This window comes from Arachis ipaensis, chromosome B1, assembly GCF_059453495.1.
Source record: "Arachis ipaensis isolate K30076 ecotype BB chromosome B1, ASM5945349v1, whole genome shotgun sequence".
Classification (NCBI taxonomy): Eukaryota; Viridiplantae; Streptophyta; class Magnoliopsida; order Fabales; family Fabaceae; genus Arachis; species Arachis ipaensis.
In genome coordinates, this window is record NC_142436.1 from 65,905,517 (window position 1) to 65,977,605 (window position 72,089).

General features: G+C 37.6%; 4 protein-coding genes across 9 annotated transcripts in view; 2 read left to right on the forward strand and 2 right to left on the reverse strand.

Annotated features, from left to right (window-relative positions):
- Nucleotides 1–8,050: 8,050 nt before the first annotated feature.
- On the reverse strand, nt 8,051–12,741 carry LOC107615751 (uncharacterized). 5 transcript variants are annotated; one of them, XM_088503297.1, is made up of 6 exons: nt 12,532–12,741; nt 10,929–11,104; nt 10,230–10,427; nt 9,456–9,608; nt 9,141–9,368; nt 8,051–8,705 (listed from the first exon to the last, which is right to left on the reverse strand). In XM_088503297.1, the coding sequence occupies exons 4-6, from the start codon at nt 9,543–9,545 to the stop codon at nt 8,577–8,579; spliced, it is 447 nt and encodes a 148-aa protein (XP_088359423.1). In that variant the 5' UTR covers nt 9,546–9,608; nt 10,230–10,427; nt 10,929–11,104; nt 12,532–12,741; the 3' UTR covers nt 8,051–8,576. The 5 variants fall into 5 exon arrangements, with proteins under 5 accessions (XP_088359423.1, XP_088359422.1, XP_088359424.1 ...); XM_088503296.1 differs by having other exon boundaries at nt 9,456–9,550; nt 12,532–12,734; XM_088503298.1 differs by lacking the exon at nt 10,929–11,104.
- Nucleotides 12,742–19,716: 6,975 nt separating this feature from the next.
- On the forward strand, nt 19,717–25,484 carry LOC107630973 (AAA-type ATPase family protein). 2 transcript variants are annotated; one of them, XM_016334272.3, is made up of 8 exons: nt 19,717–19,893; nt 20,540–22,167; nt 22,247–22,466; nt 22,620–22,805; nt 22,906–23,121; nt 23,455–24,109; nt 24,734–24,786; nt 25,116–25,484. In XM_016334272.3, exons 2-6 carry the CDS (start codon nt 20,590–20,592, stop codon nt 24,081–24,083), a joined length of 2,829 nt encoding a protein of 942 aa, XP_016189758.1. In that variant the 5' UTR covers nt 19,717–19,893; nt 20,540–20,589; the 3' UTR covers nt 24,084–24,109; nt 24,734–24,786; nt 25,116–25,484. The 2 variants fall into 2 exon arrangements, with proteins under 2 accessions (XP_016189758.1, XP_020977651.1); XM_021121992.2 differs by lacking the exon at nt 19,717–19,893 and adding an exon at nt 20,030–20,151.
- Nucleotides 25,485–40,645: 15,161 nt separating this feature from the next.
- Nucleotides 40,646–41,845, reverse strand: LOC148576879 (uncharacterized). Its single transcript, XM_088502807.1, has one exon. It carries the CDS (start codon nt 41,843–41,845, stop codon nt 40,646–40,648), a length of 1,200 nt encoding a protein of 399 aa, XP_088358933.1.
- Nucleotides 41,846–46,178: 4,333 nt separating this feature from the next.
- The window catches only part of LOC107607409 (peroxisomal nicotinamide adenine dinucleotide carrier-like), a 26,747-nt gene continuing 836 nt past the window's right edge, over nt 46,179–72,089 (forward strand). The window contains exons 1-6 of the mRNA XM_021119581.2: nt 46,179–46,196; nt 46,670–46,800; nt 69,889–69,943; nt 70,182–70,334; nt 70,661–70,729; nt 70,821–70,919. Coding sequence (XP_020975240.2) covers nt 46,179–46,196; nt 46,670–46,800; nt 69,889–69,943; nt 70,182–70,334; nt 70,661–70,729; nt 70,821–70,919 — 525 coding nt within the window. The remainder of the gene's footprint in view (nt 46,197–46,669; nt 46,801–69,888; nt 69,944–70,181; nt 70,335–70,660; nt 70,730–70,820; nt 70,920–72,089) is intronic.

Below are 72,089 nucleotides of genomic sequence, written 5' to 3' on the forward strand. Positions count from 1 at the left end.
CCATATTAAATCTTTCAAGCATTGCTGCATTAATTTGTCATAGCATTTTTTTGTCTGCTAATATATTGTACCACAAAAGAATTAATTATGAATGAGGTGGAATGAAACTTAATAGTTGATAGTTTCTATTTAATTTATTTGACATTTCAAAATGTGATAACTTGTTTAAATTAAAATGGATCTTTTGCATGCTTGTTCCATTTTCACATGCATTCTATATCTTTTTTAATAGGTAAAACTGAAAATTTCTTACAATAGACACACACTAGAAGAATTCATTCCTCAAAAATCCTCGGCTTATGTAAGCCAATATGATCTTCATATTCTAGAAATGACAGTTAGGGAAACACTTGATTTAGTTAAACTGGCTTGAGTGATGTTTTGTTCTCCTTGTATGAAAGAGCTTTTGAAGGAAGTAAATAGAAGAGAGAAAGAAGCAAGAATAATGCCGGACCGTGATTTAGATGTATATATGAAGGTACAACACCTCACATCTTTAAGCTTGCATTTACAGTGATATATTCATATAATGTAAACTTAATTTTTATTTTTCTTGTTATATGCAGCCATCTTCCCTAACTATTCTCCAAGATTGTGTATATGGTATTGATATTCAAAACTTTGATATGATCATATATGGTTGCATATATTTACTTTATGCAATAAATTGTTGGGACACCTGATGAACTGAAGTCTGCTCTCTCAGAATCCTTCTCAACTCAAAATTGTCCGTTATCAATGTTATTATTGATCTCTGTGCTAGTTCAGGGAGTGGGAGGCTGCAACACAAGAACTGATTTTCAGATTTTAAATTTCAATAACACAAATTACATAGTCTTGTAATTTTTTATTGTGTACCATGATATAATAAAGACAAATTATATTCTATGAATTCACACAAATGTAAAATGTTATATTATCATAATGAATACGAAGGATGAAAACTGAATTTTATATATGCTTATTACTACTATTTCTATTTCATTTTATCCATTCTTTTTTTTAGGTTCTTAAGATAAGGTATTTTGAAAGTCAAAAAAAAAAAAGAGAAGGTATTTTTGGTACAATTTGTATATAAATAAGCAAAAGAATGATAGTGACAAAATAAAAGGGATTATAGAAATATTTTTCATGTCTTAGAATCATTAAATAGGGATTATAGGAATATCTTTCATTGAATATTTATAATTTTACCGAATTTTCAATTAAGTCCCTATATTTTTTTTCTTTTCAATTAAGTCCCTAAGGGTATAAAAGTAATTTCACAATTCACTAACGTTTTTTTGACGTTTAACATTAATAGGGACTAAAATGAAAAAAAAATTAACGTATAGGGACCCAATTAAAAGGAAAAAAAATATAGGGACTTAATTGAAAATTTTGCGAAACTATAGGGACCAACAGAGTAATTAAACCTTATTTTTAGGGATAAGTATGATTTTGGTCCCAACGTAAAGGTCGAAAATCGATTTCGTCCCCAGTCTTTTTTTTTGCTACAAAATGATCCCCAAAGTTTCAGTTTGTTTTAAAATCGTCCTTTGGACGAAAATACCCCTCCCTCCCCTCTTCTTCCTCAACACCCATCTTCTTTCTCAACATTAACCAGCAGCAGATGCACAAACGCAGAAACAAAAGCACAACAATGGATAACAACAAGCTCAACCAGGAGCGGAAGAACAGTAGAAGCAAAAAATAATGAAACAACAACCAGATGCAGAAGAACAACAACAACCATGGATCTTGTATACAATTAAGCAGCAATTCAGCAACAATTCAGCAACAACAACAACAATTCAACAACAGCAACAACAATTCAGCAGCAACTTTCAGCAATTCAATAACCTAAAATCAACTAACAGAAAATTAAAATCCAGCTAAACTAACCTAGAATCAAATCAAGGAACTAACACTAACCAAAAACAAAAATTGAAATCAAAATGATAACCTGGATTATGAAAATAGAAAACAGAAAAGAGGGGATAGGGGAGGCAGTGGTAGAGCGCCGGCGGTCTGGACATGACGGGAAGGGGCTGGAGGGAGAGTAACGGGCATTGGTGGCTCTGATTCCTTCTGCGACAGGGACTGAGAGAGGGGAAGCAGGGAGGCTCGCTGGCGGTGGTGGTGGTGAAGCAGAGAAGGCTCCACGTTGCTGCGTGGTAGTGAAGTAGGGGAGGCTCCACGTTGCTGCGCCATGGTGAAGCAGAAGAGGCTTGCCGGCGGTGAGTTCTGGTTCGAGGAGATTGTCCGAGATAGGGAAGGAGAGAAGGAGGGGAGAGGGTCGCGGTTGCTCTGGGGTTAGCGCGAAGGGGAGAGGAGCAGTGGCAAGACGGCGGCGGCGGCAGGACGGCGGCTTCCCTTCCCCCTTCTTCCCTTCCCTCCCCCCTTCTCGTGCCCCACCCCCCTTTCTTTCCTCCCCCGATTCTGTCTGTCCCTTTCTTTCTTTTTTTATTTATTTATTTTATATTTATTTTATTTTATTATTTTTTTAATAAAGGATAATTTGGTAATAAAAAAATAAAATTGGTGAAAAGGACGATTTTAAAACAAATTGAAACTTTGGGGACCATTTTATAGCGAAAAAAAGGCTAAGGACGAAATAAATTTTCAGCCTCTACGTTGGGGACCAAAATCATACTCTTCCCTTACTTTTATTAAAACACTCTTATATTTTAATAAAAATAAAAATATTTTATTATTTAATTTTACAAAAAACTTAAATATTTTTTTATATTAGACAAAATTATCTTTTTAAATTAATTAAATTTTAAAACTACTAACTTTAATTTTATACTTTTAAATTTTAAATAATTTACAAAAAGAAAACAAAAATTATTCACCTTGAAAAGAGTTTGGGTTATTCACCCACACTCCCATCTCATTTCAGAAGTCTTGATACTCTCCATGAATCCTAATTTCAGATTCTAATTTCTGTGGTTAGTCTTATTTTGACGAGTTGAACTCGAATCGCAAGAGAAAAGAAATAATAATATAATATTATTATTATATTATTATTCGAGTTACTAGAGTATTATCATATTATTATTTGATCTACTTCAGTTAAAACAGAAGATAAATTTAGTAATATAATAACCGGACTCATAGTCTATTGGTGCAGGTTAATACCAGCACTTTCTGATTACTTTAGCTATGCTAATTCCTCATCATATATCTTCTATTCTCATGCTTATCATGTTACTAGTGTCATCTATACTAGTAACTCAGATATTAATCCTTAGATGTGCTGTTAATTGTGTTCTAATATAACTAGTTTTAGTAATTATCCACTTGAGATATTTTTTTAACCAACCTCCTTACCAACCAATCATTTTTTGCAATAGTTTTCCCTTCCCCCAAGACACTCCATAGCTGCTCATTTCCTTCCTTTTTGGCCAAAAATAAGGAGAAAGAAAAGAGAGAAAGCTTCATGACACTTTGATCTTCCAAGCCCGGTTCTTTCCACACTAAAATGATCATCTCTTCTTCCTCTTTAAAACCATGTGACTTTTCATGGATCAAAATCAGATGAGATGGCTGCTCTCCCTCCTTCTTTGATTCGATTACAAGGAAATTATGTCCAACTTGTGTTTTAAAAGAAAAATAAATTAAAATAAGAAATCTGCACAAGTTGATTTTTCTCAATCTAATCCAAAAATCCTCAATTAAAAATGAAACTAACTAGACCCAATCATAGACAAGGTTTAAAATGCAAAGGTTGACTTACCGGAAGGAAGAGTTACCAATGGCAAAGAGGCTGACAACAGCGATGAAGAACGATCTTACTGGAGGCGACAACGGAGACTGGACTGCAACGAAGACGATTCTGTCTCTGCCGCAGACGATTCAGCCTTTGACGTACTACGAGAAAAATATTGAGCATTGTCAGATTTACCGTCGTCTTGGAGTTGACGGTATAAACGGCGTTGAAAACTGTTTATCGTCGGATTATTTTCGTCTGACGCTAATTACTGGCAGATTTTCTGTCAATTTTTTCAATGAATTTGTTGAGATTGAGTTCCTGATAACCGTTGAACTAATCCGACAGTAACTATGGCGCCATATCACGTGTTTTGGGGCCAAGTTACCGTTGAATTTGTCCGCCAGTAAATCCTACAGTAGCTTTTTTGGCACAGTTAACCCACAATTAGTAGTCAAATTAAAACTCTTGAAAACTGAAATTGTTAGCAGAAATTCAAAATTACCAGAAATTAACAAGTTTTTTTATTAAAAATAAATGGTATAAATATAATAAGATATCACAGAAGTAGAATACAATGAAGTAGACATTAAAAATATTTAAATTCCTGAACCCTACAGATCCTGGTAATCGTCGTCGTTGTATTTCCCCTGCTGAGGTGACGGAGTAGGTGCTGATGTCGGTGCCCCAGCAGCCGTGTTGCCGCTGGTACCAACAGCGCCACTACCTCCAACGCGCATCTACTGGTTGTATACCTCCATCTACTCTTGCAAACGATCTATCTGCTCCATCTTCTCCATCAGGTCCGACGTGTGCAAGAAGGTTGTTGTACCTCTACTTAGACAGTTCCGCTTGTTGGTAAAACTCTTGTGTCAACTTCTGCACTTCTTCCCTCAAGTCGACAACTTTCTAGGGATCGGCAAGACTGGTGGTAGAGGCAGAGGCAGAGGAAGCCACTAATGCGGAGGAGCAAAGGTCACTAGCGAAGAACAACCCAACATGAAGCGACGATTCTTGTGGGGTTTAGAGGAGGTTTCGCACCAAACCCTATCAAGATCCTCTTGTGTCACACACGAAGCGATTAGGATAACAGTTAATTGACTTTAAACCAAATAAATTTGAAACTTAGAATTAATTAAAACTCACATAATGGGCCACAGACCACTCATCAGCAAATCTCTCCTTGTTAGCATTCAAGATACGGGTATACTTTAAGGTTTTCGCTAGTGTCGCCTCACGATCCAATGACTTAAACTACAAATATTCAAATTAATCGATAAAATAAATCAACAAACAACTAATTCAAGTAACTACTAACAAACATTATCAAACTACTTACCAATCTGCTCTTCGTCTTCATGAAGGTCGCCAACCACCCGTATACTTTGACAACCTCGGCGAAGCCCTGTTAGTGACGTTCGTCAGACGGCAACGCTTGAACCCTCATCATTTCTAAAATGGGCCTCCAGTTCCTTCTTAATAGATGGATGGATCTATGTCGTTAGGTGGCCGCACCCTTGATGAACGTCGCTCATCATCTGCTAAAGTCGTTTAACTGCCTGGTGGTTATAGATCTTCTTGATCGTGAGATTATGTTCTGCATCCAATATGAATTTCAACTGCACAAAGTGATTCAACAACATTAGTTAGTCAAAATAAAATACAATTCAAATATAATTAATTAATTCAACATTATTGGGTTCTTACTGTCCACTTATGAAACCATCGCTATTTGTTCTTTGCAGGGATCTTCGTGTAGCTCGACCACAGGTGGTCGTACATTGACTTAATGAACTCGGAGATCTCCTGTGTGCAAATATTATTTTTTAGTGCAAATCTATCAGAGAAGAAACCTAAGATTAACAAATACATAAAAACGCATAGACTTAAGGTTAACAAACTTAAGATTAAAAAATAATATGTACTCATGCCTGCATGCCGTTAGACCAAATCATCAGCCATATGATGGGCGGTGGTGGAAGGGCATCCTGCAAGGGGCACTGGAGAAATCACCCACTGCGGGCTCCATCGCCGGATTTGTATGGGATATAACAGAAGGAGGCACGTAGTTCAGGTTTGAGACCATAATGAACTGTTAGTCCATTCGACCCGCCTGTGATGTCACAGGAGTCGACAGAGTAGTCGGAGTAGAAGGCGATAAATAAACAGTTCTTGGGAATTCGATGGAAAGCTTCTCTCTACCACGACCATGAGACCCACTCGATCTACCTCTACTACCTGTCGTCATGTTTGCAAAGAAAATATATTATTAACACTAATCAGCATATATACTATAAGAATCTTTCAACAAAACTCTCTGAAAAGATTGGACATAACCTCCCCTAAAATTGGACATATATCCACTTTTACTATTCCCACAAATCTAACCTATCTCAATCCACAACATCAATCAACACTCAATTAATTTCATAAGAATTAACTTCAACTAAACAAGGAGCCTTCATGATTCAAATCCAATCACTAAGATGTAACATGCATAAATCCAAAAAAAAAAAAAATCTTTTTTTGTTATCATTCAAATCTCTCTCATGTTAACTAAAAAATAACTAAAAATAATAATTATTAACTTATATTTTGATGTTGTCGTTCAAATCTGAAGGATTACCATATGTTCATAATACGCAACGAAAAAAATTCTAAAGATCTATTTTATACTTAAACTTTATTCCAATAATATATGTATAAATTAGATTTAAATACCTATATACGCTAGTAAAAATCACTTTCTCCTGCGATGGTACGAAGGCGCTATGCGTATCCACACTGAGACCAACCTTTGCTGTCAACTCCTTGACCAATAGACATCTGATCTAAATTGAGAAACCTCTTATAACTCGTTTTACGCCATAAAATCCTTCTCCAAGAATTAGGCTCACATACGTTTATGTGTGTAGAGATAAAAGAATAAAACTCTTGTGTTTTATTCTCATCTATTTGACTATTTCCTCTACTCTTGGCATACATATATATAGTATGAGACTTGTTACTGATTTTAAATTTGAATCTCAATTCAAATTTAAACCATATCTTATTATTTTAAATTTGAATCTTTCAAATTTATGAATCATATCATAACTTAATTTGAAACAAAATCAGTCAGGATCTCATCCAAATTTAGAATTCAAATTTAGAAATAGAATAACTAATTATTCTCAAATCTCATTTAATATTTTTAATTATCATTCTATTATTATATTCTTGGTACTAGTAAAGAATACAATAATATTCTATTTGAATTAATATAATTATTTATTTGATCAAATCAAAACAATAATTAAATAATTCTACCGCAAAGATTAGAACACTCGTTAGTGTGTGACCCCATAGGTTCAATACTAAGCGGGTAGTAAATTAGTCATACTAAATTTACTAATCAAGGTTGGCATCTAGTAACACTCCTTAACGACCCGATAGTATGAAGTAATATATTTTTACTAAGAACCTTAGAAGAACAAAGTATAATTCCTTCCATCTTTTCAGCTCTTGGTTAACCCTTAGGGTGTGTGTGGTTCAAAGATTAATTTTTATTACCAAGTAATCTTATTCCTAGGCATTATATTCCTAGGAATGAGATTACTTGGAATATATGATTCCCATATTTGGTTGTAAAATTTAATACATTGGAATATTATGTAATAATCCTAGGAATGACTAAATTTTTGTTTGGTTGAGTTTAAATATCTTGATCATATTATGTAATATGTCAGAATTACCCTTAATCATTCAAATTAAAATATTAATGACTAAAAGTTAAATATTTTTTAAATTTAGTAAAATACTCCTAATAACAAATATCTTAGTTAAAATTATTATTGATTCTAAATTTTTTTAAATTTACTAAAATACCCCTAATAACAAATATGTTTAGTTAAAATTATTATTGATTTTAATTTTTTTAAATTTACTAAAATACCCCTAATAACAAATATGTTTAGTTAAATTATTATTGACTCTAAATTTTTTACTAAAATACCCCTAATAACAAATATGTTTAGTTAAAATTATTAGACTCTAATTTTTTTTAAATTTACTAAAATACCCCTAATATCAAATATCTTTAGTAAATTATTATTGATTCTAAATTTTTTTAAATTTACTAAAATGTTCCTAATAACAAATATCTTTAGTTAAATTATTATCGACTCTAAATTTTATCTCTACTAATAAATTTACTATAATACCCTTAATAACAAATGTTTAATTAAAATCAATTTTATCATAATTAAATTAGTGACTATGACAATGTAAAAGGAGCAGTGTTCATCTTAGATGATCCTCAACTAACTGAATGGCGGCATCTCTATTCTCCTAGCATTGTAATTACTTCCAAAGATGCAAAATCTGTGATCAATTATACACAAAGCAACAAAAATCTAAAATCCACCATCAATTTTCAACAAACATTTCTTGGAATCAAGCCATCACCAGTTGCTACACATTCTAGTTCAAGAGGAACTTTAACTAGTTTTCCATGGATCTTAAAACCTGATATAATGGCATCAGGAACTAGGGTTTTAGCTACTTATATTCCTCACAAAATAACAGCAACAATTGACACAAATGTCTTCCTATCAAGTCACTATAATATTCAATAAAAATTCAAAAATAGCAATATTTAAAGTAATTTCTTCAAAAATGGCAAAAGTTCCCTCGGTTGAAGTTGGAACACCATGTCGATCAGACTATTGTCCCTTAGAATGCTAAGGCCAGCCTTCATTCTATCATCATCGCTCAAACCAGGAACATCTCTCAACAGTGCCATTAGCTTCATTCTGCGCTCAGCTCCTTTCTCATGCTTAAAACAAGAAACCATATCAACTAAAACTGTGTGTTCTTGATAAGCACCTTTTATATCTCTCATTCATTCTACTACTATGTCAATCACTTCCTCACTTTTTCTCCCTCTTTTTCTTTTATTCTTTTCTATATATGAAGCACTAGGAGCAGCAGAAGCACCGGGAGCAACAGGAACACCAAGAGTTGGAGGCTCCTAAAAATTGAAAGCAACACCAGCAGGAACATTAGAAGATTATTCAATATTGATAGAAATGAAGAACAAGTAGCCTAACTGATTATATATGCTCTACACTTGAATATACAAGCATTATCTCTGCCTTGGCCAGCAAGACTAACAACATTAACTAACTAAACAGAACCTAATAGAATATTAACTACCATGATTCTAATTTTATTTGCATAATTACATTCATATCCTTTTTTTCTTTGTTATTATACTCCATAGAAATGAAGATCAGTATTTCTATCTAAATGCTCAACATGATGGGAATAGTTAAGGCTAGTCACAAGCATAGATTAAAGTAAATGAACTAATGAAGAATCACTCCAAAATCCAAGAAAATACACAGCAGTAGGATCAACAATAAGTGAATTTATGTACATGAATTAGAGTCAATTACTTACGTACTTGAGAATCAGCTTCATATTCCATTTCAGTCTCTTCCAAATTTACTTGGGTGTTTTCATTCACTTGCCGATCACTCAAGGTTGCTTCGTGCTCAGCCTCCATTGTAGCAACTGCTTGAGTTACATTTTCTGCATTGCCTCCTTGAGCCCTATCTCTACCAAATGCTATTCCCAACTCCTCAAAATATGAAAATGGTTTATTATAGAGGCCATTAGCATTAGGATGGGACTGAAATTAAAAGAAAATAAATAAGCAATTAATATTAAAAATCTTAAGATAAATAAATTTGTATTAAGAAAGTTATTTAGAATTTACACTCTTCCATTCATTGAAAATTTGTCGCTCCACCACAATCATTTTATCTTTGTCGTTCCAACCAAATCCACTCCCAGCTGTGCCCATCATCTCAACTATTGCAAAATATTGTCTTTTTAGCAATTTCACCCTTAATTCAATGTGTGGATTAGCCTAAACATAACAAAACAATTTAGAATTATTACTACTCTGTATATGACACCACAATTCATCCAAGAATAACTAAATATAGTGAATGTATGGAGCAGTAATAATCATTCAGTTTTTGAATAACCAACTTATTATGAATAAGGTAAAGTTTATATGTAAGTTGAATATAAAGTTTCTTTATTTAATTTAACACTGCAATTTTAAGACTACATATATGAACCAATTCGTAATAACACAACAACCCAACAACATAAAGATCACCAAAGTGCATCTATGAATTAAAATTATGCATTTATAAAAAGTTGACGATCATATAATTTGAATCTAAATCAATGATGATAATATAATATAATCGCATTCATAGATCATGCATGTTATCTAGTTCTGAAGGCATCCTTCTTAACATATCCTTGATTTTTCAATTTTGTCTAAATTATAATTTTTATATATTCAAACTAAATTCTTTCTGGTCCTTTCATCTCTATCCCATCATCAGCTTAAAAATAAATGACAGCAGTAAAGCATCTCAATATAGAAGCATAAAATATTTTGTAAACTATACAATTATAACACAAATATAGAATTATAAATAAAGAAAACAAGTATTATGTAAAAAAACTGTACCTTAAGATCACATCCAGGGATCTTTCATACATCATTTTTTTCAAATGTTTTCCATAACCGGATTTAAACGTGTCATTGTCACACTTTCAAGAAGTAGTTGCAAGCTCTACCAAACACTCAAACTAATTTTGCATCTTCGTGCGGCGTCCATTGACGCTTAGTTTGCTTTGAATTAGGTCGAGTATTCTCTTCCATTTTCTATAGAAGCAGAAAATAACACAAGACAATTTTTCATCATCTTAAAGCAAGGAATCACACAAGTATGAAAAGAACAGCAATTAACAAGTATTTCATAGAGGGGAAGAATTAATTAGGCCAAACATGAAATCTCAATCAATAATTTCTATACAAGTATAAAGGCAATGGAAATTTTAGTAAACCTATATAACTTAGTCAATCATGGTAAACTTCAAAGTCAGATTATAACTGTCTCTGAGGTTACTACCTACTATTATTAGAAAGTTGTTAATTAGTTATTCAATATTGTACTCTGAATATAGGAGTAATAAGTAATTTTGTATTTCCCTGAAGTTGTTGATTACACGAGTTTATGTTATTCATACTATGATTCTTAGGAAATACTAAAAAATCTTGAGTGAACAAATAAGTAGAATAGAATCAAAGCCACAAAATTTTGAACCCCTTAAAAAAGAGTAAAATATAAATTTACAAAAACTAAAATTTCAACGCGGTATTCACCAAGAAGGATAAAGGTATATAGAAGGATAAAGGTCTTTAAAGAAGTTCTCAACACTATCACTGATGCTGCAACCGGGGTAAGTAGGAGTGCTGCGGGCCAAAATGGTAAACTGATGAGGCTGAGGTTTGGATGAATAAGAAAAAGAAATTCTTCTTGAAGATATGTGTCTATATTCCTGGAAATTGAAAATAATGTTGACAAATGAATAATAAATTCAACTGTTGCTTCTCAGATAAACTATATCAACTTGCATACAACAATCAATGAATAAGACACAACTATTATCATGTTATTATTTTTCTTTTTTCTTTTTTCTTTTTTTAATATTCTATATACCAGCAAAAGAAATAAACAAATATTTATGCATCGCATATTCATCTTAAAATGTGTCTCTTGCTTCTCTGCATTTTGGAGGTTCAAAAATTGACTTAAAAAATCATCTTTGAGACATGTTATGTATGTCCCTATATTTCGAAAGTATATAAACTATCTGATAACTATGAGGATAGTGACAGTTTTAAGTTTTTGGTCTCTAACGTCTGTATCTTATTTGTGTTGGAACAGCAACCAAATGCTACCTAACCATGGGGATTTCTTCCATGAGCTACGAGATCATGGACTTACATAAAACAGTAGGAAGTAAATGAATCTAGGGACAAGATATATAGTAGAGAAATGGACCCACAACCTGAAATAAAAATGATAATAGGACAATAAATCTCACATAGATCCCAATACCATATTGCAAAGTAAGAAAAAATAAGTGCAGAGTAGATAAACTCTTCTATAAATAAAGTTCAGTTCTCTAAGGCCATATCTCAATTAAGGCAACAAAAGTATTGAGGTAGTATTCACCAGTTAGAGCCATTGTTTAAATTTGATATGGTGAAAACGGTAGTTTATTGATAATCATAGTCTGTAAAATTATAGTTAGTGTTTTAATTAATTTTTATGGAATAGCTGATTAGTGTTAAGCATAGTTAACAATAAAGAAAGACCAAAAGGAAACAGAAGACCAAAGTCCAAAGAGAAAGCACAGTATTCATTATTGACTACTTGGACAAATAACAAATATTAACAAATAGTTATGCCAATTATAAAAGCTTCTAACAAAACTAAAGAATACCACAACCAATAACCTTTTACACCATGGAAACCAGTTTTCAATATGAAACTAATGGTAATGCCATGGCTAATCAAATGTTCTTGAAACATCAAAGTAACAAAAAAGTTAGGCATCAGAACAAGACAAAGAAAGAAACATTAATAAATTCAAAAGATTAAAATTCAGCAATTATTATATAAGATTAAAAAAAACAGCAACAAACAGAAAGTGATCTTCAAGTTTTGTTCAAGAGCTGAAACTATACAACAGAAGCAGTTAATAAACCAGGCAGAAAACAAATTATCAAATCATCAAAATCGGTGACAACAAGCTTAAACTCTTTATTTGAGGCAAATCATCAAACACGATGTTTGCATGCAACATAATCACAGAGAGCATCTAAGGAATCAAGCAAAATAGAAAATAAATAATCAAATTAGCAGTCTATTGCAGAAAATTAGTGTAATATGATGTAGAAAGCATAAAAAAATCCAAACCTTAATGAGAGATTCGAAGAGAATTCAAAGAAAATTCGCAGAGAGAAGCAATGCGAACATGAACTCGAAGAAGAGAAGGAGACCAGTCTTCCGTTTAGGGTAACGGTGGTGCCGGCGCAGCTCCGGTGGCGGTGGCGTTGGTGAAGTCTCACTGATTTGGGGACAAAAACAAAGCTCTGCTAGGGTTTCGCCGTTTCCTTCTTCAGAGAGAAATGAAGAAGAAGCTGAAATCTGTATTAAATAGCAGGGGTAATTTAGTCTTTTTGTTTCATTATATACATTCCAATGGGATTGGAATAAAAGATAACCAGGGAAGAGATGGGAATTAAATTAGTGGGAATTCAATTTCTTGGAATAAAATATACCCAGGAATGATTTTTTAGATCTTGAACCAAACATGGAAATAAATTATTCCCATCTTAGAATTCCTGGGAATATACTTGCATTCCCTCCAACCATACACCCCCTTAGAGTATGGTTTAAATGTCAAACTCTAACTTGTTACCATTATTATAATGAACTGTAAATCACTTAAGAAACTCATTTCTTCATTCATTCAATCTCCTTGGCCAAGGTTTTATTCATCTTAGTCATTATAATCATAGAGCTCAAACTCTTTACTGAGAGTTGATAGATTCCTTATTGACTAATCATTAATTCTACAAGTATTTAAATCATATCCAATATCCATTCAACTAGCACTCTAGAGTATTAGGTGTCCGGAATCAAATTATAATAAATACATTGTTAATTACTATGATAGTCGCAGGTCAAAGGAAACTCTATTATCATGTTCATCTTGAGAATATCCTATTGACAAATATGTGGTAATTATAACCATTAGGAATTCTCAAATTGAGTCAGTTCAATGGTCATATCTCTATATTCACACCATCTATATATATAATTTAATAAATGAGATCTATTAATCTTCATCCAATGAAGACTATATATATATATATATATATATATATATATATATATATATATATATATATATATATATATATCTTTCTGAATTATTAATGTCTCTAAATTCAATCAAGGATATTATTATATTAACATTTTAATATAATAACAATATCAAATTATTTGACACATGATTGATTGAATTTTGGTCATATTATTTATTTCCAACAAAATTTCTCTCATATAGATATATTTTCATGATATTATTCACTCATTCTTAGAACTATAACCATTGGAAGATTCAAGATATGAAATTATAAAGAGCATAACTAAATAGCAAACACACAAAAATTAACAAACTTCTCATTCAAGAAATTCAAAATTAGCAAACGCACACAAAATCAGCAGTCAGTAGCATAACTAAATCAATAATTAGCAAGCTATCTATTAGATAAATTTAAGTCTTCCATTTAACAAATTGACAAATTCAAGTCTCATTATAAATTAATAAACCATGCAATTAGTCAATTACATTACATACATAGTATCATAAGATATAAGAGCTTACAAACACACAAAAAATTAACTAATTATTTTTAGCTAAATCATTCTAAACACATTACAAACTAAATTAACCAAATCACATTTTTTTTTATGAAAAACAGATTAAAAGCAAAAAAAAATTAACTAACCTGGACTTGGCATTCGATGACGGAATTGTACCTGGTGGTGGATAACGAAGTGTGTTGGACCAGGGGAAGAAGCTGGTGACGCAAAGACTGGCGAGCTGTCAGCGGTGAGAAGAAAAGTGGCTACAATGGAGGCGCAGAGAGAGAGAGAGAGAGAGAGAGAGAGAGAGAGAGAGAGAGAGAGAGAGAGAGAGAGAGAGAGAGAGAGAGAGAGAGAGAGAGAGAGAGAGAGAGAGAGAGAGAGAGAGAGAGAGAGAGAGAGAGAGAGAGAGAGAGAGAGAGAGAGGGTTGGCATTTTGAAATTTAGAGCTCACTACCAGCGGATAAATCCAACGGTAACTCGTTGTGGCTCACCAAAACGCAGCATTTCACTAAAATGGGTTTATCGGCAGATTGTTCCAACAATATATCCCACACTAATTTTCATGCCTATTTCCCCCTTTTTCCCTCCTAAGTATTACCGGCGAATTTACCGTCGAAAACGGAAATCCGCCAATAAGGATTTGACTAAACGAATTCCACATCAAAACTGTCGGTAAATCCGTAGGTAAAACTGACACTAATGTGCGATACTAAATCCGACGGTACTCAACATTTTTCTTGTAGTGACAGAGACGATTCTCCTCTGATGCGATGAAGACGGCATGATTCTGCATCTGTTGCGACAATTCAACTCGGACTAGGTGTTAGGCGCGCGACGACGACTCTGTGGTGACCTTAAGATGTTGTCCCTCCTAGTTGTCCTTTCGCCAAACCTAGAGAAGATGAAGAAGAGCTTTTTTTTTAATTATTTTTTTGGTTTTTCATATGTGTTTTTGTTTTTTTATGAAATGACCATGAGAGATTAGGGTTCATGAGGATTAACCGGAAGAATAATCACATGTATTTTGATATTTTTTGTAAATTATTTAAAATCTAAAAATATAAAATTAAAGTTAATAATTTTAAAATTTAATTAATTTTAAAAGATAGTTTTTATTATTATTAAAATATAAGGATATTTTAGTAAAAATAATGATATAATATATATTAAAAAATAAAAATTAAATACTAACATGAATATTTTAATTTATCCACATTTTTGTGGTATTAATACATATCAATTTATCATTATACCAAAACAAACACTTTTATTTTATTGCGTGTTTTATTTATTTATTTATTTTTCTTGATTTCTCTATTTAACTTCAACAACTAGAAAATAACGTCAAAAGATTCATTTCTTGTAAGAATTGTGGAATATATAATTGGGATCGATCAGGAAAATAATTCACTAAGAATTAGGAGCACAATTCATCATTTTAATTATCGTTCTAATATCTAAATGAATAAAAGTTAAATATATATATATTATTTTTTTAAAAAATAAAAATAAAAATTCAAAATTTTCGGTATTTAAAAATTAAAAAAATAAATTAAGACTTTAATTATTTTTTATTATTCTATTCATTTTTGTCTTTTCATCCTTGTGCATATATTCTTTATCAATTATAGTTCCAAAATACATATATATACAAGAATGAATTATACAAGGTTACGTCGAAATAAAAAAAATCAAAAGAATTATTGAAAAATAAAAAAGTCTTATTGATATTAAAAATATTAATTCTTAGTATTTTATTAAAAGTATTTGCTACGGTACAATGATAAATTCATACGTACCGATACGTTAAAAATATAGACAAATAGTAACAAGTCACGTGGAATTTATTTTTCACATCAGTATTTAATTTTTTCTTTTCTAAATATATATTATATCACCACTTTTACTAATACACCCCTTTTAATTAAATAAAAATAAAAATATTTTTTAATTTAATTTTATAAAAAAGTCTTAGACATTCCTACTTTATTTGATTAGACAAAAAGACCCTTTTAAATTAATAAAATTTTAGAATTCAATTAATCCTAATTTTATAGTTTCAAACAATTTAAACAACAAAACAAAAATATATTAAAAAAAAATCAAAAATTAATCGTTCTTCATCTTCTCCATTTCCCCTAATCATTCGGGTCCCCCTCTAAAACAAAGTAAAACATATCAATAAAACTAAAAATCAATTGTTCTTTATCTTCTCCAATTTCCCTAATAATCAGAACCCCTATCAACCTCACAATGCGACTCGTCAGTTTTCTTAGCAAGGTCGAAACCATACTCATAATCAGTGGAGTCAAAACTATCCTCAACAGAGACCAACACCACCACCCACATCCCAAAATCAGAATTTTTAGCCACCCCATTACCAAAATCAATGGAACAATCCGAACCAGGGTAACCCTAACCAATGGAACCTAGGAATCAAGACTATCCACAACCTCCCCAATTTCGAAACCCTAACCAGTTCAACCCACAAGGTTCTCTACCAGGGCAAGCTCACGTTCCCGTAGCTCTTCCTTCTCCTCCTCCTCCTCCTCCTCCTTTGCCAACCCCTTCAATTGTTGATTTGAGACGTGTGTGCCAGGAGGGGAGGGTTAAGGAAGCAATTGAGTTGATGGAAAAAGGGGTGAAAACCGATGCTTCTTACTTTCATTTGCTCTTTGATTTTTGTACACGATTATTTTCTGCAATCAACTTGCAGGAGTGATCTCAATTTAAACAACAAGATCATTAAAATGTATGGGAATTGTAAGAGCATGACTGATGCACGAAGGGTGTTTGATCATATGCCCAACAGGAATATGGATTCTTGGCACTTGATGTTGCACGGTTATGCCAATAGCACAATAAGGGATGATGCCTTGCAGCTGTTTGATCAAATGAATGAGTCTGGTTTGAAAATTTTGTCGGAGACTTTTGCCGTTTTAGTTTGGAATTTTTACTGTTTTGCTTCAGAAGGGGGACGAATGATATTAGGGGAATTGGAGAAGATGAAGAACGATTGATTTTTAGTTTTATTGATATGTTTTGCTTTGCTTTAGAAGGGGACACGAATGATTAAGAGAATTGGAGAAAATGAAGAAGATTGATTTTTGTTTTTTTTTTAATATGTTTTTGTTTTATTGTTTAAATTATTTGAAACTATAAAATTAGGATTAATTGAATTCTAAAATTTGATTAATTTAAAAGGGTATTTTTGTCTAATCAAATAAAGTAAGGATGTTTAAGACTTTTTATAAAATTAAATTAAAAATATATTTTTATTTTTATTTAATTAAAAGAGGTGTATTAGTAAAAGTAGTGATATAATATATATTTAAAAAAGAAAAAATTAAATATTAATGTAAAAAATAAATTTCATGTGGCTTGTTACTATTTGTCTATATTTTTAACATATAGGTACGTATGAATTTATTATCGTATCGTAGCAAATACCTTTATTAAAAATATCCTTATATTTGTAAAAATTGTTCTAAATTAATAAAAGATCTTGTTACCATATGTTTTAAGAAGATATATATCTTAGGAGTACTTTAAACAAAATAATAAATATAGACAACAAAAAAATAAAATAATAAATATAAAATATTAACTTTTAATTAATCGATATTAGTCATTTTTATTATAAAATTATTTTTTAACTTTTATTTTAGAGAACTTAAGAGGGTTTCGTGTATAAAAGTTAGGATTAAAATAAAAAAAATAACTGATATTATATTGATTGGAAAAAATTACTTCTTTTGAACTCTAAAAGAAATGTATGATTAAAAGTTATTAACCATATAAATTATTTTATTATATTCTTGAAATATACCTTAAAGCTAAATCCATTAACAAAATCAAAATAAAGTCACAAATATTTTTTCAATTCCAAAAAAGTAAAAATTCAGACGAAGATATCAAAATTTAGCTTCTCGTTAAATTTAAATATTGACATGCTTTTACAGACAATTCAAAGGAAAAAGGTTTGATTTATCTTTAAGGAACACTTCTCAATAGATTTATTTCTTCCTTTCTATTAATTTAACTGTCTCAAATAATTTTTTTACTTTAATAAACTAAAAATAGATTTTCTGAACTTTTTTTAACAAATCTTATAAAACGTAATATTACACTATACAAAATTTAAATAGAACAAAAAGAATTATAAAAATAAGAACTTATATAATGAGTTTGCTGAACTTTTAAAGAATTTTTTTTAAGTAATTTTTTTAAAAAAATAAAAATAATTTGATATTTAGATATCTCATATAAAAATATAATTTTATCTATTAATTATCTTTACAGATACAACAATGTAAACATATTTTTGTTTATTTATTATGTTAAAACATATTTTTTAAAAATAAAAAAGATTTTTTTAAAAAAAATTGTAGTTTTTAAAAAATATATTTTTTATTTTTTTATATTTTTATTTTTATTATTAAAAATTTAAAAAATATATTTAAAAATAAAAAATATATTTTTTACTAATTTTTTTAACGACTTAATAGTACATATACATAAAAATTTAATAGATTAAATTATTAAAATGGTACCTAAAAATTCACATTATCAATAAAAATAACTCCAAAAAATATTAGAGAACTAAATCTCTAAAAAATTAAAAAATACAACAAAAAAACTAGATATTAAATATATATTTAAAAAAAAATTTTAAAAATTATATTTTGATACAATTTTTTTTTGTAAGCATTTCATTCTCAAAATTTAATAATTTTATATTAATTTATTTTTTTATTTTTTTATTGCGAATGACCAAATTTTTTAAAAAATAAAAAATTTTAGGCTATGTTTATTTTCTTGAATTAAGATTGAGATTTGGGCTGAGATTAAATATTATGTTTAGTGATTAGCAATTAGAACTAAAATTTCAGTAACAAGAAATAACATTTCACTCAAGTATTTTTAGAAAATAGTGACTAAAATTTCAAAAAATAGAGGCTAAAACTTTTAACATTTTTTTTTAAAAATATTTTTATTTAATTTTTTAAATTTCATATTTATCTCTTAATCTCAATATTTATCTAAAACTAAACATAATACTGAGACATAATTTAATATTGTATATTTTATTCTAAACACATTAGAAAGACTAAATTTAAGTCTCTATTAATCTTTGTCTTTCAGTCTTTATCTCTTTTCTAAATGTAACATGAGAAATCAAATTTTTCTCTGAATTTTTTTTTACATATTTTAAATATTTACTCAATTATTATCACAAAAATTTAGATCAGATAGATAAATCATTTATTAAATATAATTTTTTTAATTACTTAAAAAAGATAATATTTAATTATTATTTTTATCATATTTTTAAATTATTTAAAAATTAATTTATTATTAACATTTTTTAGAGATTTTTTTGAGAAACTGAATTAGTAATTAGCTCAACTTAAGAATGCCTAAAGAAGCTTGGTATAAAATGAGAGAGAAAACAATACTTCTCCGACGAAGAAAACAAGTCGGGGCTATGTTTGTAGACAGAAATGGACACATGTTGAGCGCTTAGATGTCCGTGACACAGCAACACTTACCCCCATGTCATGCTTAACAACCGCTGCCATTTATTACATTTTAGATTTTACCACCATTGACCATCCCATTCTTTTCTTTCCACTTTTATCCTCTCCAATCTCCATCCACCTTCTATCCATCTTCTATCGTTTACTATTTATTATTATTACTACTCACCACCACTCACCCTGAGCTGCTACTAACTAGTAGTAAGTACTGGTAAGTAAGTAACTATACACCAGGCTCCAACCCCACTCTTTCTTTCAAAGACTCGTGTTTTTCAACACCCCGTTTTCTACGTTACTCCATTCAACGGGTTTAATTTTTCTTTCTCATTTTCCAACAACATGTTTCTTTCCATTTCCTAAGGTTCGCTCTAATGCTCTATACTCTACTATAATTTTATATGTTTATATAATCTATTTCTATTTATTTATTTATTATATTTTTTTTCACAACCTTTGTCCGTTTGGCATTGTCTGTTTCCACTTTCCATCTCCAACAATTTTTATTTTTATTTTTATTCTTCATGTGTGTCAAAATTTGAACACAAGATTCTCTTAAGACTTCGTTCCCAGTTGTCCTTTGTTCCTACGGGGATTGAAACCAGTACATTGCGCTATACAGGTTAGAATTTAGAAAACCATACTTGTAATGCTGTAATGGCGTTCTAATATTTTTTCTTTTGATCGAAGGTACTTCTTTGGTTTTTATATTCTTCTGTTTGTTTAATTTGCGTGTGATAATGTGTTCCCCGGGAGAGTTGTCTTGCAAAGCGCACATTCAGAAACTAACCGTTACTCTCATTTCTTTGGTTTGATAGTGACTCAGATTTGAAGATGAAGTACATTAATTAAAAATCAGCAACAATGCAAAAATTTTGTTTTTAACCCCAAAACCTCCTCATTCTGTTGTGTTTTATTGTTTATTTTTAAGTACTATTGTTTGGTTAAAATCAAGTACTCCTTTTTATCCCTTTTCTTTTACGTTTTTGATGCTATTCTCTGGCTTGTAGGGGTTTGCATTATTTTTGGAGGGTTTTGATTGTGTAAGAGTAATAGAGTGATGGATGGTAGAAGGCATTCAGTTGATATTCCAATTTCCAAAACTCTTGTGGCACTGAGGAGGGTGAGGTCACTGAGGGATCCATCAACTAACTGCATTAACAAGCTCTCTCCTTTGATTGACAATGTTCAATGGGAAAACGGTTCCAATAATGGGATTTCGCTGCACTTCCTCGAAGCTTCTCATGCATGCGGTTCTAGTGATAACAATGATGGTTTTAGATCAAAGACTTTAGAATTCAAGGGACATAGAGAGCAGGATACTGCTGATTTTGAGCTGAATTGTGGCCTTTTGAACTCTAAGAGGAACTATCATGGGATATCCTGCCAGGAAACAAAGCGAGACGACGAGCTAGTTTATTCTAATGCTTATCAGCAAGGCATTGTTGGGAATAAATCACCGAGTGAAAGCTGTAGCAGCAACTATGGAGGTAGAGGGTTGGATCTGGCTGGCATGGTGCCGTCTGTTAATCATTTGAGGGACGGGGAATTGTGCTATTTATCTTCGCAGTTAGGGAGGGTAGATAACTTGAAGCAAACCCGAAAGTCGCAGCGCAGGACTACAAAAGTTAAACCATCTGAAGCGACAGGTGATACTGTGAGCCATGTAGGTAGTCCACACCTTTCTTTTGGTGATGCTCTCTCAGCTCATAGTGCTTCAGTACGAATAACTCAAGATGCTTTGGATAATCTACATGGATGTGGAATAAGCTGTTGTTGGTCAAAATCACCAAGATTTAGAGAATCAAATCATTATTCTGAAGTAGAAGATCTTCCTTTGTTATTGCAGCAAGCTAATGAGACTGATCTTTATGGATGCAGAAGCACAAGAAACGTAGGTGGCGGAGATAGTCCAAATTTGGAAACTCCAAGAAGTTTATCAATGAAATTTAAGCCAAAATCTTTTGGTGATTTGGTGGGGCAAAATGTGGTTGGAAGGTCACTTATGGGGGCCATTTCCAGTGGAAGGATAACATCATTTTACCTTTTCCATGGTCCCCGTGGTACCGGAAAGACATCTGCGTCTAGGATATTTTCTGCGGCATTAAATTGCCTATCCCTTGAGGTGCAAAGGCCATGTGGTATGTGTAAAGAGTGTATTTCGCTCTTTTCTGGAAGAAGTAAAGATGTTAAGGAAGTGGATTCCTTGAGAATCAACCATGTAGACAAGGTTAAGTCCCTAATTAAGAGTGCTTGTATTCCTCCGGTTTCGTCACGCTTTAAGGTGTACATTATCGATGAGTGCCAGTTCTTGAACGGGGAAACATGGGCTACTCTTTTGAATAGCCTAGATAATGTTTCTCAATATGTGGTTTTTGTGATGATCACTCCTGATTTGGATAACCTTCCTCGAAGTGTGGTTTCCCGGGCTCAGAGGTATCACTTTCCAAAGATTAAAGATGTTGATATCGCGAGCAGATTAGAAAAAATCTGTGTTGAAGAAGGTCTTGATTTTGAACAAGTTGCTTTGGATTTTATTGCTGCTAAATCTTGTGGTTCTCTTAGAGATGCAGAAATGATGCTTGATCAGCTGAGTTTGCTTGGTAAAAAAATCACACTTACCTTAGCCCATGAGCTCGTAAGTATCATGCTTTGTTCCATACATGTATGTTTTTCAAACTTTCTTCATTTTTCCTGAGACCTTTGTTGTTCTGCAGACTGGTGTCGTTTCAGATGATGAATTGCTTGACTTGTTGGACCTGGCTTTGTCATCTGACACTTCAAATACAGTTATAAGAGCCCGGGAGCTGATGAGATCGCGGATAGATCCATTACAACTTGTTTCACAGCTTGCAAATCTTATTATGGACATTCTTGCAGGGAAGTCTGAAGTCGGTGATTCCGAAATCAGAAGAAGATTCTTGATTAGACAAACCTGTTAGTGCTTTAAGAGTATAATTATTAGCTTTGAGTGTGTATATTGGCTGTTTAACTTTTAATGCCATTAATGCCTGTGCTTCCCATTGAGAACTCTATGCTGCTCATTATCTTATTTCTACGGTCTCTGACGGGGTGTTTTCTTCGTTTTAGCTGAAGCAGACATGCAGAAATTGAGTCATGCGTTAAAAGTACTTTCAGAAACAGAGAAGCAATTGAGAATTTCAAAGAATCAAAGAACATGGTTCACAGCAGCGCTTCTACAATTAAGTGCCGAAGAATATCCACCTGCTGATGCAACTGATGACAAGTTGTATTTGAAAGGTGCTACCAATAGAGGTGAGCTTGACTTTTCCCTTCCTTATATGGTGTTGGCAAAATTGGAGTGGTTTCATATTGTTGAACTTTCTTCTCTAAGATTGTCTTCAAATGGATACAGATGGTGATTTCTGTAGTACTTCATCAACAGGGGAGAGCTTGAAGAATAATGCTACAGGTCAATGTGATGAAAAGTCATATAGATTAGGATTGCAAGAGGATCAGAAAAGAACTTTGGATTCCATATGGTATAAAGCTACAGAGATATGCCAATCAAGCCGGCTCAAGGCTTTTCTCAGGAAGCAGGGAAAGTTATCTTCGCTTTGTGTCAATCAAGGTACATTTGCACTCATGTAGCTACGATTTCTTTTTCCAACCATCTTCAAAATTTATGGCATCATATTGTAATCTCTTCCTACTATGTGGTTAGTTTCTTTTATGTTTGTTTATGTAGAAAGTTTAAGCTTTTTTTTCTTTACCATATCTTGATAATATGCTTCTATAATGCTTGAATATACTATGTTATATGGATTACATATTTCCCAGTACTGTCATTATTTATTCTGCTTTAATGTTTAAAGAAAAGAGAATTATTCTTGTCTATTATGAGATGTAAATTCCATAGTAAATTGCATACTAATTAATGAATGGAGAATGTTCCAATTTTCAGGCCTTGCAGCTGCTGAGTTGGAATTCCACCGTCGTGACAGTGTAGCTAGAGCCGAGAAGTCGTGGAAACTGATTGCAAGTTACCTGCAGATCATATTGGGTTGCAACATTGAGCTCAGGATCAATTACGTACCTTGTGCCACAGCTTCTAGGTATGCCAGACTAAAGAGGTCATCTTTCAATTTCTTTAATTGTTCCCGAAGAATTCTACGGAAATCGATGCCTTCTGACGACCAAGGAAGCGAATCAGACTATGCTGATCAAACTTCTGAGAAGCCTATGATGAAAGATCAGACTCTAACTTGTTCCTCTGAGTTTGGTTCTCGGGTGCCACTACCTGATGTTGTAGCAGCTTTGAGAAGTTGCGAAGGTAATCTGCTAAGCTCGGGGAAAACATTCTTGAATATGTCTACTCAAGAGACTCCAAGGAATTCATGTTCTAGAGCTGATTCTCTTAAGGAAGAGGAATGCAATCAGGCCCATTTACCTTCGTCAAACATCGATTTAGACTATCAATCTAAGTGTTTTCCTCGAACCTTCTGGCTTCATAAGAAATTCTGTTCATCGCATGCATCGGAACAGAAGGATTTTGTTTTCTCAAGCCACTATGTTTATCCCCCACAACTCTAACAACTGTGTCAAGCCGCCAAGGAAAAGTACGTTTCGCATCTTAATCATCATATATTCCTTAAATCATCATTTTGGATCTTAGTAACGGACTGCAAAACTGCATGAATTATATAGTGCCAGACTGCCAGGGCTGCTGTTTACTTTGCTAAACTTTCTGACACTGAATATTAATCTAGTTTTATCTGTGGTAGTTCGATAGAATCAGCTAAAAGTTACATTCAAGATGGAGCTGATTTTAAATGTTGATATAATATGTTCATCTTATTCACCAGTGTTCTGCATAAAGTAAGAAAGTCATTTGGGCTGTAGAACATTGTAACTTTCCTATGGAAAATAATATTCTTTTATTTTTGTTTCCTTGAATATTTTCTTTAGTGACATGATAGTTGTACTCTACTATAGTCCAGTTACTTAATGTGTAAACAACTATCATTCTTCCATACAAGGTATTACATAAACTAGAAGATTCTTTTTGATCGGAAAGTGACGAAGGAAATCTTAGAAAGAGAAGAGAGTTGTTTTCCTTCTTAACTATGTTCTCTAACGAAAACTATTATTGCTTAAATCCTGAAATTTTTGTAAGGATGTTGGGTAAATTTTTGGCTGCGATTTTTCTGAAACACTTATAAAAAATCTGCTCTCTTTTTCAGCCAAAACTATTCATTCAAATTTACTCTGGAGGACCCTGCAACACTCAAGGAAGGTATGGATGGTTTGGAAAAATGTTTGGATTTCAGGGTTTTTTAGAATGTTCATTCTTCTGTTGTTAAGGTTATGGTTTGAGTTCATGATCTATGCTAGCTATGATAGTTAAGAAACAAACCAGTTAGTTATCGTAGTTATGATTTTGATAGCTTTCGTATACAGCTAGCACCTCATTCCATGCATCATACTTGCATAGAAACTCATCACAGTTAAACTCCATACACAATTTCATGAATCAAACAATGCGAGTGCATCTTATCATAAATGTGGTGCATTCTTTTGCCCATTTTCCCCTATATTCTCACGGTTAAGTGTTCTCTTTTTCAGGCACGGATATGGTACTCAAGCAACAAAACTCGGACACCGCGACCGAGTAACTGAAGAGTTTATCACCTTGCAGCAAGAGCTTCCTTGCGTTGCATATCTTGGAAAATTTTGTGAGTAGCGATACACATTGCGAAGAGCACAGGGTGAAGTTAATGCAACACAAGTAGATAGATAGCTAAGTTTCCTATTCATTAGGATTGTTACATATCTCCTCATCTATTTTCTATCTGATCTATTTGCTTCAATTTAAAAACCTATATAAGGTTGGCATACACGTATCATTAATAAGTAATAACAACTTAATTTCTTTATCTATTGTTGCTATGCTTTCATAGTTTGGGGAAATAGGAAAGTGAAAAATTTGTTGGAGACTTCTATGTACATTGGGGATCTTTGCAAATTCGCATAATGCCTGAGCCATCACATTGAATTAAAGTTTAAACTTTATAGTCCATGCTATGATGAGGTATTTTGTCAACTCCATTAAATAAAATTAACCCCAAGTCCATAAAAAAGAATTAGACAGATTGATTCCTTGGGCGGTTGGGCCTTAGAAAGGAAAACACAATTGTCGGTCATCCAATAATCAAAATCCCTATACTTTGTCGATAGAATAGTAGTTTTTCTTTTTCGATTTAGATGAGGGAGTACTGAATGCGTGAGATTGAAAGTTGCTATAATTAGGCTGGATTATGTTTTTTGGTGGAGATAAATAGGATGGATTTATTAACGAATACGAAAAGGTTATTGGTGACTGATGTCATTTTTTTTTTGGTGATTGGCTGATGTTACTTTTATTTTGACTTAAGGGTGGAAATGGGTTAGTTCTTTTTAGGCTTCGAGTTAATAGCTTTGAAAAAGGAAAACACAGCTACACTCTTCGGGGTTGAAGAACCACTGAACTATCAGCAAAAAGTGATAACCTCACGACTCCAGGAGCGTGTTCAAAGAACTCTTTTTCTTCCTCACTATCCAGAATAAAATTTGCTAGACCATCAGCCACTTTGTTAGCTTCACGCACCACATGGATCACCTTCACATCCCAGTTCCTCCCCATCGTCCTTCTAATTCGGCGAATAGGTCGGGTCAACTCAAGGTGGGTCTCCGGTGGGTTTTGGATCAATTCCACACTGCTCTTAGAATCTGTCTCCACTATGATCTGTCCGATTCCTCTTTCCCATGCTATCTCAAGCCCTATATTGATAGCATTAACTTAAACTTGGATGGCTTTTGCATTCCCATCTTTTTTGTGATCCAACCTCCAATATCATTTCTGAGCACACCGCCACTGCTGCCTCTTGACGCTCCATCAATATTTAACATCAACTAGTTTTTCGGCAGGGCCTTCTACTTTATAAGCCTAACAGAGGGGGAGTTATCCTTCTTTTCTTCCTGAGTGACTCTGTAACACTCATCCACCATCATTCTAATTCTCATCTTCATGATTCTCTCCGGATCATTCCTCCCCATGTGAGTATATTCATTTCGAAATTTCCACATCATCCAAGCAGTTATCATGAAGAAGCTTTTCCATCTCCAACGTCTCTTGTTAGGTTTAAATGAATCCAGTCATTAATGCTCAGGCTGAAGAATTGGTTTAAATAGGGAGGGTTTACATATGAAGCCCAGATGAGAGTCCCTTATAGCATGAATAGGAGTTTCCACCTCTGCATTGTACCACATACAGAGGGGATTATTCCCTGTTGTCCACACAGCTGTTCTTCCTTGGGTTAGGAGGCCATTGTGCGCAGCTTGCCATTCCAAATTTGATCATTGTCAGTCTGTTGATTAATAAGAGCTTTGTATGTGTGCTTGATTTGAGAATTCTCCTCTCGGACTAGGTCTCCAAATAATTCTATCTTCCCCGTCTTCTCTACATGGTAATTAGGGAGGAGAGTGTCGAGTCTGCTAATATCCCAGTTTCCTCTACTTACTAACATTCCAATCCTGCTCTTCTTGAGTAATTATTGGCGATGCTCAATTCTGAAGCTTTACACCGTTGTCAATCCACTCGTCCTTCCAAAAAATAATTCTTTCCCCATCTCCTACTAGATGGCCAACATGATGATTTCCCTTAGCAGATTAGCCCCTTTCCCATACTTTCCAACTAGCACCCTGGCCCATAAAGAGTTGGAATTTCTCTCTTGATTGTGAAGGCCTGTCTCTGAATCCCAATCCACCCTGCCTTTGCGGGAACGAATCTTGTTCCAGCTAACCATATGCACTCCTCTGGTAGTCGTGTCATGTCCCCAAATAAAATCCCTCTGAGCCCTCGAACCTAGAACAGCTTGTGCCAGAGTCACTCTTCCAGCCATGGATAAACAACTAGATTTCTACCCTTGTAGCTTAGAGTTCACCTTATCAATTATATAATTGAAATTAGCTCTTCTCGACCTTGTCCCTTGAATCATGGCCCCAAGATATCCCCCTATCTCCTTGACTTCAGAGAAGCCACTAATACTTGTTATGTTTTGTCGAGTCTAAACAATCACATTTTTGGAGAAGTAGATACTTGTCTTGGCACTATTCACTTGGTGTCCTGACGCTCCACAGAAATCATCAAGGACTTTGAGGACCTTGGTTATTTGGGTTGTGGTTGCTTCTGTGAAAAAGATTAGATCCTCAGCAAACATTAGGTGCGGGATTTGTGGCCCATTTCTGCCTACTCGCATCAGTTTCCAGCTCCCCTCCTCCACGGCTTCTAAAATCATATGCCATAGTCTATCCATGCAAATAACAGAAAAATGTACGGGAAAATTGGCTCGCGTTGTCTGATTCCCTTGGAGGGGTTAAAACACTCTGTTTTCTGCCCATTCCACAGAATGGAGAGTTGAGTAGACTTGATGCACTACATAATTATGTCACTCAAGTTCTGGGAGATACCAAACTCTTTCAGCGATCCCTCAATAAAAATCTAACTCAACTTGTCGTACGCCTTCATGAGATCAATTTTAATTGATATATAGCCTCTTTCACCTCTCATTCTTCTCATGGAGTGGACCATCTCTTGAACGATCACCATATTATCATGTATGCTTCTTTGCGGCACAAAGCTGGATTGGAACAGAGATATCTGATCCTGAAGGAAAGGTTTCATCTTCGTGACTAGAATCTTGGAGAGCCCTTTGTAAAGAACATTGCACAAGGAGATTGGCCGAATTGGTTGAGGAATTTCGGCTTTTCCACTTTTGGAATTAGGACAATCATAGTTCCATGGACCGCTTGATAGCTTCCGGGTTTCTCCAAAGGTTGTAGATGACATCCGCTACCTCCCTATGGATTTGATCCCAATTTTGATGATAAAAAATGCTTGGTATTCCATTTTCCTCTGGCGCTTTGTAGACTCCTATACTGAAAAATGCTCTTTTGATATCCTCTGCGTTTGGACTTTTTAGGGACTCCCAAACTATTTCTTCCGTGACTAACGGAAAGGAATTCACACAATTGATGGACTCTCTATTACTTATTTCTTCGTAAAACAGGTCTCTAAAATAATGCATAGCCATCTATTGTAAGTTTGTAACCTTTCCTGATCCTCCTCCTAACTACCATCATTTTTCCATCATTTTTATTTTTTTATCTTTTTTAAGTGTCTTAGCTTGGCATTTTAAAAGTTCAATTTAGTATGCAAAATTTAAAATAGGACATTTAAATAGATAAAAGGTGTTCATATTCTGTCCCAAACATAAAACCAGGCCCAATAAGGATGAAAGGACCAACCATGGAAGGTGGCCTCTTATCCCCTACTCGACCTCTTTGAAGGGGTCGGGCACCGACCCAGGAGCCCAACTCCATTTATCCAACGTGGCAGGTCACTGCTTCTAGAAGCCGTGACTAAATCTCTATCTCCTCCAAAAGATAGACTCCAACAAGCTCTCAAGATATAAGATAAGATAAGATAAGATAAGATGGAACTACTGCCACCAAGGAGGTCATCAAACTCTACTATAAATACACTGGCACTCCCAAGGTATAACTCACGTTCTAATATACTAAAAACCTGCCTAAATCCCTTGCTAACTTAAGCATCAGAGTCTCTTGTAGGTACCACCTCCCACCTCCTCACGAGGAACTCGGACAGGCGGCACCTCGACATCAACAAGTCGGACGCTGCCCTACAAAGGGGTCTGGACCTCACGTTCAGGCCCACATCAACGTTTCAGGTAACCCTCGGAACATTGGCACCGTTGCCGGGAACCTGGAATTCATCCTGCAACAATGGCGGACAACCAGCATGAAGATGGCCATACGGCATCCGAATCTGAATGTGAGCCCCAACCTGAGGGCAACGCTATTATACTACCACCACCACCCCAACCACAATGTCCGAAGGAAGAAAGGCCAGCAGCTAACCCTCGACCAAGGCGGATCTGTTCGGAAGTTCGTCATCTCGAGGGAGAAGAATCCGCTCAAACAGCTGAAATACTGGGGCTCGTCCAAAGTCAGCGAGATCAGCTAGAACAACTCGAATATCAGGCAGAAAGACAGCAGGAGGCCAAACAACAGCTATGGAGAGAGGTAAGACGACGGAGGGAGCTAGAGGAAAAGCTCCAAAAGCTAGAGAACGATCTCCGAAGCCGAACTGGCTAGACAGATCGAAAAAACAGCCCTCTGGGGCAAAAAGACCCATTCTCCGAAAAGATCTTGCAGGTCAAAGTACCAAGTAATTTTAAAACCCCCGGGACGACTGACCTCAGGTACCACCTCAGCAACTTCAAGAGCAGAATGTACCTGGCAGGTACCTCGGATGCTACCCGCTGCAAAGCATTCCTGACCACCCTAACTAAGGCGGCCATGATGTGGTTTGACACCTTACCTCCCGGATCGGTAATTAATTTTGACGACCTATCCCGAAAGTTTCTGACCAAGTTCTCCATCCAGAAGGATAAACCAAAACATGCACCAAGCTTGCTAGGAATCAAACAAGAGATCGAGGAAACCCTCCGCGACTACATGGAAAAGTTCAACAAAGCATGGTTGAAAATCCAGAGCCTACCCACTAAATCCGTAATCATGGGACTAGTCAACGGCCTCAAAGAAGGGCCATTCTCCCAGTCAATTTCCAAGCGACATCCGGGCTCTCTAGATGAAATTTAAGAGAGGGGGAGAAGCACATCAATATGGAGGAGAATTTATGGAGGTGTACAAAGAAAAATTCATAGAGGTGTACGTAGACGACATGCTCGTCAAAACCAAAGAGAGCACGACACTATTGTCTGACCTCTCTGAGGTATTCGCCACCATAAGAAAGTATGGAATGAGGTTAAACCCTTCGAAATGTACCTTTGCGGTGGAAGTAGGGAAGTTCTTAGGCTTCATGTTCACCCAAAGGGGCATAGAAGCAAATCCAAACAAGTGCCAAGCAATACTCAATATGAAGAATCCGACCTGTGTCAAAGAGGTCCAACAACTAAATGGGAGGTTAGCAGCTCTATCCAGGTTTCTAGCAGGATTAGCCCTGAAATCACTCCCCCTCTACTCAATCCTAAGGAAGGGCAAACAATTCGAGTGGACCCAGGAATACAAACAAGCCTTCCAAGATTTCAAAGTCTTCCTGGGACAGCCACCCATACTCGCCCGACCTATAAAAGGAGAAGAACTCATCTTATACTTAGTAGTGGCAAGTCAGGTCATAGCATCTGCCTTGGTACGGGAAGAAGAAAAGGGACAACAACCTATCTATTTCATCAAAAGATAGAGAAGTTCACCTATGCCTTATCCTTACGTCTCGATGACTCCAACCCTACTTTCAGGCTCACACCATCAGAGTCCGCACTAACCAGCCAATGAAACATATCCTGCAAAAGACGAACTTGGCATTCGGATGCTACAATGGGCAGTAGAACTGTTCGAGTTCGATCTAAAGTACGAAGCTCGGACAGCAATCAAGTCGCAATACCTTGCCGACTTTGTCGCTAAATACACCGAAAACCCAGGAGATCCGACCACATAGAGCCTATACGTAGACAAGTCATCAAATAAAGCTGGAAATGGGGCCAGAATCATTCTAGAAAGTGACCAAGGAACTCGGATAGAGTTATCCTTGAGATTCGAATTTTCTGTCTCTAACAACCAAGCAGAATACGAAGCCTTACTCGCTGGCCTGAAGTTGGCTAAAGAAGTGGGGGCTGAAAAGCTGGTAGTGTTCAGTGATTCACAAGTAATGACTTTGCAAATTAATAGAACCTATCAAGCCAAAGACCCCACTATGAAGAAATACTTAGAGGAAGCTCGAGAACAACTGGCATACTTCGTAAAAAGTGACATCCGACATATAACCCGAGAATTCAATGCCCGAGCTGACGCTCTTTCAAAGTTAGCCAGCACCAAGCCAGGGGGCAATAATAAGAGTTTTATCCAAGAGACCTTACAAACACCATCAATATGAAAAGAGGAGGACAATTTGAAACCAGAAGCGTTAGCCATATCGAACCAGAACTTCGGATGGATGACTCCCACAGTCAACTACCTCAAATTTAAAACACTTTCCGAGAACGAAAAGGAAGCCATAAGGCTTATCAAAGAGGCGCAAAACTACACACTAGTTCACAGTGTTTTATACAAAAGAGGGATCTCAACACCCCTCTTGAAGTGTGTACTGACTTCTAACACAAAAGAAGTCCTGGAAGAAGTACACATTGGCATCTGCGGCAACCACCTAGGAGTTCGGTCACTAGCCAAAAAGGTGATCCGGGCCGATTTCTTTTGCCCGACCTTACAGATGGAAGCAGCCGAGTTCGTCAAAAGGTGCCCACCATGTCAGAACCTTTAGCAACCGTCATTGGCCAAAGAAGTCGAAAATTCCTATACAAGAATATTGGCACAAGGTTCGGAGTTTCCCACTCCATCACTACGGATAACGGGACCCAATTCACTCACTCCACCTTCCGAAATTTGGTAGTCGACTTAAAGATTAAACACCAGTTTACTTCAATAGAACACCACCAGTCCAATGGACAGGTTGAACCAGCCAACAAAGTCATACTGGCCAGTTTAAAGCGCCGACTACAATACACGAAGGAAGCTTGGGATGACGAGCTCCCACAAGTCTTATGGGCATGTTGGACTACCTCACACTCCACAACAGGGGAATCATCCTTCTGACTTGTTTACGGAATGGAGGCCATGATTCCAGTAGAAGTTACCGAAGAATCACCTAGAGTAGTTTTCTACAATGAAAGAGCCAACACCCAAGTACAAAAAGAAGAGCTCGACCTCCTCCCAAAAGTCTGAGAAAGAGCTCGAATTAGGGGGAGCTCTAAAACAGAGGATGGCTCTAAGATATAACCAAAAGGTGGTCAAAAGGAACTTTAATGCCAACGACCTCATCCTGATCCGGAATGACATCGGGGTACAAAGGTCAGGAGAAAGGAAGCTGGCCGCTAACTAGAAAGGATCTTACAAAGATAGTAGATGTCCTAGGCAAAGACTACTACAAAGTGTCCGACCTCCAAGGGCGGGAACTTCCGAGGTCTTGACACGCATGTAGCCTAAGAAGTTTCCTATCTGAGAACGCATTAACTTAAGTCCGGCAAACTGCAAAAAATCATTGTCCGACCTAAACAAGGTCGGCAAGATGAAGCGACGAGGTCCAAGTTAATATAAGAGGTTACATAAATAGCTCATATAAAGCGATCTCAATGAGATCAGATAAAAAACGGGTAGTAAAAGTAACTTGATAAAGGCCGATTACTCGAAGTCGGACCTATAAAGGAAACTCAGCGTCCTAAAGTCGCAAAATAGATAAATCAAAAAGTCGACTATGAAAAACCTAGCTTCATTTCAAAGGCAGAAAAGTTCTCCGGAAAATAAAGAGAATAACTTTGAACATTACTGTTAAAAGTTGTGGAAACAACCAAAACAAAAGGTAAAAATGTTCAAAGGACTACCAACTTTTATAAAAAAAGAAAGGCCACAATACTTTTATAAGAAACAAAGGGTAACGGGCCTAATAACTCCTCTATTAAAACATGCGCACAAACCAAGGAAACAACTGCGTCGACCTAACCATTCATTTAAAGGGAGTATGATAAACCACTATTTTATGGTATTTTTTGGATTGAATTGAGTGGATTTTGTAAACTATTTTCTCACTTATTCATATAAATTGCATGGTTTTGTGGATCCTTCCTAATTTGTACTTAAGAATGAAAACAGGCTTCATAGGCCTTAAAATTGCTAATTTTTAATCCTCTCTTATTACCATTCGATGCCGTGATATGTTTGTTAAGTGTTTTCAGGGTTATAGGGCAAGAATGGCTTAGAGGATGGAAATGAAGCATGCAAAAGTGGAAGGAATACAAAGAACTAAAGAATTGAGAAGCTGGTCCTGATGCGTACGTGTGACCTTGTGCAAAGTTAGACGACGCGTACGCGTGACAAGCGTCACGTGCCTCACTAAAGGAAAAACACTGAGGGCGATTTCAGAGCTCATTTCTGGCTCAGTTTCGAGCCCAGTCTACAGATTAGAGGCTGGGTGTGAAGGTGGATGGAACACACAACACACATTAGATTAGTTTTAGTTTTAGATAGATGTAGAATTCTAGAGAGAGAGGCTCTCTCCTCTCTCTAGGTTTTAGGGTTCTTATTTCAATTTCTTCTTAGATCTAGATTTTAATCTTACTTCATTTTAGCTTTTCTTTACTTTTATTTGTTCTAGCACTTTAGTTTATCTACTTCTCTTGTTAATTTCTTTATTTTGCCAATTTAGTTTATGAACGCTCTTGTCAATTTCAATTTTCTTTCAATACAATTTTATGTTTTCATGTCTTTTGATGTTTACTTTAGTTGTTATTGTTGATTTCTTGCTTATGTTAGTTATGGCTTTAATTAATTCTTGCATTTTATGATGTTTGATTTTATTGCATTTTAGGTGTTTGATGAAATGTTTCTTTTAGCCTTAGGGTAGATTTTTCCTATTCTTGACTTGGGGTGGTAACTTGGGTGACGTTGAGTTACCAATGTCCAAGTAATTGATAATTGGTGTCCATTGACACTAGTCTTCACAAATTCAATTAGTGAGTGGCTAGAACTTATGGATTGGGATTGATAAAACTCATTTGACTTTCCTCCAATTGTTAGAGGATGACTAAATGTGATTGATCCTTGCAATTATCATATTATGGTTAGTAACAAGGATGGTGATCCTTAACCATCAACCCTTGCCAAAACCTTTTACCATTTGAGTTTTCTTTCCCTTTGTTTGTTAATTATCATTTAGTTTCTTGTTATTTATATTTCTTGTCAATTACTACCTCAACCCCAAATTTTCCTTCATAGCCAATAATCGAGCACTTCGTTGCAATTCTTAGGGAGAACGACCCGGGATTAATACTCCCGATTATTTTGATTTGTATTGTGACAACCTTTTTAAACTTTGATTGGTGGATAAATTGTTGGTTTGGAACTATACTTCGATGGAATTATTTTGTCAAAATTCCTAACCGACGATTCCCCTACATCAAGTTTTTGGCGCTGTTGCCGGGGAATTGCAATGGTGTTATATTATTGGCTATTGTGAATATGTTCAGGTTGTGAATATCTTGCTTTTTGGTTATTCCTTGGTTTGCTAGTAATTAGGAGTTTGCTTTTTCTTTGCTTTTTGACATTCTTATTTTGATTTTCTCTTTTCCATATGAATTCTCATCCTTGTGGTTTTGGATATGGTTATGACTATGTTGTAGGTAGTGGAAACTTTAATGATGACTCACATTATGAGAGGAAAGAATTCTTGAGAAGGGAGCCACATCCATATGAGAAATCATCATGGCAACCTCATCAACCAAGCTACTATGATTGCAACCCCTCCTATAATGCATATCATTCCAATGGTTATGATGGTTCCTATCATAATTATGCCACTCAACCACTATCATTCCAAGCACCATACTCTCAACATAGTCCTCAAAAACCATCATTCCAACCACCATACTCTCAATCCACATCCTATTTCCACCAATTACCTCCACACAATCCAAATCCATATCCTCCATATGCACACACTTATGACCATTATGAACAAGCACCCATTGAACCACCACCACTCCAACATCATTACCCTTACAACTCTTTTTCTCCCTCCAACCAAGCTCCTATGGATAATACATTTGGCATTATTCTTCAAGAGAAAATGGAGCTTCAAACCACACTCACCTCTACCCTCCAAGAGCTTATATCCCGCCTACCTCCGCCTTCTACCAATAACCAAAGCACCTTCCAACCTCCAAGCTTTAATGCATCTCCTTTTCAACCACATGATGAATTCTCCTTTCAATCACAACCCTCCATGGAAGAATATCAATATCCATCAATCTAAGAGCAATATGACAAGAGCTAAGGGATCGTCTCAAGGAAGCAATGGATCGGCTTCAAGCAACCATACTTCAAAAGGAGCAAGAGGAAGCCCAAAAGAACCGCGAAGCTATCATGGCTAACCTTGCCAAAATTAAAGCCACCTTGGACTCATGGGATTCATGCCACAAGCAAAACATTTCTATGGATGAATATAGAGAATCAACTGAAGAGAAGAGCATGAAGGAGATTTTAGAGTCTCAATTTGAGAATAAGAAAATGGAGTGTGTTTTGCAACAAGTGAAAAGGATGTAGATTGTTGAAGAAGAAGAAGTAGTTGAAGATCTATGGAAGGTTGAACAAGAGGAAAGTTCCATCATTGAAGACGACTCTACACCAAGTAACATTAAGGATCTTGTTGAAGCTTCTTCCATTGAATGTGAACCCAATGTTGAGGAGGAATGCGTCAACCTCCAACATATGACTTGGTCAATGAGGAAGAGTTGGAAGAGGTTGACAAACATGTGGAAGTTGAGGGAAGTTGTCAAGAGGTGGAAGTCATCGAAGAGGAGCCAAAAGGAGTAAAGCTTACATGGTCAAAGCCATTGGATACCTCCCTTGCTAAGTGAAACTCAAACTTTAGGATTCATAGGTGGAGTGAAACTCAAGTCAATGGAATTAGGATGAGGACTAGGAGTCATAAGGAGAATTCAAGAAGTTTGTCATCCAATTAGAAGCATGAAGATCAAGAAGAAATGGTGTTGACAAACAAAGTTTGGGATCCCAGAATACACATCAACAATCATCAATCTTGGGGTTTTACTACTTGCTTGAGGTTTCTTGGAAGGGTGGTATTCATAATTTGGGATCCTAGAGGCTATTGGAAATGCAAACATTGGTGGGGATTCAAGGAAGAATTTAAGTATAAGCCACCATAGCAAGAACATCCCCAATTGTCCAACTTAAGGACTTTAAACAAAACTGTTAGGTGGGAGACACCCCAACATGGTAAATTCTTCCCATTTTCCATTTATTTAGTTTAAGTTGTGGTTTAGCTTGTTTAATAATATTTGGCATTGCTTTGGTAGCCTGTTAGTTTCTCGATAAGCTTTTGAAAAAAAAAGAGGGCCACCTCACGCGTGCGCTGCCTGACGCGTACGCGTGACCCCCCAAAAAAAATGACCATGTGAAAAGAGTGCCAGGAGGGTGCTGCTGCATGGTTCCAAAATAGAGAGTTGTGCTGAAACCATGCGGGTGGGGTACCAAGAGCACGTTACAGCCCCGCGCGTACGCGTGAGTGACGCATATGCGTCACCTTCTTTTCTCTGCTCCTCATGCGTGCGCGTGGGTGACGCGAGTGGGTCACTAGTTTTTTATGCCTCTCACGTGTACGCGTGGTCTACGCGTCCGTGTAGCGTCCCGAGTTCAATTGAAGGGTGCCCTGCCCTGTTCTCTTCTCCCATTTCTTTCTTCTTTCTTATTTCTTCTCTCTTCCATATTCCTTTCTTCCTTTTATTCCTCTTCTTTCTTCTTCCCTTCTCCCATTTCTTTCTTCCCTTCCTATCTCTTCTTCTCACTTCTCTCATTATTTCTCAATTACATTTCTCCATCTCTTCTCCTTCTTCTTTAAAAATGTTTACTTTTAAACATCTCTTACTCTCTAATTTTTCCTTTAATTGTTGCATGTGATTGCCTTTTTTGTTATTGATTGCAATTTAATTTTGTTATTTGTAGTTAGTTCTTTTTCCTTATTTTCTTAGCTTGTTATTTTTACCTTGGTGTTGGTTATTCCATACTCAATTTTTGTGAATTCAATAGATTGCTTTGGTGCTTCTCATTGTTTGGTGATGCATCCCTTGTGTGTTGGAATTGGCTTTCGATGCTTGAGTTGCTCTTTTCTTGTTCTATACTTATGTGCTTTCTTGACTCATGCATCGTGTGCTAGTGATGTGCCTCAATGTTTTAGTTGATTTCTCACTTACATGTTGTCGCGACCATGTACGTGAGACACCTTATTCTTATTTGGCATTCTTTCTCACTTGCACTTTATTAATTTCATATCTTTCTCTCCTAGCTTAATGTTTATCCTTTTTTCTCCTTTTCAGGAAGGTCGCCAAGAGAGAAAGGAGCAAGCTCCTAGGAAGGTAGCTAGTCGGCAATTCCAACATCAACATCACCACAAGCACCTCAGCTATCTACCCACCTTTGGAGGAGTCTGACTTTCCGTACTCACCCTTTGCTCATCTTTGGATGCACCGAGGACGGTCCAATCTTTAAGTGTGGGGAGGTCGAGGATCGACTTCTGTGGGTAACTACTTCCTTTTCCAACACCAATTCTTAATCTTTTTTGTTAGTTAGTTATTGCATTACATGATAGATTGCATGATAGTTAGAGTTTGTACATATTCTACCCATTTTTATGTTAGGACTACTTGGTTAGAGTGATGATTTCTTTTCCAAGAAACTGTTTTAGGGCATTTCATTAATTTGAATAAAAAAATTTTTGTTGAACTTGCTTGAAGAATTACTTTTAGAAGATAATTTTAGAGCTAGAACACACAAGCCTAGTGAGATTTTGAGCCTATTTGATTGGTTGTATCCTATCAACCAATATTTTATTTTGGTGTGTGTTATTTTCTCTAAGATTGTGATATTTGTTTTACTTGATTCTATATGTCCATTGTTCAATGCATGAATGCATTTATATGATTGAGACCTTTTTTTTTTGAATCAAAGGGAGCTCAACACGGCAGAGTGGAGCAGATAGCAAAGCTATAGTAAGAATAAAACAAGATAACATACAACTCCTAGACACTGTGACCCGGTCATCAACACCCAAAGGGCTCAGCACCACTCCATTCTTCGTAGAACGTAAACGATCTGTTAATAATGTCCCCTACTCTTGAACTCTTATTTCGGAAGAGCCTGTCATTCCTTTCTAGCCAAATTGTCCAGATAACTGCAAAGAATCCCGTGAACCATCTCTTCCTATCTACCTTCCTTCCTGTAAAGCTCGTCCAACTCTCAAAATGTTCCTTCAAAGTACCCGGAAAGCTCCACCTTTGTTGAAAGGCCATTAGCCAAGCACACCACACCTGCCATGTAATCTCACAACTAAGAAACAGATGATACGCGGTTTCCACAAGCTTACCACAGAGAAGACACCTATTGTCCTGCTGGTCAATAACCCGTAATCTGCACAGTCGATCCTTTGTGTTGACCCTTCCGACTAACGCAAACCAAGAAAGGAGTTCAACCCTCGGGGGGACAAATCCTTTCCAAACAGCACTAGTGAAGCTATAGCTGGTAACCTCCTCCGGTAGGACTTCCTCCTGCATCACTCGCACAAAGGATTTTGTTGAGTAGTCACCTGTTTTATCAAATTTCCATACCACACTATCTTCCCTCCCATTTGTAAGCTTGAATGACTGTAAGATCTCATGAAGCTGGTGTACTAAGTCCAACTCCCACTGGAACAACTCTCTCCTCCACTGGAAACTCCAAATCCACACTAGCCCATCCCAAAAGCCACAGTCTGCTATCACAGATTCATGAAGAGTTGAGACCGAGAAAAGCCTAGGAAACATATCTTTCAATACTCCAGCCGGTAGCCATCTATCCTCCCAGAATCGGATTGTTCTGCCATTCCCTAACTCCATCGACAACCCACTGATCATCTGATCTCTCAGCCCCGGCTTACTAACTTGTAGCTGGCATATATCCTTCCAAGGACCCCCTCGCGTGGGAGTAGGCTGTCCTCCCACCATTCTTGCAGGATGCATATTATTACAAGAGCACACCACTTTCTTCCATAAGGGACAGTCTTCTTTCGAGAATCTCCACCACCACTTAAACAGCAATGCAGTATTTCGAATCACTGCATCCCCAACTCCCAACCCACCTGCCTTCTTTGGAGCCATAACCACTTCCCACTTCACGAGCGGTACCCCGTATCTCCCATCCTCAGTACTCCACAGGAACCGTCGTTGCAGGGAAATTAGCTTCTCTGCCACTGTCTTTGGCATCTTATATAAACTGAGGTAGTAAATCGGCAAGCTACTAAGAACCGCCTTAATTAGGACCAGCTTACCTGCTTTGTTAAGAGTTTTTGCTTTCCACAAACTCAGTTTGTCTTCCACCTTATCAATCACCGGTTTCCATGTCTTAACCAGTCTCGGATTTGCTCCCAGGGGAATGCCCAGATATCTGACTGGTAATGAAGCCTCTTTACAACCCAGTAACCGACACATCCTTCGGACCCACATCCTCTCACAGCTGACCGGTATAAGGCTGGACTTTTCAAAATTAATGGCCAATCCCGACATGAGCTCGAAGCATCTGAGTAGCCGATGATAATTCCTGATGGTTCCCTCATCAGGCGGACAGAAAAGAATAGTATCATCTGCAAACTGCAAGTGAGACAACTCAATATTATCTCTACCAAGCAGTAACGGAGTTATACGGCCATTCCTCACTGCCTCTCCAATCATTCGATGCAAAACATCTACAACTAACACGAACAGAAATGGGGACAACGGGTCACCTTGCCGTAGACCCCGTTCCATTTTGAAAGGCTTCGAAGGTGATCCATTGACAAGCAATGACATAGATGCAGTGGTGACACACTCCTTTATCCAACCTCTCCACCTCTGGCCAAACCCCATCTTCTGCAAGACAATATCCACAAAGCCCCACTTGACTCTATCATAAGCCTTTTGGAAGTCCAGCTTTATTATTGCGGCGCTCTTTTTTCGTGTTTTTAGCCAGTGCACTGTTTCACAGGCGATCAGGGCCCCATCATGGATTTTCCTACCCTTAACGAAGGCGCTCTGAGTCTCTCCTACCAACCCCGGCATTACCTTTCGCATCCTCCTAACCAACACCTTGGATATGACCTTATAGACACACCCCACCATACTAATCGGTCTGAGGTCCTTTATTTCTCTGGCTCCAGTAAACTTTGGCACCAGCGTAACCCACGTAACATTCGAGTCTCTAGGAAGTGTAGCCGAAAGGAAGAAGCCTAGCACCGCATCAGTGAACTCCCTTCCTAAGTCATCCCAGCATTTTTTTATGAAGTTCATGTTGTACCCATCACTACCTGGCGCCTTTGTTGACTCACAATCCCACACTGCCTCCTTTATTTCTTCAACAGTTGGCAGCATCTCTAGCTCCAGTGCCTCTTCCTCGTTGATCTGCTTTACAAGCCCGTCCCTGAACCCAATCACTGGCGATGTCTCCTAGTGGTACAATCCCTTATAGAAGTCTCGAATAGCCGTCTTGATCCTCGCCTGGTTCCTTATCAACCTCCCATTAACCATTAAGGAATCAATCATATTCGACCTTCTTCGTGCTGAGGCTAGATTGTGGAAGTAGCGGGTATTTTTATCCATTTCCTTCACGTGCCGCGATCTGGACATTTGCTTCCAATGAAGCTCCTTCCTGATATACCATTTTCTACAGAAGCTTACCAACGCTCTCCTTCTTGCTTCAATAGTCCCATCAGTCGTGCCAGTACTTACCATGTCATCTACTTTCTTAATTTCATCCTCCAGCTGTGTAATCCTTTGGTCCATATTCCCAAAATTGGCTCTATGCCATCTGCTCAGCGGAGTCGTCAGAGCCTTTAGTTTATCAATGAACTGTCCCTCCCCCAAGTTCCTCCACTCCTCCTTCACCATTCTCAAGAACCCATCATGGGTAAACCACGAATCCAAGCTCCGAAACGGTCTTGGTCCCCCGCTAATCCGGTTAACCTCCAAGATCATTGGGCAATGGTCTGATAACCCTCTAGGTCCCCCTCTCAGTCTTGTATCAGGAAACTCTTCTAGCCACTCTAAACTAACCAGTCCCCTATCAATGCGGCTACATGATTGCCCTCTGAACCAGGTGAATAAGCGATCAGTTATTGCCAAGTCCACTAACTCCATATCCTGTATCCACGATTTAAACTCTTCTGCGGACACTGTTAAAGAAATAGCACCCTTTCTCTCTTCTACATGAGTTACCTCGTTAAAATCCCCCATATAACAGAACGGTACTTGGCATAACCCAGATAGAAAGCTCAACTCTTCCCACATAATGAGTTTTTCCGCCCTTTCATGTGGCCCATAAACTAGACAGAAAGCACAGGAAAAGTTAGTTTTTAGCAGTACACCTTCCAAGCATATCCAGCGAGCCCCTTTATAACAGTTGTTCATCCGAAACACCATGTCGTCCCACATTAATACCAGTCCCCCCGCAGCACCAACCGAACCAACTAACTCCCATTTAACTGCGCCATTTCCCCACAGTTGCGCTATATCAAAATTTGTCACCATCTCTGTCTTAGTCTCTATCAAGCCTAGCATATGCACATTAAACTTTCTCCGAAAATTCTTAATCATACTTAGTTTACCAACCCCCTTCAACCCCCTAATATTCCAAGAACTAAAAATCATCGTATAGTACTTATACACACCTTTTTCCGATTCTTCGGCCGACTCCTCCGTGCTTTCTCCTTTCGCTTAGCCTGTTTTTTCTTCTGCGCAATTAACTCATTCTGTGCCTGTAGAATGGCCATGATGTCATCTTCCTCATCATACTGCACCGCTCCAGATTCTACTGCAAGCTTCCAGGCTTCCCGGTTTTCTTGCATATCAGCTGTCCATTTGTTCTCTGATGTTTCCGTCTCAGCTTCGCTCACTGCATTAGAAGGGGCCTCTTGCACACCCGCTGAAACTCTCCCCTGAACACCAGTATCTACCACTCCCTGACAGCCACTGTCCCTGCCCTCTGCCAACTCATCTCCCAAGCTAGCCCCATCCCCTTCCAAAGGAGAGCGCGACACTCCCTTGCCGCTGACCTCAAAAGAACCAGTGCCATCCCCTGCACGACCTGGATTCCCCCCAACGAGATCAACTGCCCCGCCTCCCTCCACCAGCCGCGGCATCATCAGCACCATCCCTCCCGCGAGAGCACTGCCTACCTCCCTCACCGGTGCCCCGCTCAACCCCCGTGCCCCCAGACTCGCCTCAGCAACCTCACCCGCGACGTCAACAGCCTTGCACACGCCACCCATCCCCATCATCATGTGCGGCGACCCAGGGTGAGCATCCGCCTCCACAGTCAGCGTCGTACTCACCAAGGCGAAGCCCCGATCTGCGTCTCTTCTCCTCCCCGCATCACACCTGACCACGCCGCCGTGGTCTCCTTCCCTAGCCTCATCGCCCAATGTAAACGGATCACCACTCCCATACCTACCCGATTGAGATCCTCCTTCCGCATTACCCACAACCCGCTTCGCAACAGACCCAATCCGCATCCCCTTCACGGAACCAGCATGAGGAGTAGATGGGCTTTGGGAAGTCAAGCCCAACGTTGCCCCCTTTGGCTTAGAGTAAACAAGCTTGGCCTTAGAGCTATTAGAGCCCAAACAAATCTGGCTTGTGATTTCTCCCACAGCAACCACCCGGTCTGCATCAAAGTCCCACGACTGAGTCCTCTCTGACGCATCTTCTTCAATCTCAGCACTTCCTCTCCTGAGCTCAGAAACCGTATTCTTGGCCGTTACAGAATTTGAATTCAAAGAACCGTTGCTCCATTCATCCAAAATATCGGCCATAATTATGCTTCTGCCCTCCGGATCCCCTTCCATCCTATGCGGCAAGGCTACCTCCTCAGCCGCCGGATCCGGCCACCCCCTCGTCATCGAATTTCGAGTACCGCTAATGCCCTCCATGCTCCCAGCAACCCCTGGCATCACATCAGTCACCACCACCCCCTCCAAAGAGCCATGTTCATCACTGCCAAGTTCCTCAGCAATTACCTCAAACTCTGTCGACCCTACAGTTAAATAAAACCTTTACGAGATAGATGCCACCCTCCAGGTATCGATCAGCATGCAACCAGCCCGGAGCGACAAACTTGGGGCTGTAACGTTAGCACAAGCCACAACCTCACCCCACTGGCTACCAATCGCACGAAAAGTATCCTCGGACCAGGCATGTAGTGGAACGCCAGAACACTCAATCCACACTCTTCTCCTCACATTCTGTTCCTGATCATTCCAACGGCACATACTATGAAAAAACTGCCAGCGGGCATCCCCACAACCCTCCAATGCCTCCTCCGCACTCTTTGTACTCTCAAATATCAGCAAGGCCTTATACCTCCCCAGCTCACAGATTTTAACAACGTGAGGCCAAGCCTTCCTGCTGAGTTCATTCAATAGTCTGAAGTCAATTGGTCTCACAGTACTCCCAATCACACTCCTTTGCAGCCATTCGAGATTGGTCCTGGCAACAGAGGCTTTCAGCAACATTGCCCCCATTTTCTTGGAATCCTCCTCTATGGTATGTGTTGCAATATCTAGAGCACTCGGCCGTGCCCCCTGCACCATGTTTGGAGATGGCTGGATCCCAACTGTGTGCTCCCTTACCGCGTTATTGACCTCAGCCTGGCGGTGGTGTGGCCTTCCCTCCGCCACCACCTCTGCCACTCTTCGTCCCTTGGAAGCATCCCTCCTATACTTAGCCTCCCCTACATAAAGCTCTTTCCCCCTTAACAGCATGTGATTCATTTCAGCAATAGCCTTCAGCGCTCCTCCCTTCGTAGTATATCGTATGAAGGCAAATAGGTAGATCTTCCCATTTCTCGTCTTTCTTGAGAGGTATATGTCGTTGATCCGTCCCGTCCAAGAGAATAACCCAAACAACTCGCGTTTCGAGATATCCGTTGGTAAACTGTCCACGAAAACACTGAATGAATCTCGTTCAAGCCGAAAGTACTCCTCCCGATTCCAGACTCTGGGGTCTTTCGCTATGCTTGATCTCTCCCTCATGCTTTCTTGTTAATTAGGTACTCCTTAGGTACTCCCAGACAACAAACATAAACTAACCGGAACCAATGATGATGATTGAGACCTTTGTTTCACTAAGCTTACATACCCATATGTCCTTACCCTTTCATCATCCTTTGCAAACCAATGTTGAGCCTATTTAACCCCATTTGTTCTTTATTTTAACACATCACTAATTCTAAGCAGAAAATAATGAATGTCTTAATTTGAATCATTGGTTAGCTTAGACTAGTGAAAGTGTGCATAATTTAAGTGTGGAGAAATTGGGTTTGGAAAATTTTGGTTTAGAAATTGGGTATTTTATATTTTTTGTGAAAATGTGAAAAAAATAGTTGGGCACATGTTCATGCATCCAACATTTTAATCATATGCATTAATCTCTCGTGTGTATATATATATATATATATATATATATATATATATATATAAAGAGAAAATAAAGAAAAATAAAAAGAAAATAAAGAAAAAAAGGGGAAAAAGAGAAAAAGAAAAAAGAGAAAAAGAAAGTGTGGGGTAACGTTAAATTCGGAATCATGAACCACTACAAGAAAGTTTCAGAATAGCGACCAATTTTAGTGACCGAAAAAATTGGATTTAGCGACCGATATAGGATTTCAAGGACCAAAAAAATTTTAGTCACTAAATTACAATCAGCGACCGATTTTAGGGACCAAAGAAATTGGTCACTAATAGCGACTGATTTAGCAACCGATAAAATTTTTATACGAACAACATAAACTTGGTTGCTAAAATCAGTCACTATTTTTTAACTTAGTGACCGAATTAGCAACCGAAATGAGGAAGTAATGCTTGGGATTGTTGTTCATAAAATCGGTCGCTATTTTTTAATTTAGCGATCGATTTTGTAACCAATAGAGAAATAAGCTGAAAAAAGTTGGTCGCTAACTCGGTCGCTAAGCTGGTGGTCGCTAAATTGGTTGCTAATAGTTAAGATAGTGACCGATTTAGCAACCAACTATAAATACTAGTTTAAAATGATTCACTAAATTGGTTACTATTTTTTAACTTAGCGACGGCTTTATAATAATGATATCACTAATCGGTTGCTAAATCGGTCGCTAATTTAAAATAGTTACTAAATTACTCTACCCCTCAGTAACCCTAACTCAGCCTCACCAATCACCATTCTCACCTTCTCAAACGGTTATTGAGCTACACTTTTCCCCCTCCATCACGGATGTGACCACAACCGGAAGCACCACACAACACAACACCCTCTCCATTTGCGACGTCGTCATCTTCTGAGTTGGCAGCTCTATTTGCGTCATCGTCTTCTTGGTTAGTGCTGTTGTCATCTTCTTAGTTCGCAGTGCCGGCTCATCGTCTGAGCTCGCAGCGCCGCTGTCCTCTTCTGAACTCACAGCCGTCATCGTCGACTTCTGAACTCGTAGCGCCGTCATAGTCGTCTTTTGAGTTTGTAACACCGTTGCCGTCATCTCCTGAGATCTCGGTGCCATCGTCGTCGTCTTCATCAATTTCTTTACTAGTTGATTTGTTCAATTTGTTTACAAGGAGTTCAATTTGTTCCGTTATTACTATCCGATAACCTCAATTTGTTCAATTTGTTCAAGCAGGTACTCTATTCCCTAATCCAAATTCCGATCCATTCTATTAGGGCTTTTTCACTATATCTATTTTGGAATCTTCTCCAACCATAGAAATCTGCTAATTAGATTAAGTATTTATCCTTCTGATGGACTGCCTACATTCCATTTCCTTTCAGTTCTGATATGGTTTCTGTTCTTCATTTTTAGCATAAGAAATTCGGCATATTCTTTTTCTGAAAGTACCGGAGAATAGAAAAGCATTATTGCTTTCGGAGATTGATCGAGTTGCTCAGATACATGCTTAGTCTTTATTCAATCACTGCTTATCTACTGGATTTTTGAATGAGTTTTATTGTTGTAAATACAATGGTTTCATTTGTTGCTGCATGTTGATGAAAGTTCATGCTTAAGCAATTCTTTGAGTTTAGTGAAAAATTGATATTACTAAAGTGTAATGAATTTTCATGGATTTCTGAGCTAATAGCAAAAAAAAAGAGAAAGGATAGCCAATGAAAAAGATTGACTGAATCCATAACTTGAATTTATTTTCCTTTGTCACTGAACTTGAATTTTTTCTGTTCTTCTCATGGCCAAATTGTTATGTAAGTATCAATAGTCATCAATTTTATGTGTTTTAGTCTCCATTGGCTATGTTGTTGTTGGCATTTGGCTATGTTTTAATCTTTTTTTCATTTTCTCTTCCTTCTTACTGTAAACAATATGTTTGATATGCTTAGATAGAATCGAGGGACCAGTTATGCTCTATTGATGATTCAGCTGTAAAAGTAATATGATTGCGTGTTTGTGTTGTTATTGTTAGGGTTTTATCTGAATTATGCTATTACAAATGGTGTTAGGAAATATACTATTTCTTCTATCAAATTTCCAAGAACAAGGCAGTGGCTATTGCAGTTGCTAGAAAACTTAAAGGCCATGGAGATGGTACTGTTGGAATGTTTGGTTGGCTTGTTGTTGCTGCTGTTGTTGGGTGAACAATACTATCTCTATTTTTCTCTCATTTTGTTTCTTTGATTTGTACTGTGATGCGTGAGCATCTTTCCTATCTTTTCCTAGTGAATTTGCATCAAATTTTTTCAGTTTAATAAAGAATTAATTATCTTTTAGCCAATATGGATGCTACTTTGAGTCTTTTACAATTTTATTTATTTTAGGTAGCATTCGGCTGGATTTGATGGAGTTTCTGCAGCACAAAAATCAAAGGAGATGGCAGAGAGGAGCGATGCGTACGCGTGACTGACGCGTACGCGTGATTTGGAGCTTTCCATGGCGATGCGTGCGCGTGACTGACGCGTACGCGTGATTTGAAGATTTGCAAAGCGACGCGTCCGCGTGACCGACGCGTCCGCGTGACTCGCGAAAAAGACCATCGACGCGTACGCGTGACTGACGCGTACGCGTACGCGTGACGTGTGCCACTTGCAGAAAACGCAGAAAAATGCTGGAGACGATTTCTGGGCTGTTTTGACCCAGTTTCCAGCCCAGAAAACACAGATGAGAAGCTGCAGATGGACAAAGCAAGTGGTCCCCACCCATCAGCTGAAGACTTGTTAATTAATTCAAATTTAAATTCAAATCTGATTTTAGGAAAAGATATTATTTTAATTTTAAAAATTAGATTTTAAATTTATGAGGATTAGTTATAAAAGGGAGATTTCTACCTAATCCCATCAGATTGGAACTCAGTACATTTTACCTAAATCCTTATTTTCTTTCTGAACCATGAGCAACTAAACCTCCACTGTTAAGGTTAGGAGCTCTGTCTATTGTATGGATTGATATTATTATTTTCCTATTTTAATTCATGTTTTGATTTATATTTCAATAATTGTTTTCGTTCTTCATCTTATGAATTTGGGTGGAACGGAAGTATGACCCATGTTCTAATTGAGTTCTTGTATAACTTGGAAAAGCTCTTTACTTGAACAATAGCTTGAAAACATATTATCCTGAATTTCTAATTGTTTGTATTTAACGGGATACGTGACATATAATCCCTTTATTTTTGAATAATTAGGATTCTTGTAGCATATAAACTAGAATTTGATCATCACCCTCTAATTGGAATTAATTGACCAAGGAATTGGCAGTTGATGAATTTTAGAGGAGACTAGGAAGGTCTAAGGAATTAGGGTCTAGTCACAAATAGTTTGCCATGAATTAAATCTTACATGATTAAAATTAGTTAATAAGAAAAGTCAATCCAGAAAATAGATAACTATGAAACCTTAACTGTTTTCCCATATATATTTCACAACTCATTTGCTGCTTGCTTTCTAAAATTCGTAATTTACTGTTTAATGCTTTTTTTGAATACCAAAACACTCTTTTCTGTTTGTCTAACTAATCCTATCAAACACTATTGTTGCTTAATCCATCAATTCTCGTGGGATCGACCCTTACTCACGTAAGGTATTACTTGGTACGACCCGGTGCACTTGCCGGTTAGTTTGTGGTTAGAAATTCCGCACCAAGTTTTTGGCGTCGTTGCCGGGAATTGACTGTGATTAACAACTATTAGTTGCTTACTTGCTTAAATTAAGCGTTTTAATTTTAATTAATTTTATTTTATTATTATTAATTTTTATTTTTCATTTTTTGTTTATTTTCATTCCCGTACGGTTTCGTTCGTTCCCCCCCTCCTGTTTCCTTTACGTCCTTTTGCTTTTGATCTTTCTTTCTTTTTTTTTTAACTTTAGTTCGTTTTTTATTTTTTTATATTTTATTATTTCATTTTTATTTTATTTTCTTTCTATTTTTACTTTCTTTTATTTTCGTTTTTGTTTACTTCCATTATTTTATTTTCTCTTTTTATATTCTATTAGTTTTGTTTTATTTTTATCTTTAAAAAATTTTTTAAATAATAATTTAATACTAATAATTTTTCTTAAATTTTGAAATTAAATTTGGTGTCCCAAGTTAGTCTTATTTTAATTTTTTTAATTAATTTTTCTAATAATTTCAAAAATTTTAGTAATACTTTTTCTAGTAATTTTTGAATTTTAGTGTTTGTTTGTTTTATTCAATATTTTTATCTCTTTATTCAGGTTACCTCACTGGGACTTCTCTGCACTCTGACGTAGAGAGTCCCATCTTTTCTTGTCTTCAGTTTGTTTATGCGCAGGAATAGAGACAAAGAACATCTCTTAGACTTTGATCATGAACCTGAAAGAATTTTCAGGCGGTGTTTACAACAAGCAAGACTTTACAAGGCTACAGAATCCACTATGGATCCTAATAATAATGCTAATGCCAATGTGACAAATCCGAATGGAGATGATCAACAAAGGAGATTGCTTAGCTCTTATTCTGCTCCTACTGCAGATCTTTATGGAAAAAGCATTGTGGTCCTTCCTATAGCTGCAAACAACTTTGAGTTGAAGCCACAATTGGTCACCCTGGTGCAACAAAACTGCCAGTATCATGGACTTCCTCATGAAGATCCAAATCAGTTTATATCTGATTTTCTGCAGATATGTGATATTGTGAAGACAAATGGAGTGAACCCAGAGGTGTACAGACTCATGCTTTTCCCGTTTTCTCTGAGGGATAAAGCAAAGCTATGGCTAGATTCACAACAAAAGGAGAGTCTGAATACTTGGAAAAAAGTTGTTACAGAGTTTCTCACTAAATTTTTCCCACCAAAGAAGCTGACTAAGCTTAGGTTGGAGGTTCAGACCTTCAGACAGAAGGAGGATGAAACCCTTTATGAAGCCTGGGAGAGATACAAGCTACTGAGTAGGCAATGCCCTCCGGACATGTTCTCCAAATGGACCCAACTAGATATCTTCTATGAAGGCTTGGGCGAGATGTCCAAGATGAGCTTAGATACTTCTGTGGGCGGTTCACTGCACAAGAAGAAGACACCAGAGGAGACTATTGAGCTGATTGAATTGGTTGCAAGCAACCAATATTTATACTCATCTAACAGGAATCATGTGAACTCTAAGACCTCTCAGAAGAGAGGCGTGCTGGAAGTGGAAGCTGTTAATACTCTTCTTGCTCAGAACAAACTTATGTCCTAGCAGATAAATCTACTTACTCAACAGATGGGTGGCATGCAAGTCTCAGCCATCAACACTCAAAATCCACCCCCAAGAGACCTCCTATGACATGGCAAGTAACTTTGTGCAAAATGATAATTATGATTATGCTAAACCTTCTATTGAACAGGTCAATTACATGGGGAGTGGTCCTAGAAATCCCAACAATGATCCATATTCCAAGACAATCAGGGGTGGAAGAATCATCCAAATTTTGAATGGAGGGACCAACCTCAAAGACCTCAGAACTTCAACAATAATTCTCAGGGCGGCTTCCAACAGAACAATTACAACAACCACCAATTTCAGTCTCAGCAGCAACAACCACCTCAGCAGGAAAACTCTAAATCCCAAGAAGATTCTAATTGGGAGCTGATGAGGAGTTTTATGCAGGAAATCAGAGCCTCCATTAGAAACTTGGAAGTACAGATGGGCCAACTAAGCAAGCAAATACCTGAGAGGTCTGCAAGTACATTTCCAAGTGATACAGTGGTGAACCCAAGAGAAGATTGCAAGGCTATTCAGTTGAGAAGTGGTAAAGTAGCTGGCTCTGAGACCAAGACCAATGAAAAGCTAGTTGAAAAAGAAGCTCCAGAGAAAAAGAAGGGAGATGTAGAGCACGCCTGATGAGCGGATATTTTATACGCTTTTTGGAGTTAATTTCATATAGTTTTTAGTATGTTTTAGTTAGTTTTTAGTTTATTTTCATTAGTTTTTAGGAAAAAGTCATATTTCTGGACTTTACTATGAGTTGTGTGTTTTTTTGTAATTTTAGGTATTTTTCTGGCTGAAATTGAAGGAGCTGAGCAAAAATCTGATTCAGGCTGAAAAAGGACTGCTGATGCTGTTGGATTCTGACCTCCCTGCACTCAAAGTAGATTTTCTGGAGCTATAGAACTTGAAATGGCGTGCTTCCAATTGCGTTGGAAAGTAGACATCCAGGGCTTTCCAGCAATATATAATAGTTCATACTTTGCTCAAGGATAGATGATGTAAACTGGCGTTCAACGCCAGTTCTCTGCCCAATTCTGGTGTCCAGCGCCAGAAAAGGATTAAAAGTTGGAGTTCAACGCCAGAAATGCATCCAAACCTGGCGTTGAACGCCCAAAATGGCCTTATGCACGTGAATTGCTTAAGTCTCAGCCCAGCACACACCAAGTGGGCCCCAGAAGTGGATCTCTATACCATCTGTTATAGTTTACTCAATTTCTGCAAACCTAGGCTACTAGTTTAGTATTTAAACAACTTTTAGAGACTTATTTTGTATCTGATGACATTTTAGATCTAAACTTTGTACTCTTTGACGGCATGAGTCTCTAAACTCCATTGTTGGGGGTGAGGAGCTCTGCTGTGTCTCGATGAATTAATGCAAGTATTTCTGTTTTCCATTCAAACACGCTTGTTCCTATCTAAGATGTTCATTCGCGCTTAACTATGATGGAGGTGATGATCTGTGACACTCATCACCTTCCTCAAACCATGAACGTGTGCCTGATAACCACCTCCGTTCTATATACGATTGAATGAGTATCTCTTAGATTCCTTAATCAGAATCTTCGTGGTATAAGCTAGAACTGATGGCGGCATTCATGAGAATCCGGAAAGTCTAAACCTTGTCTGTGGTATTCCGAGTAGGATTCAATGATCGAATGACTGTGATGAGCTTCAAACTCGCAAGTGCTAGGCGTTAGTGACAGACGCAAAAGGACGAAGAATCCTATTCTAGTATGATCGAGAACCGACAGATGATTAGCCGTGCTGTGACAGAGCATGTGAGCATATTCTTCACTGAGAGGATGGGATGTAGCCATTGACGACGGTGAACCCCTACATACAGCTTGCCATAGGAGGACGTGCGTGCGTGAACAAGAAGACAGAGGAAAGCAGAGATTCAGAAAACAAAGCATCTCCAAAACTCCAACAGATTCTCCATTACTGCATAACAAGTAACCTTTAATCCATGCTCTCTTGTTTATTCGCAACTCAACTGATAAACATAATTGACTTCCTGACTAAGATTTACAAGATAACCATAGATTGCTTCAAACCAACAATCTCCGTGGGATTCGACCCTTACTCACGTGAGGTATTACTTGGACGACCCAGTGCACTTGCTGGTCAGTGGTACGAGTTGTGAAAAGTGTGATTCACAATTTGTGCACCAAGTTTTTGGCGCCGTTGCCGGGGATTGTTTGTGTTTGGACAACTAACGGTTTATTTTGTTGCTTAGATTAGGAAAAATTTCTCTTTTTGTTTAGAGTCTCGTATTATTGTCGTGTTAAAACTTTAGAATCCTTATTTTCTTATTAAAATCTTTTTCAAAAATAATTTTTCTATTAAATCCTGTGCCAAACTTTAAGTTTGGTGTTTTCTTGTTAATTTCTCTGTGTTTTTCAAAAATTTTAGTAGTTTTCTAAAAATTTTAAGTTTGGTGTTCTTCCTTCGTGTTCTTGTGTTCTTGTGAATCTTCAAAGTGTTCTTGAGTTTTCCTTGTGTCTTGATCTTAAAATTTTTAAGTTTGGTGTTCCTTAGTGTTTTTCCCTTAAAAATTTTCGAAAACAAGGAGCATTAGATCTAAAAATTTCAAATCTTGTGCTATCTTATTATTTTTCTCTCTCTTCTTAAATTTCAAAAATATCTTTTCTCTCTATTTTAAAGCATCTTTTTCGAAATCTATTGCTAAAATTTAGATTTTTATTTCAAAAGTTAAAACCTTTTTCAAAAATCATCATATCCTTTTCAAAATCTCCTAACCACTTTCTCTCTCCTCACTTTTTCAAAAATCTTTCACGCATTTTTATTTATTTTATTTTGATTTATTTTGATTTCGAAATAAATAAATAAATAAATAAATAAAAATAATTTTTATATCATCTCCCTTTCTCCATCATGGACCTAAGCGGAAATGAACAGTCCAGGAGGACTCTGGGGTCATATTCTAACCCCTCTACTGCTTCATATGGGAGTAGTATCTGCATACCCTCCATTGGAGTCAGTAGCTTTGAGTTGAATCCTCAGCTCATTATCATGGTGCAGCAAAGTTGCCAGTATTCCGGTCTTCCACAAGAAGAACCTACAGAGTTTTTGGCACAGTTTCTACAGATTGCTGACACAGTACATGATAAAGAAATAGATCAGGATGTCTACAGACTATTACTATTTCCATTTGCTGTAAAAGATCAAGCTAAGAGGTGGTTGAATAACCAACCTAAGGCCAGCATAAGGACATGGAAACAGCTGACAGAAAAATTCCTGAATCAATACTTTCCCCCAAAACGGATGACACAGCTAAGGCTGGACATCCAAGGCTTTAAACAAGGAGATAATGAATCTCTTTATGATGCTTGAGAGAGATACAGAGAGATGCTACGAAAATGCCCCTCTGAAATGTTTTCAAAGTGGGTTCAGTTAGACATCTTCTATTATGGGATTGCAGAAGGAGCTCAGATGTCTTTGGATTACTCAGCTGGTGGATCTATCCACATGAGAAAGACAATTGAAGAAGCCCAAGAGCTCATTGATACAGTTGCCAGGAATCAGCATCTGTACCTAAGCAGTGACCCTCCCATGAAAGAAGAGGTCAAAACAGCAACTGCTGAACTCAGTCCTATAAAACAAGCTGCTGAATTCAATCAGCAATTGGACTTTCTAACAAAGCAGTTAGCCGAATTCAAAGATAGACTACAAGAGACAAGGATGGCTAATATACATATGGACGAATAGTTTAAGCAAACAAAGCAGCAGCTGTCAAGGCAAATAGCAGAAGAATGCCAAGCAGTTCAACTAAGAAGTGGGAAAACATTAAATACCCCACCTCAAGGCAGCAAAAAGCTAAGAAATGAGCAAACCACCCAAAATTCACCTGAGGACAGTAAGAGCCCAGGGAAAAGTAATTCTGGAACGAAAACGCCAGAAAATTGGTGGAAGGCGGGCGCTGAACGCCCAGACCATGCTCAGGACTGGCGTTCAACGCCAGAAACAAGGCACGACTGGTGTTCAACGCCAGAAATGGGCAAGGATCTGGCGTTGAATGCCCAAAATGGGCAAGATCTGGCGCTGAACGCCCAAAATGGGCACAATTCTGGCGTTCAAACGCCAGGAGCAGACAAGGAGCTGGCGTCTAGTTTCACTCCAGCTTCTAACTCTGGCACTCAATTGCCAGTGAGGGATCAGACACACACAAATGCTGATAACAACCCCTCTAAAAAGGCTTCTTCAACCACTTCTGTAGGCAATAAACCTACAACAACTAAGGTTGAAGAATATAAAGCCAAGATACCTTATCCTCAAAAACTCCGGAAAGAGGAGCAGGATAAGCAATTTGCTCGCTTCGCAGATTACCTCAGGACTCTTGAAATAAAGATTCCATTTGCAGAAGCACTTGAGCAAATACCTTCTTATGCCAAGTTCATGAAAGAGATCTTGAGTCATAAAAAGGATTGGAGAGAAACAGAAAGAGTTCTCCTCACTGAAGAATGCAGTGCAGTCATTCTGGAAAGCTTTCCTGAGAAGCTCAAAGACCCTGGGAGTTTTCTGATACCATGCATATTAGAAGGTCAATGCACCAAGACAGCCTTATGCGATCTTGGGGCAAGCATCAACCTAATACCTGCATCCACTATCAGAAAGCTTGGCTTAACTGAAGAAGTTAAACCAACCAGGATATGTCTCCAACTTGCTGATGGCTCCACTAAATACCCATCAGGCGTGATTGAAGACATGATTGTCAGAGTTGGGCCATTCACCTTTCCCACTGACTTTGTTGTGTTGGAAATGGAGGAACACAAGAGTGCTACTCTTATTCTAGGAAGACCCTTCCTAGCAACTAGACGATCCCTCATTAACGTCCAACAGGGGGAAATAACCCTGAGAGTCAATGATGATGAGTTTAAGTTGAACGCTATCAAAGCCATGCAGCATCCAGACACATCAAAAGACTGCATGAAAGTTGATCTTATTGACTCTTTGGTAGAAGAGATCAACATGACTGAGAGTCTTGAATCAGAGTTGGAGAACATCTTTAAAGATGTTCAGCCTGATTTAGAGGATTCAGAGGACATGAAAGAGCCTTTAAAATTTCTTCTGAAAGAGGAAAAACCTCCTAAACCCGAGCTCAAGCCATTACCACCATCCTTGAAATATGCGTTTCTGGGAGAAGGTGACACTTTTCCAGTGATCATAAGCTCTGCTTTAAATTCACAGGAAGAGGAGGTACTTATTCAAGTGCTAAGGACACACAAGACAGCTCTTGGGTGGTCCATAGGTGACCTTAAGGGCATAAGCCCAGCTAGATGCATGCACAAAATCTTATTGGAGGATAATGCCAAACCAATGGTTCAACCACAGAGGCGGCTAAATCCAGCCATGAAAGAAGTGGTGCAGAAAGAGGTCACCAAACTACTAGAGGCTGAGATTATTTATCCTATTTCTGATAGCCCATGGGTGAGCCCTGTCCAAGTCGTCCCAAAAAAGGGAGGCATGACAGTGATTCATAATGAAAAAAATGAACTGGTTCCTACAAGAACAGTTACAGGGTGGCGCATGTGTATTGACTACAGAAGGCTCAATACAGCCACCAGAAAGGATCATTTTCCTTTACCATTCATAGACCAGATGCTAGAAAGACTAGCAGGTCATGATTATTACTACTTTTTGGACGGCTACTCAGGCTATAACCAGATTACAGTAGATCCTCAGGATCAAGAGAAAACAACATTCACATGTCCATCTGGAGTGTTTGCTTATAGAAGGATGCCATTTGGGCTATGTAATACGCCTGCAACCTTCCAGAGATGCATGCTCTCTATTTTCTCTAATATGGTGGAAAAATTTCTGGAAGTCTTCATGGATGACTTCTCAGTATATGGAGACTCATTCAGCTCCTGTCTTGATCACCTGAAACTTGTTCTGAAAAGATGCCAAGAAACCAACCTAGTATTAAACTGGGAAAAATGTCACTTCATGGTGACTGAAGGGATTGTTCTTGGGCATAAAATTTCAAACAAGGGAATAGAGGTGGATCAAGCAAAAATAGAGGTAATTGAAAAATTACCACCACCTGCCAATGTTAAGGCAATCAGAAGCTTTCTGGGGCACGCAGGATTCTATAGGAGGTTTATAAAGGATTTTTCAAAAATCGCAAAACCTCTAAGCAATCTGCTAGCTGCGGACATGCCATTTGTGTTTGACACAGAGTGCCTGCAGGCGTTCGAAACGCTGAAAGCTAAGCTGGTGACAGCACCAGTCATTTCTGCACCAGACTGGACGTTACCATTTGAGCTAATGTGTGATGCCAGTGATCACGCCATTGGTGCAGTATTAGGACAGAGACATGACAAGCTTCTGCATGTCATTTATTATGCTAGTTGCGTTTTAAATGATGCCCAGAAAAATTACACAACCACAGAAAAAGAATTACTTGCAGTGGTTTACGCCATTGACAAGTTCAGATCATACTTAGTAGGATCAAAAGTGATTGTGTATACTGATCATGCTGCTCTTAAATATCTACTCACAAAGCAGGATTCAAAACCCAGGCTCATCAGATGGGTGTTGCTTCTGCAAGAGTTTGATATAGAAATAAGAGACAGAAAAGGAACAGAGAACCAAGTAGCTGATCATCTGTCCCGGATAGAGCCAGTAGAAGGGACGCCCCTCCCCTCTCTTGAGATCTCTGAGACTTTTCCGGATGAGCATTTATTTGCCATTCAGGAAACACCATGGTTTGCCGATATTGCAAACTATAAAGCTGCAAGGTTCATACCCAAGGAGTACAACAGGATACAAAAGAAGAAATTAATTACTGATGCAAGGTACTACTTGTGGGATGAACCTTATCTCTTTAAGAGATGTGCAGACGGAATAATTCGTAGGTGTGTGCCTAGAGAAGAAGCACAGAGGATCCTGTGCCATTGCCATGGATCTCAATATGGAGGCCATTTCAGAGGTGAGCGAACAGCCACCAAGGTCTTCCAATGTGGCTTCTATTGGCCCACACTCTATAAAGATTCCCGAGAGTTTGTACGTAACTGTGACAGTTGCCAAAGAGCTGGTAATCTGCCTCATGGTTACGCCATGCCTCAACAAGGAATCTTGGAAATTGAGTTGTTTGACGTATGGGGAATTGACTTCATGGGACCTTTCCCGCCATCATACTCAAGCACTTATATTCTGGTGGCAGTTGACTATGTATCAAAATGGGTTGAAGCCATTGCCACACCCACCAATGATATTAAGACAGTGCTGAAGTTCCTCCAGAAACATATCTTTAGCAGGTTTGGTGTCCCTAGAGTACTAATCAGTGATGGGGGCACTCACTTCTGCAATAAACAGCTTTACTCTGCCATGGTTCGGTATGGAATTCGCCACAAGGTAGCTACTCCATATCATCCACAAACTAATGGGCAAGCTGAAGTCTCTAACAGAGAATTAAAGAGAATCCTAGAACGGACAGTAAATACCCGTAGAAAGGATTGGGCACGGAGCTTGGATGATGCTCTGTGGGCTTACAGAACAGCATTCAAGACCCCTATAGGGACCTCTCCATACCAACTCGTGTATGGTAAGGCATGTCACCTGCCCGTGGAACTGGAACATAAAGCCTACTGGGCAACCAGATTCCTAAACTTTGATGCCAAATTAGCAGGAGAAAAACGATTGCTCCAGCTAAATGAGCTAGAGGAATTCAGATTCACAGCTTTCGAAAATGCCAAGCTTTATAAAGAGAAATAAAAAAGGTGGCATGACAGAAAGCTGTCATCTAGAATCTTTGAACCAGGACAGAAGGTTCTGTTGTTTAACTCTAGACTCAGGCTATTCCCCGGGAAACTGAAATCCCGGTGGAGGGGACCATACGTGATTACAAGTGTATCACCATATGGTTATGTGGAGCTTCAAGATATTGATTCTAATAAGAAGTTCATTGTCAATGGACAGAGAATCAAGCACTATCTTGAAGGCAACATTGAGCAAGAATGCTCAAGGCTGAAGCTAGATTAAAAGCTCAGCAAGGTCCAGCTAAAGACAATAAAGAAGCGCTTGCTGGGAGGCAACCCAGCCATGGGGCAACAATCCTCTAAGCATTTTGCCCTATTTTTATTTTTATTTTTATTTGTTTATATAAAGTTCACTGACACTAAGGTGAGGAATCATTTACAGAAGACCTCGGCACACAAAACAGAGAAAAAGAGCTCACTGGCAAGAAAACGCCAGTAATGGTAGCAATCTGGGCGTTCAACGCCAGAAATGGGCACCCACTGGGCGTTGAACGCCAGTAATGGCAGCAGCTGGGCGTTGAACGCCCAGAAGAGCAGCAATTGGGCGCTGAACGCCCAAAACAGGCAGTGTTTGGGCGTTCAAACGCCAGGATGGCAGGGAGGAGACAAAACTCATTTTTATTCAATTTTTTTCATTCTAAATCTTGATTTTCATACTTCAATACATGATTTCTTGCATAAACATGTTAAGAACCTTGATTTCTAAATTCCATAATTTCTAAAAATCCTACCCTAAAAATATCAAATGTATTTTAATCCATAAGCACCAGGCCTCTTTGCAAATTCAATCCAACTCTTTTCAAAAAAAATTTTTTTACAAATCTATCTTTTCAACTCATCAATATCTTTTTCAAAACCTCCACTTTATCTGTTTCAAAATCTAAATCTATCTTTTTCAAAAATCTTTCATATCCTCTCAATTTTAAACTATATCTTCTCTTATCATATCTTCTATCTTATCTTTTCCAAATAAATCTTTTTATCATATCTTTATCTCTTCTTTTTCGAAAACCCACCCTCCCCCCTATAAATTTGAGTTCGGCCTCCCTCCTCTCCCATCAACAATTGCACCTAGCTCTCCTTCTATCCCTCTCCTTTCTTTTCTTTTGCTTGAGGACAAGCAAACCTCTAAGTTTGGTGTGTTTATCCGCGATCACTAAGATCATGGCCCCCAAAGGAAAATAACCCACTCCAAGAGGCAAGAAAGAGAGCGTTCCAAAACCACTTTGGAATCAAGGGAAGTTCTTATCTAAAGAACATTCAGACCATTATAACAAAATAATGGGTCTGAGATCAGTGATCCCGGAAGTTAGATTCGATCTGAAAGAAGATGAATATCCGGAGATCCAGGAGCAAATTCGAATCAAGAACTGGGAAGTCCTAGCTAATCCTGAAACGAAGGTGGGAAGGAATATGATCCAGGAGTTCTATGCTAATATGTGGCAGACTGACAAGCAAAAACTATCTGGAACTGCCTTCTATGAATATCGGACCATGGTCAGAGGAAAGATTGTTCATACCACCCCTGACAAGATTAGAGAGATCTTAAAGTTACCTCAGCTGAAAGATGATCCAGATTCCTTCAACAGGAGAATAATGAGAACAGACAAGGGTCTGGATAAGATTCTAGAGGACATATGTATCCCTGGAGCCAGGTGGACCACCAACACAAAGGGTGTCCCAAATCAACTCAAGAAAGAAGGTCTCAAACCAGTCGCCAGAGGATGGTTGGACTTCATTGGGCATTCTCTGTTGCCTACTAGCAACCGTTCTGAAGTCACAGTTAAAAGAGCAGTGATGATCCATTGCATCATGATGGGAAAGGAAGTGGAAGTTCATCTGCTGATCTCAGCTGAACTCTACAAAATTGCTAACAAAAATTCTAAGGAGGCCATGTTGGCTTATCCAAGCGTGATATCGCTGCTCTGCAAGGACGCTGGAGTAAGGATGGGAATAAATGAGTACATCTCAGTTGAGAAACCAATCACCAAGGCATCAATGGAAAAACAACAAGCGCAGGAGGATCCCACCAAGAAGAAAACGCAGGAATTCCTCCCAGAAATCCCTCAATCTGAATATTGGGAGTATCTTGAGACGTCTATCACCAAGATACGGGAAGCTATGGAGCAAATAATAAAGGAACAGAAGGAACACAGTCAAATTCTTACCTATATGTTTAAAGAACAAGAGGAGCAAGGGCGTGACTTAAGGGACTTAAAGCGCCAGAAGTTATCTCTTGCAGGACCAAGCACCCCAAGGATCAGAGGAACCCCTGTTCCCCCAGAATAAAGGTTGTTAAATTCCAATTTCTGCTTTAAATCTGTGATAGTGTCATTAGAAAAGTTCACCTTAGGAATCATATAATAGTAATTAGTATCTATTTTGATCTTATCTCCAATTAAGCTATAGTTTATTTTTCTCATCATCAGCAAACATGAATAAAATAGTAGATCTTTTGAATAAGAGGCCATAAAATTTCGAGTTTTAATAAGAGAAATTCTAATTAGTTACATGTGGTGGCAATACTTTTTGTCTTCTAAATGAATGCCTGAACAGTGCATATGTCTTTTGAATTTGTTGCTTAAGACTGTTAAATATGTTGGCTCTTGAAAAAATGATGAACATGAGACATGTTATTGATAATCTGAAAAATCATAAAAATGATTCTTGAAGCAAGAAAAAGTAGCAAAAAAAAAGCAGAAAAAGCCAATAGCCCTTAAAACCAAAAGGCAAGGGTAATAAAAAGGATCCCAAGGCTTTGAGCATCAGTGAATAGGAGGGCCTAAGGGAATAAAATCCTGGCCTAAGCGGCTAAACCAAGCTGTCCCTAACCATGTGCTTGTGGCGTGAAGGTGTCAAGTGAAAACTTGAGACTAAGCGGTTAAAGTCAAGGTCCAAAGCAGAAAGAAGAGTGTGTTTAAGAACTCTGGACACCTCTAATTGGGGACTTTAGCAAAGCTGAGTCACAATCCAAAGGGTTCACCCAATTATGTGTCTGTGGCATTTATGTATCCAGGGGTAATACTTGAAAACAAAGTGCTTAGGGCCACGGCCAAGACTCATGAAATAGCTGTGTTCAAGAATCATCACACTGAAATAGGAGAATCAATAACACTATCTGAATTCTAAGTTCTTATAGATGCCAATCACTCTGAGCTTCAATGGATAAAGTGAGATGCCAAAACTGTTCGGAAGCAAAAAGCTGCTAGTCCCGCTCATCTAATTAGAATCTGAGCTTCACTCAAAAACTCTGAGATATTATTGCTTCTCAACCTATTAGTCTTCTATTTTATTTGTCTAGTTGCTTGAGGACAAGCAACAGTTTAAGTTTGGTGTTGTGATGAGCGGATATTTTATACGCTTTTTGGAGTTAATTTCATATAGTTTTTAGTATGTTTTAGTTAGTTTTTAGTTTATTTTCATTAGTTTTTAGGAAAAAGTCATATTTCTGGACTTTACTATGAGTTGTGTATTTTTCTGTAATTTCAGGTATTTTTCTGGCTGAAATTGAAGGAGCTGAGCAAAAATCTGATTCAGGCTGAAAAAGGACTGCTGATGCTGTTGGATTCTGACCTTCCTGCACTCAAAGTGGATTTTCTGGAGCTACAGAACTCGAAATGGCGTGCTTCTAATTGAGTTGGAAATTAGACATCTAGGGCTTTCTAGCAATATATAATAGTCCATACTTTGCTCAAAGATAGACGACGTAAACTGGCGTTCAACGCCAGTTCTCTGCCCAATTCTGGCGTCCAGCGCCAGAAAAGGATTAAAAGTTGGAGTTCAACGCCAGAAATGGATCCAAACCTGGCGTTGAACACCCAAAATAGCCTTATGCACGTGAATTGCTTAAGTCTCAGCCCCAGCACACACCAAGTGGGCCCCAGAAGTGGATCTCTATACCATCTGTTATAGTTTACTCAATTTCTGCAAACCTAGGCTACTAGTTTAGTATTTAAACAACTTTTAGAGACTTATTTTGTATCTGATGACATTTTAGATCTAAACTTTGTACTCTTTGACGGCATGAGTCTCTAAACTCCATTGTTGGGGGTGAGGAGCTCTGCTGTGTCTCGATGAATTAATGCAAGTATTTCTGTTTTCCATTCAAACACGCTTGTTCCTATCTAAGATGTTCATTCGCGCTTAACTGTGATGGAGGTGATGATCTGTGACACTCATCACCTTCCTCAAACCATGAACATGTGCCTGACAACCACCTCCGTTCTATATACGATTGAATGAGTATCTCTTAGATTCCTTAATCAGAATCTTCGTGGTATAAGCTAGAACTGATGGTGGCATTCATGAGAATCCGGAAAGTCTAAACCTTGTCTGTGGTATTCCGAGTAGGATTCAATGATCGAATGACTGTGATGAGCTTCAAACTCGCAAGTGCTGGGCGTTAGTGACAGACGCAAAAGGACGAAGAATCCTATTCCAGTATGATCGAGAACCGACAGATGATTAGCCGTGCTGTGACAGAGCATGTGAGCATATTCTTCACTGAGAGGATGGGATGTAGCCATTGACAACGGTGAACCCCTACATACAGCTTGCCATAGGAGGACGTGCGTGCGTGAACAAGAAGACAGAGGAAAGCAGAGATTCAGAAAATAAAGCATCTCCAAAACTCCAACAGATTCTCCATTACTGCATAACAAGTAACCTTTAATCCATGCTCTCTTGTTTATTCGCAACTCAACTGATAAACATAATTGACTTCCTGACTAAGATTTACAAGATAACCATAGATTGCTTCAAACCAACAATCTCCGTGGGATTCGACCCTTACTCACGTGAGGTATTACTTGGACGACCCAATGCACTTGCTGGTCAGTGGTACGAGTTGTGAAAAGTGTGATTCACAATTTGTGCACCAACGCCCCTCCTAAACGTGCAGACAACCCGTTTCCTGACTCTCTTGACAATTATCCCACCTTGCCAAAGGCTCCTGAATACAAGCCAAAAATGCCATATCCTTAGAGGCTTCAAAAGGCGTCCAAGGAAAAGCAATTCTCAAAATTTTAGATGTCTTCAAGAAGCTGCAGATCAACATTCTTTTTGTAGAGGCTCTGGAGCAAATGCATCTCTATGCAAAATTTATGAAATAATTGTTGACTCACAAGAGGAATTGGAAGGAACAAGAGACAGTGGTGTTAACTAAGGAATGTAGTGCCATTATTCAACACACCCTTCCTGAGAAGATGCCAGACCCAGGAAGTTTTGTCATTCCTTGCACCATTAGAGATGTCGGCATTCAGAGAGCTTTATGTGATCTTGGAGCTAGCATCAATCTAATGCCACTTTCAGTGATGAAAAAGCTTCAAATTGAGGAGGTAAAATCCACTTGTATTTCTCTTCAACTTGCTGATCTTTCTATTAAATTACCTGTGGGTGTTGTTGAAGATTTACTTGTGAAAGTAGGACCATTTATCTTCCCTGCTGATTTTGTTATATTAGACATGGAAGAGGAGGTAAAACCCTCTATTATACTTGGTAGACCCTTTTTAGCTACAGGTAGAGCTCTGATTGATGTGCAAAAGGGTGAATTAACCCTGAGGGTCAATGAAGAACAGGTGGTCCTAAATGTTTTTGAAGCCCTCAAGCACCCTAATGATTCTGAGGGGTGTATGAAAATAGATGTTATTGAACCACTTGTTCAAGAAGTACTGGAAACTGAGGTACTTGATGATGTTCTGTATCCTATTTTTGAGTATGAATTGGTTAAAGTTGATGATTCACCACCCCAAAAGGAGATGATGAACACGCCAATAAAGGAGGAAGAAGTCCCCAAGCTTGAGCTCAAACCTTTACCTCCTTCTCTGAAATATGTGTTCTTGAGTGGAAATGATTCATATCCAGTAATTATTAGCTCTTCTCTGAAGCCTGAAGAAGAAGAGGCGCTTGTTTCAGTGCTCAGGAGCCATAAAACAGCTCTTGGGTGGACCATTAGTGACTTGAAGGGGATTAGTCCAACCAAGTGTATGCACAAGATCCTCCTTGAAGATGATGCTAAACCAGTTGTGCAACCACAAAGGAGACTTAATCCAACTATGAAAGAGGTGGTCCAAAAAGAGGTAATGAAATTATGGGAAGCAGGTATTATTTACCCTATTTCTGACAGCCCTTGGGTAAGTCCTGTGCAGGTAGTTCCCAAGAAAGGAGGGATGACAGTAATCAAGAATGAAAAGAATGAGCTTATTCCTACAAGAACAATCACATGATGGAGAATGTGTATAGATTATAGGAGGCTCAACACTGCTACAAGGAAGGATCATTTCCCCCTGCCTTTCATTGATCAGATGCTTGAGAGGTTAGCTGGTCATGCTTTTTATTGTTTTCTAGATGGATATTCTAGATATAATCAAATTGCAGTGGACCCTCAAGATCAAGAGAAAACAACATTCACATGTCCCTTTGGAGTATTTGCTTACAGGAGAATGCCATTTGGACTTTGTAATGCTCCAGTAACTTTTCAGATGTGTATGGTTTCAATTTTTTCTGATATGGTTGAAAAGTTTATTGAAATATTTATGGATGACTTTTCTGTTTTTGGTAATTCTTTTGAATCCTGCCTTAAACATTTATCTCTTGTCTTGAAACGGTGTCAAGAATCTTTTTAAATTGGAAAAAAATACCATTTTATGGTTATAGAAGGCATTGTTCTTGGACACCTGATTTCAAGTAAGGGGATTGAGGTAGACAGAGCAAAGGTGGAGGTAATTGAAAAATTACCACCACCAACTAATGTTAAGGCAATTAGAAGTTTCTTGGGTCATGCAGGATTTTATAGAAGATTTATAAAGGATTTTTCTAAAATTGCTAAACCATTGAGCAACCTGTTGGTTGTTGATGTTCCTTTTATCTTTGATTCTTATTGTCTGCATGCCTTTGAAACTCTGAAAGCAAACCTTACCTCTGCTCCCATTATAGCTCCCCTTGACTGGGATTTACCATTTGAATTAATGTGTGATGCCAGTGATTTTGCTATAGGAGCTATTTTAGGACAGAGGCATGGTAAGCTTGTACATGTTATTTACTATGCTAGTCGTGTGTTAAATGATGCTCAAAAGAATTACACAACTACAGAAAAGGAATTATTAGCTGTTGTGTATGCTGTTGATAAGTTTAGGTCCTATTTACTTGGTTCTAAGGTTATTGTTTATACTGACCATGCTGCTTTGAAGTACCTTCTAACCAAACAGAATTCTAAACCAAGATTAATCAGATGGGTGTTGCTCCTTCAGGAGTTTGATATTGAGATAAAAGACAGGAAAGGGTCAGAAAATCAAGTAGCTAACCATCTTTCCAGAATTGAGCCTGAAGCAGGAGAACAACTACCCACAGCTGTGACTGAGACGTTTCCAAATGAGCAATTGTTCTTCATTCAACAGGTTCCATGGTTTGCAGACATTGCCAATTATAAGGCCATGAATTTTATCCCAAGGGAGTACAGCAGGCAACAAGTAAATAAGCTATTGACTGATGCCAAGTACTACATTTGGGAGGAACCATACCTTTTTAAAAGGTGTTCAGATGGTATAATCTGGAGATGTGTCCCAGATGAAGAAACACAGCAGATTCTTTCGCACTGTCATGGTTCTGATTATGGAGGCCACTTTGGTGGTGAAAGGACAGCTACAAAGGTCCTTCAGAGCGGGTTTTACTGGCCGACTCTCTTCAGAGATTCAAGAGAATTTGTGAAGCACTGTGACAGATGTGCAAAGGCCACGAATCTCCCTGCCAACTATGAAATGCCACAGCAGGGGATTCTTGAAGTTGAATTGTTTGATGTGTGGGGTATTAATTTCATGGGACCTTTTCCACCCTCACATTCAAACAACTACATTTTAGTGGCGCTTGACTATGTGTCCAAGTGGGTGGAAGCTGTGGCTCTACCCACCAATGATGCCAAGGTGGTAATGAGCTTTCTTCAGAGATATATCTTTAGCCGGATTGGTGTTCCAAGGACACTCATTAGTGATGGTGGAAGCCACTTTTGTAACAGACAGCTGGACTCTCTTCTGCATAGATATGGAGTCCGTCATAAAGTGGCAACCCCCTATCATCCTCAGACAAGTGGACAGGTTGAAGTTTCCAACAGGAAACTTAAGAGGATTCTAGATAAGACCGTCAGTGTTTCAAGAAAGGACTGGTCTAGGAAGCTTGATGATGCTCTCTGGGCATACCGAACAGCGTACAAGACTCCAATTGGCATGTCCCCAGATCAGTTGGTCTATGGCAAAGCCTGTCACTTGCCAGTTGAGCTGGAGCACAAGGCTTACTGGGCAATCAGGTACCTGAATCTTGATTCAGAAACTGCAGGAATTAAGTGGATGCTTCAGTTGAATGAGCTTGATGAATTTAGATATTCAGCTTATGAGAATGCCAAGCTCTATAAGAAAAGAACCAAGCTGCTGCATGACAAGAAGATTGCCATCAGAGTCTTTAAGCCAGGACAGAGAGTGCTTCTGTATAATTTAAGGCTAAAATTCTTTCTCGGGAAGCTGAAATTCCGGTGGTCAGGACCGTTTGTGGTTACCAGAGCTTCACCATATGGTCATGTGGAAATACAGGAAGAGAATTATGACAGGAAGTTTACAGTGAATGGCCAGAGGTTGAAGCGCTATCTTGGAGGTGAGATTGATTGTCAGAGGTCCACTCATCTGCTGAACTATAAGAACTGACCATCAAGCTAGTGACGCTAAAGAAGCGCTTGTCGGGAGGCAACCCGATAATTTCGTATCCTTATTAGCTATTTTTCGTAGTAGTAGTTTTCTTCCTTATTTGATTTTTACTAAATTTTTACTATTTTTCAGATCATGCAGCTATCTTAGAACAGGAACCGGATAATATATATATAAAAAAAGGGGGCACATGACGCGCAAGCGTCGCTGATGCGTACGCGTCAGATAGGTGTGTGTGAAAAATAAATTTGAACAGAGAGTTGTGCGAGAATGACGCGAAAATGATGCCTCTAGCACAAACAAACCCACGCGTACGCGTACCCACGCGTGCGCGTCATTCATGATTGTGGCACTCCACGCGTTCGCATCATCGACGCATACGCGTGACCTCGCAAATCGGCGTAAAAGGTGTTTGAGCAGAGAGTTGTGCTGGCTCGGGACTGGGAGTGTGCTAAACGCACAAAATTGCCCACGCGTACGCGTCCCTGACGTGTGCGCGTCATTTGACCAAACGGCCAACCACGCGTGCGTGTGCATGACGCGAACGCGTCGTATGCTAATATTGGTTCCCTAGCCACGCGAACAGAGAGTTGCGCGTGCGCACGGCTGGATTCATGCGAATCACGCCAAACCCATGGCACGCGAACGCGTGCCTGATGCTTACGCATCATTAAGGAAGTTCCGCGACCCACGCGTACGCGTGCCGTACGCGTACGCGTCGCCTCCGTCGCCCAGTTTTAATTTTCTTTCTCCCTCTCCCAATCCTAATTCTCTCTTGTTCTTTTATCCTTTCCTTTTTCTTTCATATTAATATTTGTCTCTTTTTTATTTTCAGTTCTTCTTTGCTTGAGGACAAGCAAACCTTTAAGTTTGGTATTGACGTTTCGCTTATAGGTTTTCTGTCTATTCTTATGGCACCAAAGGGAGGCGAATCATCTTCACAGAGGAGCACAACCTGAAGAATAAAACGACCGCTAAGATAATTAAGGTGGTTGAGTTCCTTTCATTTTTTATTCCTTCCTTTTTTTTTATATTATGTTCCGGTTTTCTGCTATTTTTGCTTTGTTTGTTGCATGATCCTTTATTAGTTAGAATCCTAGGACTAGTTTAGTTTCCCCTATTACTTTAATTCTGAAAAGATGTCTCATGTATTACTCACTAAGCTTGAATTCAAATAAAAAAAATATAGGAGTGATATATTGCATGAGAAAGTGGGTCTATATTGAAGAATAGTCTTATTTACTTAAATGTGGTGGTATTTTCTGTAATTCTGAATGCATGACATAAACAGTGCATATTTTTTATAGTGAAGTTTATGAATGTTAAAATTGTTGGCTCTTGAAAGAATGATAAAAAAAGAGAAATGTTATTGATAATCTGAAAAATCATAAAATTGATTCTTGAAGCAAGAAAAAGCAGTGAAAAACACGAAGCATGCGAAAAAAGAAAAAAATTAAAAAAAAAAAGAGAAAAAGCAAGCAGAAAAAGCTAAGAACCCTTTAAAGTCAAAGGGTAAAAAGGATTCAAGGCTTTGAGCATTAATGGATAGGAGGGCCCAAAGGAATAAAATCCTGGCCTAAGCGGCTAAATCAAGCTGTCCCTAACCATGTGCTTGTGGCGTGAAGCTGTCAAGTGAAAAGCTTGAGACTGAGCGGTTAAAGTCGTGGTCCAAAGCAAAAAGAGTGTGCTTAAGAGCTCTGGGTACCTCTAACTGGGGACTCTAGCAAAGCTGAGTCACAATCTGAAAAGGTTCACCCAGTTAGGTGTCTGTGGCATTTATGTATCCGGTGGTAATACTGGAAAACAAAATGCTTAGGGTCACGGCCAAGACTTATAAAGTAGCTGTGTTCAAGAATCAACATACTGAACTAGGAGAATCAATAACACTATCTGAATTCTAAGTTCCTATGGATGCCAATCATTCTGAACTTCAAAGCATAAAGTGAGATGCCAAAACTATTCAGGATTGTAGTTGTAAATCCCACTATAAGAAGAGACATAGGCTTAATCGAACTCTCATTCTCATGCAAATTCACATCCTAAGCTTATATTAGTTTTTGGTTGCTTGAGGACAAGCAACAGTTTAAGTTTGGTGTTGTGATGTGTGAGCATCTTTCCTATCATTTCCTAGTGAATTTGCATCTAATTTGTTGAGTTTAATAAAGAATTAATTATCTTTTAGCTAATATGGATGCTACTTTGAGTCTTTTGCAATTTTATTTATTTTAGGTAGCATTCGGTTGGATTTGATGGAGTTTCTGCGGCACAAGAATCAAAAGGAGATGGTAGCGAGGAGCGACGCGTGTGCGTGACTGACGCGTACGCGTGATTTGGAGCTTTCCATGGCGACGCGTGCGCGTGATTTGAAGATTTGCAAAGTGGCGCGTCCGCGTGACCGACGTGTCCGCGTGACTCGCGAAAAAGACCATCGACGCGTACGCGTGACTGACGCGTACGCGTGACGTGTGCCACGTGCAGAAAATGCAGAAAAACGCTAGGGACGATTTCTGGGCTGTTTTGAACCAGTTTCTAGTCTAGAAAACACAGATGAGAAGCTGCAGAATGGACAAAGCAAGTGGTTCCCATCCATCAGCTGAAGACTTGTTAATTAATTCAAATTTAAATTCAAATATGATTTTAGGAAAAGATATTATTTTAATTTTAAAAATTAGATTTTAAATTTATGAGGATTAGTTATAAAAGGGAGATTTCTACCTAATCCCATCAGATTGGAACTCAGTACATTTTACCTAAATCCTTATTTTCTTTCTAAACCATGAGCAACTAAACCTCCACTGTTAAGGTTAGGAGCTCTGTCTATTGTATGGATTGATATTATTATTTCCCTATTTTAATTCATGTTTTGATTTATATTTCAATATTATTTTCGTTCTTCATCTTATGAATTTGGGTGGAACGGAAGTATGATCCATGTTCTAATTGAGTTCTTGTATAACTTGGAAAAACTCTTTACTTGAACAATAACTTGAAAACATATTATCCTGAATTTCTAATTGTTTGTATTTAACGGGATACGTGACATATAATCTCTTTATTTTTGAATAATTAGGATTCTTGTGGCATATAAACTAGAATTTGATCATCACCCTCTAATTGGAATTAATTGACCAAGGAATTGGCAGTTGATGAATTTTAGAGGAGACTAGGAATGTCTAAGGAATTAGGGTCTAGTCACAAATAGTTTGCCATGAATTAAATCTTACATGATTAAAATTAGTTAATAAGAAAAATCAATCCAGAAAATAGATAACTCTGAATCCTTAACTGTTTTCCCATATATATTTCACAACTCATTTGCTGCTTGCTTTTTGAAATTCGTAATTTACTGTTTAATGCTTTTTTTTTAATACTAAAACACTCTTTTTTGTTTGTCTAACTAATCCTATCAAACACTATTGTTGCTTAATCCATCAATTCTCGTGGGATCGACCCTTACTCACGTAAGATATTACTTAGTACGACCCGGTGCACTTGCCGGTTAGTTTGTGGTTAGAAATTCCGCACCTATTGTTATTATTGTCTCATTTTGCAGGTCCCTGAATGTGCTACTAACAAACCCAATATGGTTTCTAGTGACTCGTATGCAGGTAGGCGCTGCGCATTCAAATTCTATATATTTCACTACAATTTTGAGTTTGTATGTCATTATGATTGCTTTTCATATTAAGATTTATAATGTAAGATTTATAATCTATTAAGAGGTATAGAGTAACTTAGAATTCTTAATAATGGTCATTATCCAATTTCCATGGTGCATTATATAAACAATGCAACCATGTTTTGTGTCCAATTTCGATGTGACATTTACTTATTGTTTGATTCCAGACACATACTCAAGCCGAAAGAAAAATCATGGAGGAAAAGAAAGAGGCCTTGAGGAGGGCAGCTTCTGAAAGCAGCTTAGCAGGCTCAATTTTAAGAGAGAAATTAGCTAAACTTGATTCTAAGAAACCTCGGCCATATGGAACTATACATGCAGTTAGTCTCTGGATTCTTCTTGCACATTCTTCTTTCGATTACTTGTTTGCTTGAAACATCAAAGTTAAATCATAACTGTTTCTGGTGAACTAGCTAGAACCATCTGTGTCAGTTGGATGGGTTTATTATTTAAATGATTCAGGTCCCATTGTCCTTTTTTTATTAAGAAACTGACTTTATACCTCCAGCTACAATCATGATATATAATACTGAATTTTAGATTTGTCATATTGAAAGAAAAGTATATGCTATTTTAGAGTTGTCATATTTCTAGTCATATGAGATGTTTTCTCTTTTGATAATGTTGATTTTTTTTTGGATGAAAGGCTAATGAAGTGTATAGTGAAGCTGGTATTGTTGGATTTTGGAAGGGTGTCATTCCTGCACTTATTTTGGTAAGCCTTATCATCTGTTACATTGATATATTAAGTTCATGAAGAAGATTTAGATACATAATCTTTTTAAGAGTGGGAATCTGAATTACAGGTCTGCAATCCATCAATACAGTTTATGATTTATGAGAGCTCATTAAAGCGTCTAAAGGCGCGGTCGGCTAAGAAGCAGGGTGGTATAACTGCATTGGAGGTATAGAGCACAGTTAGAAGCCCTTTTTAATTTGTTTGATGGAAAATTACATTGATTTGTGTCATATTTGTTGAAATTCAATTTGACTCTTCTTTATTTCTAAACACATACATTCATTCAAGGAAGCAGAGTTTTGCATTCATTCAAGGAAGCAGAGTTTCATATCTTTGACTCTTGCATGTTGGACAACTATGCAAGTCTGTTCTATTCATGATAGTACATAGTGTTTTTGCAGCCTCTGTTCTATTCATGATTAAGGAGGAGCTTGTTAAGGCTTTCATTTCATTGGCTGAGAAGAACAAAAAAGTTGTATCAAATTTGAGAAATTGACTTTCATTCCTCCTTATAAGCTAAAGAAAGAAATGAGCAGATAAACTTTGCAATATGGAAGAAAGTTCCTCTCCCCAATGCAGTTATAATGCTCATAGCTTGTGGTGAAATAATGGATAAAGCATAAAAATAAGATTAACTTTGATAGCTTTGGAGAGCTAATGAAGCTATAGAGAGTGCTACAGAAGAATATTTAGTCTTAAATGTGAATATTAAGAGCACCTTTTCTTTTTCTCAACCTTCATTTGTAACCTATTTGCAGCATGCTGTAAACATTATAAAATTGTTGCGTGCTGGCGTCACCATAATTGTTATTGTTATGAATATGATTGAGGAATTTTATCTCTAATTATAGCTAATTGTTTTGTTCTTTATAATATTAATAGGCATTGCCTACTAATTCACTTTTTTCTTATAATAATAATAATAATAAAGTGTTGTTTAAGTATTGTTTACTTTTATGTGTTAATGTGTAGGTTTTATGTTGATGGGTTTTTAATATTTGATGGCCTAGATGTAAAAATTTAGTAAAAAAATTGATAATTAAAAAATTAGGATCAACCACGAAAATTTCGTCATTAAAATGTTTAGTTGTTAATTAGCGACAGATTTAGTGACTGAAATGTTGGTTGTTAAAATATTGGTCCACACTTAGTAACTAAATTGGAGACCGAAAAACTAGTCGCAAATTAGCAATTGAAAAATTGATTGCCATTTAGCGATCGATTTACGGAAATGGATCCTCTCAATTTTTTTTAACAATTGAGAGAGTAAAGTGTGATTTCTCATCATTAATTTTGTAAGTGGGACCAAAAATAAATATAAGAGAGAAAAGAATGA

Bases quoted from the DNA above. Each gene is read 5' to 3' on its own strand.
- LOC148576879 (XM_088502807.1), bottom strand. From the start codon at position 41,845: ATGATTTTTAGTTCTTGGAATATTAGGGGGTTGAAGGGGGTTGGTAAA.
- LOC107630973 (XM_016334272.3), top strand. From the start codon at position 20,590: ATGGATGGTAGAAGGCATTCAGTTGATATTCCAATTTCCAAAACTCTT. The intron at 22,168-22,246 runs GTAAGTATCATG...GTTGTTCTGCAG, and splicing joins TTACCTTAGCCCATGAGCTC to ACTGGTGTCGTTTCAGATGA. The intron at 23,122-23,454 runs GTACATTTGCAC...TCCAATTTTCAG, and splicing joins TTCGCTTTGTGTCAATCAAG to GCCTTGCAGCTGCTGAGTTG.
- LOC107615751 (XM_088503298.1), bottom strand. From the start codon at position 9,545: ATGATGGGCACAGCTGGGAGTGGATTTGGTTGGAACGACAAAGATAAA. The intron at 9,369-9,455 runs GTAAATTCTAAA...TTTTAATTTCAG, and splicing joins TTTTCAATGAATGGAAGAGT to TCCCATCCTAATGCTAATGG. The intron at 8,706-9,140 runs GTACGTAAGTAA...TTCAATTTTTAG, and splicing joins AATATGAAGCTGATTCTCAA to GAGCCTCCAACTCTTGGTGT.